The 72,089-nt window shown below is 37.4% G+C and overlaps 1 protein-coding gene across 2 annotated transcripts; it reads left to right on the forward strand.

Moving 5' to 3' along the window:
* The first annotated feature begins 4,407 nt into the window (after nucleotides 1-4,407).
* Nucleotides 4,408-32,532, forward strand: LOC133842426 (glutamate receptor 1). 2 transcript variants are annotated; one of them, XM_062275502.1, is made up of 17 exons: nucleotides 4,408-4,984; nucleotides 8,409-8,758; nucleotides 9,454-9,606; nucleotides 10,502-10,629; nucleotides 11,218-11,347; nucleotides 19,638-19,891; nucleotides 19,985-20,149; nucleotides 21,015-21,335; nucleotides 21,483-21,584; nucleotides 22,384-22,624; nucleotides 22,695-22,789; nucleotides 22,931-23,098; nucleotides 25,767-25,881; nucleotides 28,075-28,538; nucleotides 28,629-28,873; nucleotides 30,354-30,780; nucleotides 30,913-32,532. In XM_062275502.1, the coding sequence occupies exons 2-17, from the start codon at nucleotides 8,650-8,652 to the stop codon at nucleotides 31,000-31,002; spliced, it is 3,207 nt and encodes a 1,068-aa protein (XP_062131486.1). In that variant the 5' UTR covers nucleotides 4,408-4,984; nucleotides 8,409-8,649; the 3' UTR covers nucleotides 31,003-32,532. The 2 variants fall into 2 exon arrangements, with proteins under 2 accessions (XP_062131486.1, XP_062131487.1); XM_062275503.1 differs by having other exon boundaries at nucleotides 30,937-32,532.
* The last annotated feature ends 39,557 nt before the right edge of the window (nucleotides 32,533-72,089 follow it).

Genomic DNA, 72,089 nt, shown 5'->3' on the forward strand with positions numbered 1-72,089 from the left:
CAAACGGAAGCAGTCTATTTTATACACATACGAGTTGGAAGTTTTGTCGATGTGTGCTGTTACTTTTCCTTTTGACTTTGGCCAAAAATGTTTATTTGGTTTCTTATTTTATTTATTTTATGGCACCTTTTGCTATACTTTATTTTTCGTGCTATTTATTCGGCTGCTTACGACGACGACTTCGTCACCAGCAGCTAGCAGCAAGAAGGCAGACGACTCCTTGGCTCATCGATATAACAATATCCTTTTGATGTCATTTCCGCTTATGGCTTATTTTCAAAATGGCAGGTGTAAAGGTAATCGTTGATTGTAAGTGCCTGCCAGCAGACAGCAGCAGTCAGGATTTTACAAGCAAAATGGCTGCATGTGTTCATGTGTGTGTGTGTGTTCGTGTTTGTTTAGCTTTTATGTCAATTGTCAATTATATTTCAATCATTTTTATTACATCACCTAATGCCTAAAGAAGATTACTTTCTGTCATAAATAAGTTATAAATTTAATTGGAAAAGCTTTATTCCCCACACGCACTTATGTACATGGCTCCATGAATTTATTGTTCCCTGATCAGCTATCTCTCTCTCTCAGAATGTTCTCCCTTTCCCTCTTTCGCGTGCCTTGCACTCCGCCTGGCGCTTAATTAGTTGCTTAATAATTTGCATAGTGCCGTGACATGAGCACACCTCAAGTGACAGCCGCCAATACAATTTTGTCGCACATTTGATTTCAATTGATATTGGTCCAATGCGGCATGCGGCATGCGGCATGCGGAACGTGGCACGCGGCGGTGGCAGGCGTCGAAAACAATGCCAATCAAGTTTGGCCAGCAATTCACGTTAATTTCCACATGGAATACAAATTTCGAGCGGGTCGCCGATTGAAAATTGGCTAAACTGACACACGAGCCTGTTGAAACTGCATCGCATCGCATCGCATATAATATATTCGTAGTTTCGTTCATGGGCATTGATGCCGCATATATCACGCATACGCCCTGTATGGCGACATCATGTCACTCTGTTAGCTAGAACAAAACACATGGAGCACACTCTTGTCTCTCGATAGAAATTGCATAAATTGTTTAAGCTGACAACTTCTGGCAAAGCGTTTGTCAGATTGATGTCAATTATTGCGCATACGCACCTTTAGCCACCTGCCTCCTGCCAAAGTTATAATTACATTTGGGCTTTTGTATATAAGCTTGCAGACAGACAAACAGACAGAGTCTGTTGTGTCTGTTATTCTGTTGAATGAGAGTTAAGACTAAGCTGACGATTGATGCCAATTATTACGCATACGCACCGTTAACCAAACTGCAAAAGTCTTTCAGCTTACAGTTTATCTCTCGCTGTGTCTCTCTCGCTTTCTTTTCTCTCAGTTCTCTCTCAGCTGCAGCTGGCAAAGAAATTACAATTAAGAATTGTTAATTAGCATATAAATTGCGACACCTACCAAGCGTGTGGATATTCGTAAATGACTTTAACACCAGAAAGGCGGGGAGTATAATTATACGAGGAAAGAAATGTGTAATTGAGGAAAGTAATCTGAAAGGAAGAATAAAACTTAGAGAATTAACGTATTTATTACATCTTCATTTCGTTGACTTTATAACATATGAATATTGATTTGATTGAGTTGATCACGCATTTCAGGCCTCAGCGCACAATTTGATTGCCGTAAATGGAGCAATATTAAATTCGATGAAAAAAAAAGAAAAAAGGGAAGCTGAAAATCACTTGCTTTATAGTGTTAAGTGGCGCGCTGTCGTGGCATTAAATAAATACATGTACACATGTGTAGCACACTTTTTGGCGCAGCTGCGCGTTGCCAAGGTGCTGATTGCAATTACTTGTATGAACGGGGGTGTGGAGAAGAGGCGGGGGCGGGGGACATGAGACAGCAGCAGCAGCGGGTTGCTTATTCGAGTACGTGGATACGTGTATTTCATGGGTGTAGTAGGCCGCTTGTTTACTGCCAACCACATCAGATGTGGTAAGGACATGAAGCATGCCACTGGCAACGGCAACGGCATCGACACTCCTTCCCTTCCCTTCCCTTCCTCCCTTCTGTAGGGCGCGCCCCATTAGCGGGGAAAAAAGCAACAGGCAATAATGCCGTCGTGGTGACTGGTCTCGGGTCAAATTGCGTGACTGTGCAACTGTAGCCGTGGATATATAATAAAAGTAATTAACAAGTGTTTGCTCTGCATGATGTGGAATTTCAGGCGCGGATAAGCAACGCGGTGGCATATGTCAGAGGTGAACACCTTTTTGGAAGGCATACAAATTGCCAATGGAATACAACAAATGAAATCTAATAAAACACAAAAAAAAAGTGTGAAAAAAAATGAAAAGATACCAAGACGAAGGCGAAGCGAAGTGAAGCCAACGAAGTCGAAAGGATCCGAAAGGATCCGAAAGGAGCACACTCGAAAATCTCTCGACAAATACTTTTGACAGCTCCGGATATTTGATGCTAAGAAACAAAACGTAAATTGAAAAGTTTTACACTTAATACGGGGTGTATCCAAATGCGTGTGTGATTGAAATATGTGTGTGAGTGTGTTTATATCCTTCGCCCACTCTCTCCTGTGTGTGTGTGTGTGTGTGTGTGTATGTACTTTGGCAGCTCTGTGCTGAAATCAATTTGTGTGCATTTATTGAAAATTGAATTTCCAATAAGTATTCACGCGTGCACACATGTTGCTCATATGATTGAGATTTTCTGCATGTTGTTTTTGTTTTGCTTTTCTTCTTTTTTTTCTCTGGATTTGTACTTTTTTTTCTGATCACTTTTTTAATTTTTATTTTTTTTGTTTGCTGTTTTCAGTTGCTGTTTCTGTTTCAGCTTCCGCTTTCGTTTTGCCATTACTTTTGCACGTCGAAATGCTGAAATGATTGTTCAAATTCAGATTTTACATACACAAAAGTTTGACCAACCGAAAAGCGGCAAAAAAACAACCGTGGAGAACGGGAAATGGCAACCGGGGAAAAATGGGAAATGGGAAACGGGACAAGTGCGAGTGTTCCGCATTGTTACTGATTGAGTTGCAACTGAATTGATTTTCATCAATTCTAAATTCAAGTCTTCTCTTTTTGTCTATGGCCAAATGACAGGCGCATCAAACCTCACATTCACATCAAATTGAATTGGCACAAATTTGTGTTGTCCTGAAGTAGGTGAAGAAATCATAAATTTATTACTAAGTAGATTAGGTGAGAAATAATTTGGGTTTCTGACTTATTGAAATGGAAAAGGAAAGTAAGAATTAAGAAGAATTGGAAAAGTAAGAAGTAAGAACTTATACATAAAAATTGATATGAAATCAATATTAAAATATTGACAGCAAGAAATTTAGTATTTTATTTAGTATATTAGCATTTTATTTATTTTGATACATTACTGGTATATTAGTATTTAATTTGCGCAATATTAATATGTTGACTGCGGGAAAAAATTAGTATATTTTAGTGTATTAGTGGTATATGATTATTTAATTTGCTTGTATATAATTCTCAAAAATATGAGGTAAGGAATAATGTTGGGGTTTGTCTTATGAAAAAGGAAAAAAAATCAAGGAGTTAGGTATCAATAGCAATATAAAATCAATATTAAAATATACTGCAAGAAATTTAGTATTTTATTTAATATGTTATTTGTTTTGGTATTTCATTGGTATATTAGTATTTAATTAAATTCAAAATGTATTAACTGCAAATATATTTTAGTATATGTATTATTGGTATATTCGAATTTAATTAATTAATTAATGTGGAATGAAATAATTTCGGGTTTCATTTGATTGACCATATAAATAAATCGAAAGTAAAAGAAAAAAAGTCATAGTATAAAATGGTTGAAAATAAAAATACTAATGGGAACCAATGAGAGTTAGCAATAAAGTTTCCCTTGAAGCAGTTTGTTATAAGAAGTAAACACTGTGCCAAATGTGCTAACCGTAGTTTTATTAATTCGTTTGTTAATGTCTTATTCTACTCGCACTAGAGTAATAGCTGCCTCTAAACGTTATATAGAGTATTAAAAGCCCAACGACGACGACGTCAAGTCGTTGTTGCTCTGCCTCGTGTATTTGTTGTTGTTACTTTTGCCGTAGCAGCCGCAACGAATAAACTTGAAAAACGGTTACTAGGTCAGTAACACCAACTCGTGTCCTTCTCTCTCTCTCGCGCTCTCGTTCGTTCGCTCTCTCCCTCTCTCGTTTGAGATGCTTTGCAGACTCTCTAGATGCTGTGCCGCCCTTTTTAGTACACTGAGCACACAGAGAGAACGTATTTCAGAGAGAGCGAAAGATGTGGCTTGGATTTTTTTGTAGCTTTGTCGCCCAGCTGGCTGAGGGCCAAGACAATTCGTGGGATGCTTTGTCATATTCAGTACTCAGTTGTGCGCGCGTCAGACAGGACGAAATACGGCGTATAGAATTCCATTGTTGATTGTTGGTGCGGACAAAAAGAAATTGTGTAAAGAGCGGGCGTCGACGAAGAGTCCGAGCTCCGACGAGTCCCTAAGTAAAACATCAATTCGTGGTTCATCAACAGAAATAGAAACAGCCAAAAAAAATACCAAAAAAAAAAAAAATGATGAAAAAAACCTAAAGCGAGTGATAAAAAGCGGTCTGTGTTTAAGTGTTGGCCTTTCGGCATTACGTGATAATAAAGAAGCGGCAATCATTTTTTAAATTGCGCCAACTTATGCAAATGTAAAAGTCGCTTAAGAGCCAATTTGCAAAAATATTTCGCGAGCCAAGAAAAAATGCCGGCTAAATGTCCATAGATTAACCGCACACTACGCGACGTCGCGGCTTCCCAGAAAACAAATTCACATTATGTGCGACGTTGTTTTGTGATCAACGCAAAAACAAAAAAAAACCAAAACAAAAGCGAAAAAGAAATACAAATTTTTGAGAATACGCGTAATAAAAATAAATGGTGAATGGAAAAAACGGACTCTCACGCTTCTTTTGTCTTTTGTAAGTTGTCGAATTTGAAGGGAAGCAGAGAAAGCATCCTTTAGCACTCTCTCTCTCTCTCTTTCTCCTTGTTCATTTATTGTGATTTCTTTCTGGCGATAGAGAAACAAAATAGTGAAAAGATTTGTATGCAAAATTTAAAACGGTAGCGGAAATTGGGTTTCACTTTTGTCCATTGTTTCTGTTCTTCTTGTTCTTGTTTTTGTTGTTGCCGTGCTGAATTATTGAAAAGCTAAAGTTGTTTTTGGCATACTAATAGCCTCATTAAAATGCTAATGAGCTGGGCTTACATATCGCCATCATTTGCGGTCTAATAATTTGCCTGCTACATTTTTATCACGCAACATTTTCGTTGTTCATCCCCCCCAGAAAACTCTCAGACTCGTAATCGTACCTGTTTTCTTTTTTTTTTGCTGTGTGTTGTGTGCTTTGTGCCGACTTACCGACTTAAGCTAAAAGGCGAAAAGGTAATACAGATTTAAGAGTAACTGATTCCTATCACAGGATGCTACACTACTTTAGTAAATAACAGGGTCGGGTTGGGTCCTAGACTGAAGCAGCTGTTAAATGCTGCAAGTGGCGAATGAATAGAGGCAAAACTCCGACGACTCCGAGAGTAGAGATAAAGTGTGCGAAAAAAAAGCGTAAAAAGTAATTAGCAAGTTGCTACAAAATAATTATTTAATTAACAAAAGTGGCGCTATAAGCCAAAACAGACATAGAAAGCCAACACAAGGCCTGCTTTACCAAAATGGTAGCAAGCAGCCCAGGCTCGACTCGGCATTCTTCTACTCTAAATGTCCATTCATTCGTTTCATTTATCTAACTGGGTGTGTGATGCTTATAGTCGCCTTTTTTGTTTGCCTTATAAATAGACCCCTGCAGCACAGTCATTCTCCTCCTCCCTCCTCCTTCCTTCCTTCCATCTGTCTGTCTGTCTATCCGGTGGAGCACTCTAAAACAACCGTGACGTGCAACTTTAGCCTTCTAATTTAAATTTAATTAAGTGGGCATCTCTCCTAGGCCTATGCCTAGTCCTAGTCCAAGTCCTAGGCACTCGAGACTCCCATCGACCATGGTCCCCATGGGCTTTCATTTTGCGTTAGTTTTGCTTTCAGCCATCGTCGTCATTATAATGAATAAAGTTCCAAGTGCCTAAAATGGTTGTGCCTATACTTACTTATGAATATTAAGCGCCTGTTAATCTATTTTCCAAATGCGCCAACTAATGCTTCTCTCTTTCTCTCTGCTCTGCTCTGCTCTGATGAGTGGGCCAATTTAAGGACCACAACTGACGACGATGTCCTCAGCTCTTATCTGTATCCCTTTTGTGCATCTCTATCTTTATTTTTGCCTTTGGCTTTTGTTTTTATGGTCAACTGAGAGTTAAGTACTCTGCAAATTTATGCCATAGAAAATTTTAATATTTAACTAATGAATAAATATCAATTACAAGTTTGTTTCCACTACACAGTTCAAGCAGCATTAAATTGACCAAGATAAAAGCGAGAACAACTGAAAATTGTTACATTAATATACGATTGTACTCAGAGTTGGCAAACGAATTGAAAGTATTGATAGAGTTGTCTGTACACTCAAGCACTTTGAATCATTTTAATTGCTGCACAAAAAAGTGTTCGGTAAAATGAGTATTTTTTACAACGGAGGCCAGAAATAAGCGGCTTTAAAATAATTTAACAAAGTTTAAATCCCAAACCGATGTGCAAAAAAAAAACAGGAAAAACATTTTGTCAAAGAAATAATAAAATACCAATATTCGTGGCCGAATTGAACAGGCCGGAAGAGCACCCAAAATAAAAGTGAAAATAATTAACAGACAGAGGGATAGACTAGCAGATACCCATTAAGTGGAGAACAAATTGGCTTTCCCACCTTAAGCTACCCTTTAGCAGTGTATTAAAAGTGTCGAGGGTATTTAGAGTATATAAAAAAGGAGGCAGAAACAAAAGCACATTTAAAATAAGCGCAAAATCAGCACAAAAACGTTCAGCGAACCGAAAGGATAACGACAGCCAGGAGCTGCCGTTGCTGAGCTGTAGCAGGTAGCAGACTCAGCAGCAACAATAAGGGTACAACTTGTTCACACAGTGACACACTAACAGTCATGCAGCATTAAGAGGAAGAGTGCAGCTGCACGCACCTGACGGACCGAGTGGACAGCAGGACAGACAGACAGAGTGGGTGACAGGTGGATAGCCAGCCAGATAGGCAACTGTATGTGTGTACATATTTACATACAGTTCACTGAACAGACACAGAGACACACACACACATACACATATATATACGCTTTATATATTTACACACACTCACAAATGCACAGCCGCGTGGCTACAAAGTGTCAAGCTTGTTTAAAGGGTTGAGAGCGAGAGACAGAGACACAAATGTGAACAACGGCGGAAAGTGAATGAGACTGTTTTCAATTTGGCCCATTGTACACTTCACAGGGTGTAAGAGACACGTGCAAGTCGAAGCGTCAATGCGAAGGTGTGCGCCAGACAGAGACTCTTTGTGTGAGTGTGCCCGAGTGTGTGTGGGTGTGTGCTTTGCCTGTCGTCAGCTCAAATAGAAAGCACATAAATTAGGTGGCTTAAAAAGACTGCCAAATAACTGAGGCGAAGTAACCGAAAGAACCCCTAAAAGAATTTTAATGAATTCAACAAGTAAGCCAGCCAACATTTGAAGCTTACCCGAATAGCAAATGCTCTACTTTGATATTTCATTTATTTCCTTTCGTTATATTAAATATTTTTACAACTTTTATTGGACCCAATTTCACAATGTTACTTTTAGCGTTGATCAGACATAGGTGGCGATTTTTTTTAACGATTTCCCTGTTTCTCGATTTTTTGCTTTTCAATGCTTTGTTATTCCCAGTGCTGTATAGTATAGAATTCTTTCTTAATTTAAGTCTTGGGTAATGTAATTTTCAATGTAATATTCTTATTTTAAAAGTTGTGTAGCACGCAATGCTTACTTAGTTTATGTGTTGTATAATATAATAAAAGAAGCAACTCTTCGCTTACAATATTTCATTAATTTCTTTTCATTAAATTTCTTATTTTTGTAACAACTTTTATTAGGCCCAAGTTCAAAATGTTTCATCTAGCGTGGATCAGACACATGTGGCGCTTTCTTTGATCGATTTCCCCATTTATCAATTTGTTACTTATCGATGTTTTTTTATTCCCAGTGTCTTATGATGATTAGTTAGTTTAAGTGTTGTACAATGCAATAAAAAACCAATTTTCCCCTTTAATACTTTCGTAAGTGTTGTGTAATACACAAAGTTTATTTATTTTGTGTGTTATGTAATGAAAGCATCAACTCTACAATACAAAAAAAATAATATCAATACAATGATAGCATATAATTCACCTAATAACATGCAAATAATTTACAGCAACAAATAGAAATGTCAACAAAAATATTAATAGGTTGTCTACTACTATCAAATGCCAACAAAAATAACATTTTAAACTGCCACCAATACAAAATGTCCAACTAAATGCAACAAACTCATGCACTCACCATGCAACAACAACAAATGAATGAACAAATCAAATATAAATAAAATAAATTGAGACACAAATATAATACAAACATCAGAGAATAGCAAAAACAATAACGACAGCAGCTGCAACATGGATTTCAGCGGGAAGTTCGTCTCTTGCCTCGTTTTATGGCTATGTTGCAGTGGCAACATCAGTCGCGTCAGCGCTCAGCCATCATTAACCGAGAAAATACCGTTAGGTAAGTGGAAACCTAATCCCCGGCACTGAAGTTGACTCAATCTACTCTCTACTGCCTGCTGCGCTACGAAATTTTATTAAGGTGCATGCCCCAGTTGCAAGAGTTGCCACTAATTCCGTTGCCGCTGCCGTTTCCTTTGAGATACCGTTTCTCGTTCTGTTTCTGCTGTATATATGCTTGTTGAATTGGCACAATCTTGCAGCTAGAGTGCAATAAAGTTGCTGCCTGCTTTTGGGATTGAATAAACCGAGCCGAAACGAGCCGCGTTGCGTTGCGCTGCGTTCCATTCGCTGTCAAAGTCCAGTTTCATTGAAGCTTTGAAAACTGAAACGGCACGCTTATTAACTTGCTGAGAGCAAGACGTTTAAGACTTTGCTCAAATTGCCGACGACACCAAAAGCAGCAGCAGCAGAAATAACAATAACAGCAACAAGAAAAAGAAGCATTTCAAGTTTTTCGGCAAGAAAAACTCAAATAAAATTTGAGCGCAAAAGCAATTACAAAGTTTAAAGTGCCTTTGCTTTGAACTTAATTGACAATTTCGCTGGCTGCCGACACAACACCAGCGGCAGCAACAGGAACATCATCAGCAACAGCAACAGCAGTAAGAGCAGCATCAGCAGTAGCAACATGAGTCTTAACCTTTGTTTAACATACATTTTAATACATTTTCTGTATGTATGTGTGTGTGACAGGTGCCATCTTCGAACAGGGCACGGATGAGGTGCAATCAGCGTTCAAGTATGCAATGCTCAATCATAATTTGAACGTCTCCTCGCGACGCTTTGAGCTGCAGGCCTACGTGGATGTCATCAACACTGCGGACGCCTTCAAATTGTCTCGCTTAAGTGAGTATTAAAGAAGTATATAAGATTATCTATATTTTAATTTCTTTTACGTTTAAAATATACACAAATTTACATAAAATTCAACTGGTTTGTGTCTATGATGAGCAATGATTCAAATACAAGCGAGGATTCTTAGCTGCACTTAATTTAACGAATATTCTTGATAATTAATCACATCAGTTTTAGCGTATAAGACTTAATAATTAGTTAGAATTTTAAGAAACTCATTTTTATTACAAGCTATAAAATAAATACATGCTGATAACTTAGTTATAGACAAGCCAGCTAATAATAAAATGCAACTGGTTCCTGTCTTTGATAAGTACTGATTGAAATAAACGCCAGGGTTTGTGTCTGAGCTTAATCTAACGTACATTGATTGAAAGTTCTTTAGACTAATTTTATTTATAATTTTAAATAGTATATTGAAATTTAGAGAAAATCAGTCTTATTACTCAATGTCAGAACGAATAGCTTCATAGGCCAATTCATAATTTAAAATAGATAATTTGAATCGATATTTAATACTAAAATTCAACTGGTTAGTGTCTTCAATAAGCAATGATCAACTAAAGCTAAACGAACAGATCAATTTTTATGTATAATATTACTGGGATGGATTTTTAATACACCATTAAATGCCATTAACTATGTTGCTTAAAAGTTTAAGGACTATAAACTTTATTTGTATAGATGACATTTATAATTATAGTTTCATTTAGTTTTATCTACCTTAAATCTTTTTACAAATCTTTTTGTACACACAAAAGAAATAAAAAGCTGTGTTGCAAACTCCCTTGACTTATACATTATTAATATCGACTTATTTATGTACAACTTTCATATTTTACGCTCAACTCAACTCAACTCCTTCTTCTTTCACTTATTTCAACAGTTTGTAATCAATTCTCGCGTGGGGTTTACTCAATGCTCGGCGCCGTCTCGCCCGACTCCTTCGATACGCTACACTCCTACTCGAATACGTTTCAGATGCCCTTTGTGACGCCCTGGTTTCCGGAGAAGGTAAGCGTTAAAGCCTAATAAATATTAAAGCTTAGGTTCCAGAGCACAAACATGAACACCCACAAAAAGCGAAATCGAGAGCGTGAGAGAAAGTAGAGAGCGAAGCGAGCAAAAGCAAAAGCAAAAGCCGTTGCCTATTTTAATATGAAATATTAATCATACGCAAAGTTGACTTTCATATAAATTGGTAACCTTGAAAATGCTACCAAAAAGTTTATAAAATTTATGAGGCAACCTAGGTCGAAATGATTATAAATACCAGCAAGGACTACGAGTCTGAATGCCTGACTGGCCGTGCAATGATGTCCTGTGCTCTCTCGCTGTGTGTGTGTGTCCTATGTCCTGTGCGTGCTCTTTAAAAATTTATAACACACTTTTGGCCTCGTTTGGGCGGTGCCATATAAATCAAGCAGCCAAATGCCCAAAACGAGCCAAAACAATGGCCCAACAACAATAATACAGGCGACTACTCAATAATGATTCATGTTTACTAACTTGCCATATCCTTTCTCTCTCTCTCTATCTCATTCGTTTTGTCTCTTTCGTACTAATATGCAAACACTGTTTTCCATAATTTTCGCGTTTTAGGTGCTTACGCCATCGTCTGGTTTCCTCGACTTTGCGCTCAGCATGCGCCCGGATTACCATCAGGCCATCATTGATACAATACAATTTTATGGCTGGCGCAAAATAATTTATCTCTACGATTCCCACGATGGTGAGTACAAAAATACATGCATACATACTTAATATAGTGTAAGATTGAGCGACGAGCGACGAGTTCCGACGACGCGGGCCCCAAGTGAGTCAATAACCGTTCATTGACTGCCCCACCTATGTCCCCTTACCTTCCTTCAATCTCCTCTCTCACGATGTTCTGCTGTTGTCTTTCGCTGTCGCTTTTGCGACTAAGAGATGACTCTGTTTTGCTCTGACTGTGTAAATTTGCCTTGTTATAAGTTTCGCAAGCATTTTCCATTTAGTCGATTTATAAATAAAAAGTAATGACACAGCTGTCTGTGGAGAACAAGAGTGAGAGAGAGAGAGCAAGAGAAAAGCGAGAGAGCAATACGCTGACAGACAATTGGCTTATGTGGCTGCCACAACAATCGCACACACAAGTACGGAGTATAGATAGATGGATGGTTCGTTGAAGGCAATGACAGACAGACAGACAGACAGATGAACTGAGAGAGCAGCAAAGAGAAAGACAGACAGACAGACAGACAGCGAGGGAGAGATAGAGAGATAGATAGACGGTGCGGCAAATGGGCGGACAACTAGCCGGCGTCTGCATTATTATTATTAATGAATGCCACGTGAAAATCTTTTTATGGTCGCGAACAGCACTCAATCAATTTACCGTTAACCGACAGCCACTCCCCCTTCTTTTCTCTTCGTACTCGTGTTAACTTGTCGTTTATGAGTTGAAGTCGAGTCCGGTTTGCGTGTGTGTGTGTGTGTTGCGGATTTGCCGGCTTAAAGCAAATGTGTTGCCTGCTTTAAGGCGCTTTGTTTGCCGTTAAGACTTCATCACAATATGCTACTCAATCAACGGCTGGAGAGAACTAATAAGCAAATATATCGCATTAATTCTCAATTTGCGATGACATTATTTACAGATCAAATGTTTGGAATTGTGCTTTAAATTAGTTATTAACTCGAGTACATAATTGAAGCCGTATTATACCTTAAGCATGCTTGGCAAAAGCTCCTTTCGGTGATAAACTGATTGCAGTTTTAGAGTTTCCCCTGCACGGCAATTGGGGTAATCCAGACTTAAGTGCTCAATCTCAACCTTAAGCTGAAATTGAAGTAGAAGTAGAAGTAGAAGTAGAAGTAGAAGGCTCAGCTAACGCTTTAGCATACCCGATTTATTTAATGTATTAAATTTGAATTTAAATTCAAATTTAAACTCAAATTACTTTTGCTTAAACAACTCTTCTATAAACATCACGTCATAACTTTTGTTCGACTTTTTTTTATACTTTTATTTCGGTTGAGGCCGCTTTAAACGCAGCGAAATTCGTCGTAATTCCCGTTCGCACGTACACAATATCTTTGTTGCTATTCAGATGAAACAAAATAAAAATAAAGGCGAAAGCGTCGAAGGCAAAAGAAAGGAAAAAGTCAAAATAGAATTTTGTGTTTTGGGCCCATCGACGCGGCCGTCTTTCATTTTTCTACAATTATTGTAGCCGGGCATTTTATGGGCATGTTTACACAGCCGGCGTGCCGAGGGAGCGCAAGAGAGTGAGAGAGAGAGAGGGATTGAGAGGAGGGTATTGGAATCCTCATCGGCTGCTTGGCACGTAACGCCAACGCAAGTTAACGGCTTTTATTTTGGCTAGCAGCGCATGTGGCTGGCAACTGTTTATACGAAATGGCTTCTTGTGTTTATTTGGGCCACGCAAACGAGTTTATTACTGAGCGAAATAGAAGAAACAACATACTTCTACTCCGCCTCCTATAGCACGCCCCCTTCGAAAGAAACAAAAAAGTCGAACACAACAGCAAGGCGAAAAAAACTATTTATGGCCATTGGCATCGGTATTGGAGTACCATGTTGAACAAGAAGCGCTAAAGCAATCACAATGGCAACAGCAACAGCAACAACAACAACGAACACTAATAGCCACTCTATAGTAGCTCTCACTCCTACCAATATTTTGTGTATTTTCTTTCTCTCGCAGATTTCTGCTTCTTCTCTCCTCTTTTTTTTTGGCCCTAATTCATGCGGATATGCCTGCCGGCTTATAAGTTTATTGTCGCTTGTATTTACGACTCGGACGGGAAATTGGCGTACACCCATTTTAATTTTAGCTAGAAGATTATGGCTTTTGTATTGGAAGCCGATGAACCGCCATAAAATGTGTCTGTGCCTGACTGCCTGCCTGCAGAAAAATATATATACATTTATTTTTGCGCACTAAAACACATTTGCAGCACCTTGCGTATACTTGATATATCACGCACTCAATAGTTTCGCATATGTGATGTCGATTTTCTTAAATATATTTTCAATTAATATATAATAATGAACTCGTTTGAAGTTTTCTTTCTATATCAGGTGTTGAAACTGCACTGCAGAGAATTGTCTGTGTGAGAGGAAGTCTCTTAGGAGACAGCTCTCTCGATTCCCAGCTGAATTGTGGTCAGAGTTTTCTCTATTAAAGTTTATCATTATATACGGCAATTGTTTTATGACTTTTGTTCGATTAAGCTTGACCAGCGAAAACAGTTATTATTGCCTCGCAGCATTGACCTCATTTCTCGGCCAAATGAAACGTTTTATATAACAATGCAGCCGTTTAATATTTGAACAGCAGTTGATGAAACAGCCGCAGCAGCAGTAGCAGCGGCAAAATGAGCAGAAATCACGCAGGAGAATATGCTTGGTAAAGTAGGGACATTTGCATGTAATACTTGTGGATTCTGATTTCATATTAAGAACAGACAATCAGCAGTCTGCAATGAAAGTAAATGTCTCACTTAGTTTTTAGCACATTGTGAAGCACACACACACACACACACACACACACATAACGCACACTTGTTTGCCGTGTGGCAGCTGAACAAAAAAGGAAAAAAAAGTGAATGAAAGAGAAGAGCATGAAACGAGAAGGAAACGTAGGCGTTGTGGCATTGTTGCTGCTGTCCCCTTGGCTTGCTTTTAAAAGCACATTCGACTTGCTGTGACATGAAATTTACTACGCAGGACACAAGGCGCAAACAACTGAGCTGAGAGCTGAGAACTGAGAGCTGTGAGCACAACCATTTGCATTTGTCGTCGTCCTGGTAAGGACATCTGCAAAATTGCCTGTTTCCATCGGCCAATGCATACATATAGCACTCAGTACGTTCAGAGTAGAGTGTTCTGTATTTGTGTCTGTTGTTGAGTTTCATCTCGGTCTCAACCCCCATCGTCATCATCATTGTCTGACATGCGAAATGATCAAAATTTGTGTTGGCCTGGGACTTGATAAATTTTTTATTAAACGCCCCCCTAACAACAGGTACTAAATTCGAATAGCTCTGCAGCTAATCAATGTGAAATACTCTGTACAGGACAGGACAGGACACCTACACACACACACACATACACAGAGTGAGGAGAGATGAATTTTTATGCAAATTCTTTTATTTATAGATTGATTGTTATTGATTGTCTTTCCAAAGAATTCAAGTTGTAGGCGCACAATCAAAAATGTCTATCCTCATACCCTGTTGTCATAAAAATATAAAGAAGGAAATGCCTAGCAAAATGAAGATAAAACAAATAAGAAAGTCGAGTGTGCTCAACAGTGAGATATCCGATATGTACTTTTGAAACAGTGCGGTGTTATTCTTAAAATATAGAAAATTAACCGAAAGAATACTAAAATATAGTTTACATTTAGTATATCAATATATCAATATACTATTACACATACAAATAGTCAGGCAGTCTTGGCTATATCGGACGAACATTATCGAGAAATTCTTGACTATGAGATTACCGATACCCATTTGCAAAACAAGGCAAAATGGGGCCGTATTATTCTCCTGATAAACCAAATTAATATACTAAAAAGAAAAACAAAAATATAGCAAAACCTACATTCGGTATGTTAATACATATATTATTACAAAATATACCGAATAATTATACCAACAAAATACTGAAATATACCAAAGCATGTATTTGGTATATCAGTATACTATAATACATATATCACATACAACATTATAAAATCACAAATGACTATGTTGTCTTAAAAAATATACTGCATTAGGTATATACTATTAAATATTCCAACACAACACCAAATATACCAAAAGTTACAATAATAGTTAATAAACTATTACGTATATAGACAGACGAACATAACTATATTTACTTAAAATATACCAAATAAGAGTACTAAAATATAATTTCGTAATCTAAATTTGATATGTAGATATACTATTACCTACAGATGGATCAGGCATTTATATACTTTTATACATAATTTGTAAATTTATAGATATAGAAATGTTTAATATACTTTTAACATTTCAGTAGCTGGTATAACAAGGAGACAGTAGCCCTCTTCGAGGGCATTTTAAAGTCTACTTTTTAGACAAACTCGCCATGTGTACATACAAATTTCGAAGAAATCAGATTTTGTTGTTGCCATCATGAATAATAAGTAAATGCTGAATGTTGATTGTTCCCGTCATTGCTGCATTGTTGCAGCCGCATTTTGAACTAAGCACAAATCGAATAAAATAACATTTGAAATTTAAATAAACTGCGTCATATTTATGGTACACAAAATGTGTGTCAAGAGCCAAGGCATGGAAAGTGTGTGTTGTGCCTCGTTGTCTACCATTAATTTAACCATTATGAGCTTTTACTGCGCTTTCGCTTTCGCTTTTGCTGTTGCTTTTGCTTTGGCGCTGGCTTGTGTTATTGGATACTTTTGAAAGACGCCTGTTGGCAAAGCCATTGAGAACATATGCGCAACACAAATCCTTTGAGCTTGTCAGCGCATAAAAGAGGCGTCGTTGTATAAGTAATTACACCAGCAAGCAGCTAGCAAACAGCAAGCAGCGAACAGCAAAGTTTCTGATAACACAACAAAACTGAAAGCCCATAATAACCGAATAACCATCTTAATTGGTGCGTAGCTAATTCTCAACTTTAAAGCCTAGAAAGTTTGGCGCTAGACAAAAATACTCCAAATAAATTCTAATAAGTAGTGGAAATCTGAATCAAAATCTGTTCAATTAGCAGCCCCGACCAGAGAACACAGTTGATGATGATAATGACTATACATTCGTCTAATTAAGCTGATATATATATATTTGGGTATATTTGTTTTGTGTGTGCTTTGGAGGTATGAGGCATATCCTGGCAACGTAATCTCGGCAAGGAGATTGTGTTGGTAATAATTACATTACCTTTCTCATTTGTTTAGCCATAAAATATGTAAGCAAATGTCTTGTTAGACTCGACTGATGTCTTACGTGCTTTATATTACGTATAAGTAGCTGTATCTGTATCTCTATCTTTAGCTATTGCTTCGTTTGTTAGCGTGTGTGTGTGTTTGTGCGTGTTTGTGCATGTCTGCGTGCGTGCGTGTGTGTGTAGAGTGTCACTACCGATGGCAGGAAAACTTCATTTCCGCAAAACTAACTTTTGTTTAACATAACAAATTGCCTTGTTTACTTTTCGCATGTGAGTGAAAATAAAGTAGTTTAGTCAAAAGCATCGCATCAACAACAAGCTGCCAGCTGTTTCGCAAAATTTGCATAGAAAGTCAGTCAGTCTATAGCATATATTCACACACAGATCACAGAGAATACAAAATATAAAATACACAAACACACAGAATACAGAATACAAAATACAGATTCACGTTGTGTGCTGCAAATTGTTTATGTTGTGGGCCTGGTTTTTAAAAATTCCATTTCAATGAATTTGCTATTGCGAATTGTGCTTGAAAAATAATTGAATTTATCCAGACGACCATAAAAAATAAATATAATTGTAAATTAAATTCGTAACATAAACAAAAAAGGAAACACAAAATGCGACACAGTCCACAGACCGAAAATAATACAATAAATACAAAACGGAAATACGCACATACGCACCACACACACACACAACACACAATGCTGAAAAGAAGAATGAAAATGAAAAGGAAAGAAAAGGCAGAAAAACAAAACGAGTGCAGGAGTGGAGAAATCAAAAAGACAGAAGCCAATTTCGAGCCATCAACTTGCGGGGACACATTATGTGTAGGAGGCGGGGCAAAAAGAGGGCGAAAGTCGCAAATGTTTTCATATCAAAAATGAAATAAAACAAAAGCCCAAGCCGCAACACAGTACGCTACTCAATTACACTTTCGATATTCACACACACACACATACACACACACACTCGCACACATACGCACATGCAGCAAATCCAAACGGCAAATCTCAAATCGAAAAACACAAAACTCAAATCCAAAGGCAAGCCAAGCGTGAGGACTATAGAGATATATATAGAGAGAGCATCGGAACGGCAGCGATTGAGCGATAGAGCGAAGGGGCGGAGGCTGTGGCAGAGGTTAGCGGGATGGGGGCAAAGGTTATAGGGATGAGCACCAGCAAATGAAATTGTATAAAAGGCAAAGCACAAAATTTATTGCACTAGTACAGCGCAAAAAATGGTTGCGGCGCACGAAGGCAGCAAAAAAATAACAACAAGAAGTAAGAGTGTTATTGAGCTCAAATGTATGACTGACGGATACCCTACAAACAATTAACAGTTAAATAATACATAACTGCTTACATGAAATGTAAATACAATCAGCGATTCATTAAAAATGCTTCGTTTCTATACAATCTTAAAATATTACGTATACGCATAATTTGGTTAGTTCCTTATTATAATGAAACTGATATCTTTGTCAAATTTACACTTCATTATGTTATTATTTGAGCAACCAATAAATATGAACACCATTTCTAAACACTCTTTTAATGGCTGCAGGGTATAAAAAATACTTAAACCCGACATTGCCATGAAAAGACAGAGCGAGTACGGGAGAGTGTAGTGCAAATCAAAACAACAACAAATTGGATATGTATAGAGTGCGCTTTAGCCCTGAGTGGAAGTGGACTCAATGATGGAGCAGGGAAGGGTGAGAAGGAGAGGGAGAGCGAGGTGGCTAGGCAATGGCTATAACAATGTCTAAATCAGAACTCCTGACAGTCGCAGCTTTCCCATTGGGGGAAAGCCAAAGCAAATCCCATTTTATCCGCAAGCATAAATTGAAGGCGAACTCGAGTTGTTGCATGCAACAAAACAAATGGAAAGAGATGAGGATTTCCTTTTTTCTCCTCTTCTTCCCTTTTTGTTTTCTCCTATGTTTTTTCCTTGTGTCATACAAATCATCCGTCCATCAATGTAGCATCACTATCCGATGCCATTCGATGATGACCATTCCTCCCCAGCGCATTCAATCGTCGTGTTTTGACCCACAAATTCTGTCCGGCCTCAAGGCCTGCTGCGTATCTGTTTAAGTGCGAATGAGTGCTATGCTGTGCTGTGCTGTGCTGTGGAGCGGCAGTTAGTTGCAGCCATAACTCAATAAGCCCAAATGCAAATTGCGCTTGCAATGAAATCTCTGTTTCATATCAGACCAGCTCACAAGGACGATGATAACTTCAGGGCAATGCCACACTCAATGGGTGGCAGCAATGCTATGCCAGTGTCGTGTGGCATTAGGTGCAGTTGCAGTATCTGTATCTGTGAGATACGACACACACACACACATACGCACACAGACAACCACATGCAAATATCTATGTATCCGAGTATCTCGTTTTGCATCCGTTTTCGGGAAATTTCTAATTGAAGCTGATTCTGTTGGTTTAGCTTTCGTAAGCCGTAAGAGTTTTGTTGTTCCCTCCGATTGTGTGTTCGTATCTGTCTCGACTGTCACAAAAGGAAAATAGAGCAAATGGCCAGCAAACGTTTAGAGATAGTGTAGCTAACGTCAGATTATAACAGAGAGATATATCGTATATTTATGTATACAAATATATATAAAATATATTCTCTCATTTAATATTTATTGTTTACGTACACAATTTTTCTCCTTAAGATTGTATTTATTTTCCCTTTAAATAACGAAACGAATTCTCTTGTTTATTATTTCATTTCTTTTCTGGTGTATATATTTTTATTCATATTTATTACTTTGGCTCTTCGTTTTCGGCGCATCAGCTGAATATTAAGCACATACTTGAATTTCCTTATCTGCTATCTGATTGCATAATTTCCTCTTTTTGTGTTCATCCCTTTTTCACACTTGCTTCTCAGCTGCTGTTGCGTTATGAGTTTATGCTAAACAACAGGGTTAAAGGGCAAAAGCCCAGATAGTTATAATTTGTGTGTGTTTGCCTCTCAGCAATGTGTGTGTGTGTCCTAGTTAATTAACACGCTTCTCTCCCTTTCTACTTATTGTGTGTGTGTGTGTTTGTTGCAGGATTGCTGCGTTTGCAGCAAATCTACCAGGGACTGAAGCCGGGCAACGAGTCGTTTCAAGTGGAGCTGGTTAAGCGCATCTCGAATGTCAGCATGGCCATCGAGTTCCTGCACACGTTGGAGCAAATTGGACGATTCACCAAGAAGCACATCGTCCTCGACTGTCCCACGGAAATGGCCAAGCAAATACTGATACAACATGTGCGGGATTTACGTTTGGGCCGACGCACCTATCACTATCTGCTGAGTGGTCTGGTAGGTGTTACATTCAGGAACGGGAACGGGAACAGGAAGAGGAAACCTTTAACCACATTGTCTCCCCATTTCACTCTCTTTTTGTCTACACAGGTCATGGACGATCGCTGGGAAAGCGAGATAATCGAATTTGGTGCCATTAACATTACGGGATTTCGCATTGTGGATACGAATAGGCGACTGGTGCGCGAGTTCTATGATAGCTGGAAACGTTTGGATCCACAGATGAGTGTTGGCGCTGGCCGTGAATCGATTTCGGTAAGGTCCTTTCAAGCAAAAGTTGTCGTTGTAGTAGTATTGTCATTGCTGCTAGCTGTTAAATATTTGCTGACATTTAATGTTTACACTGAGGACTCTAACATAGTTTTGTCAGTGTGCGTGTGTGTGTGTATTTGTTTGTTGTGTGTAGTCAAATAGGAGCACAAACAGCACAACGGGCGACAGATTTCACTTTTTACATAGTTCAGCAGCACCAACTTTCAGTCAAAGGCACATGTGTGTCCTTGCTACTGCTGATGTTGCCGTTGCCGTTGTCCTTGTCAAGCTTGCCATACACACATTCATACACACACGCATGCAACTACTCGACAGCGGCAAGTTGGTTTAGTTTGCGTGCTGTTTATATTTGTATTTCCTTGGCATTATCCTTGTTGACAAAGATTTCACTTTGTGGCGCTTAAATGTTAGTTGAATTCTGCTCCAGGACTTCAATGCTATGCAACCTCATGCTCATCCCCAAGCAACAACTGCTGCTGCTGCTCTCTTTGACAATGCCTTTTTGTTTATTTGACTTTGTCTGTGAGTCGCAATCCTCTGAGCCAGGAAATTCATACTAACGTCTAACGCCCTTTCCCTCCGCTTGGTCTAATCAGATTTTAACGCGACTGAAGTACACACACACACACACATACACACATATTTAATCACTGCCACTGACTTTAATACTCCTGGACAAGTCTCGCAGACTAAATGAAAATATAAAAAGGAAAAAATCCGTTGCCAATGATGGGGAAAATTGTGAAAAACAGCGTGTAATACACTCATTAAATGTGCCAGAGACCGACCCCGAAATGACAGCTAACAACCCAACCTTTGTCTGTATTAAAATCTCTCTCTCTCACAGGCTCAGGCAGCACTCATGTATGATGCGGTCTTCGTCCTGGTCGAGGCATTTAACAAAATACTGCGCAAGAAGCCGGATCAATTCAGGAACAATGTACAACGACGCAGTCAGACTTTGATGGCAGCTGCCTCAACATCTGGCGATGGCTCCAACAGCAACGGTAGCAGCAACAACGATGCCGGCTTCGGCTCCAACTCTGGGTCGAGTTCCAGTGGTGGCGGTGGCTTCAACATCGCACCGCGTGCATTGGACTGTAACACGGCGAAGGGATGGGTGAATGCCTGGGAGCATGGCGATAAAATATCACGTTATTTGAGAAAGGTGAGCTAGACATTAGACATTAATGTCCCGATCATTATGAGTAACTGGCGCTGACAAAGCAATTAAAAACGCCACAAACTTTCCATCGTCCACTTTCTATGTTTGCCCTGTTCCGGTTTTTCTCTTCTGCTTCTGCTTCTGCTGCAGGTGGAAATCGAGGGCCTCACCGGGGATATCAAATTCAACGATGATGGCAGACGAGTCAATTACACGTTGCACGTTGTCGAGATGACCGTAAACAGCGCCATGGTAAGTAACGGGATACGTGTTGGTCTCCGTAGTGGGTGGTGGAGTGGAAAGGGGGGAAGAGAAACAGAAAGGGGAAGCAACAAGGGGCAGCCACAGACTGTGGCCCAGTTAGAGTCATCAAAGAGATATCGTACACCACAAAATCAATATGACTCTTTGGCTCGAATCATCAAGCATTAATTATGAAACTGATATGAATACTTACTACTGAATGCTGCCAATTTAAGCCATGTTCCAAAGGCGGTTTGAAATTGACACCACCTAGAAAAAGTGTTAAATTTCTTGCAAAAATAAATAAAAAAAATAATATTGTGAACAGATATTTACTTTTTCAGTTATAAATTGTACTTTTCTATATCCAGCGTGGTCATATCTTGCATTTTAATCAAATAGGAAATACAACAATTAATTCTCAAGCGTTACAATCTCCATAATTGCTATTGATAGTATAAGGAATAGAAGATCAATATTATGAAATTACTATTCAACTATGAATTCCTAGCAGTATTTACGAAAAAAGCTGGATGATATGAACTACCAATTTACGTTGTATTCAGTGTAGTTTTAAGATCAATGCTATGAAACTACCAATTAGCTTTGTAATACAAAGTTTGTATTCATTGTAGTTTTATATACCAAAGCTTAATGCTATGAAACTACCATTCGTATCCAGTTTCAATGCAATTAACAGCATCTTTTCTTAAAAGTAAAATTTAATAATGAAAAACTGCTGAGTTGTATGGGAAAATATTAAACAGCAATCCAGCTAATTGCTTTCATTTTATGCTGCCACTTGCAGGTCAAAGTGGCTGAATGGAATGATGTCACAGGACTGCAGCCGCTCAATGCGAAATTTGTGCGCTTGCGACCGCATGTGGAGTTCGAGAAGAATCGCACGTACATTGTGACGACGGTGCTCGAGGAGCCCTACATCAAGGTAAAGAAGCCGGAATTCGGGGAGCAGTTGCGTGGCAACGACCGCTTCGAGGGCTATTGCAAGGATCTGGCCGATTTACTGTCCAAGCAACTGGGACTCGATTGTAAGTGATTGATAACAAAGCGACGACAAACGCACTCTCCAATTGCATACCATACGTATTTGCCTTACAGATGAACTGCGCCTGGTTAAGGATGGCAGTTACGGTTCGGAGAATCCCGCGGTGCAAGGTGGATGGGATGGCATGGTCGGCGAGCTGGTGCGAAAGGTGAGAAATTCGTGTGCAGCAATCGAAACTGAAACTGAGACTGACTATTTACATTCTCCCACTCCCACTTCTCTCTCTCTCTCTCTCTCTCTCTCTCGCTCCGTTTCTCATCATCTGTCTCGCTGTCATTTGGAAATGCAGGAAGCGGATATTGCCATTGCCCCCATGACGATTACCGCTGAACGCGAACGTGTCATCGACTTCAGCAAGCCGTTCATGTCGCTGGGCATCTCCATTATGATTAAGAAGCCAGTGAAGCAGACGCCCGGCGTGTTCAGCTTCATGAATCCTTTATCACAGGAAATTTGGGTGCGTATGTGTTTGTAACTCCTCTTCTAATTCTCCCCGTCCCCTACACTCACTTCCCCAATCTTCGTTGCCATGTTGCCATGTTGCTTGCTCGAAGCTGTACAAAGAGTGGAAACTTTCGAAACGTTCCAGCCAGTGGCTAAGAGGCAACTTTGAGTTGATTCCTGCTGTAAGCTGTCATATTGCTTGCCTTCGAGATAGCGAGTGGAGTCCTTGCCCTCCTTTAATGCTGCTCTTGCTGTTGCTGTTGCTGCTGCAGTGTTTTGGCCAGGGCTTCGTGCAGCAATATATAGTTCATACATATGTATGTCAAATATGGCATGAACGGTATACAAGGCTTATATCAAATGTAGGACAGCTTGATGGCTTGTCAGAACAATATCTTTAAACGAACTGCAGTAAAAAGCAAAGAGAAAATGCGAGAGCTACCTTTAAAGAAGGGAAAAAGAAGTAATATAATTTTTCTAATTAATTAAAGTGATTGATTTATTGCCGATACACTCTCTTTCTCTCATTCCTGTTGACCCGTTTTGAATTACTTACGCCAGCCTTAAACAGCATCGCAGTCTAGACGTGAATCGCGTCCAGTGTTTATTTTTTGCTTTGGTAACGAGTCAAAATAATGCAAAATTTTGCGCTGCATACAAATGAGTAAAGTTTTTCATTTTTGTTGGCGCCCATTGCCTGGTAATTTTTACGCTCGTGCTTCCTTCTACTTCTACATTATTTTTCATCTTCGTTTGTGTTGTTTTTTTTTTTTTTTCATTTTCATTTATGTTGGCTCGTTTTTTGGTTTTGTATTTTCGCCGCTCCCTGGGAAAGTTTGCGGCAAACTTGGACTTTTGTATATTTATTTCTTCTGGTTTCGGCTTCGACGTGGTACCTCGTAAGCTCCCAAAGTTTAATAGAGTAAACGACAAAGTTTTTTCTGTGCTTTTGCTACTGTTTGCCTTTTTTTCTCTCTGTACATTACAAACAACAACAAAAGCAGCAGCAACAAACACCAACAACAAACTGTAACAACAACAACAACAACAACAATGACAAACGCTGCAAGCAAAAATTACGTTGCCGTCAAGTTTTAAATTTGGCTCTAGTCCAAAGTTGGCCGTTTGACGCTTGTTTAAATAATGGCCAGCCATAAAAATTATATGAGCATTTAGTTGATATTGGCCCGACTGATGTTGATGCTGTTGCTGACACTGATGTTGTAACATCATCTTCCTGTTAAGTCGACCAACTCCAAGTGGCTCTTTAATCTAATGGCAATTGGGGGAAAAAAATAGTAAGCTTCAGAGACCAGCTTTCATATCTGTATCTCGCGAGACTTCATTCAAACACACACTCTATAGTTGGGTGTTGTACAATGAAGTGAAAATGCAATAAGTTGAAGGCAAAATATTTTTAACAAAAGTAGAGGTTAGTCGATAGACCCTATAGGTATCGGTTGGCATTAAAAAGTCAATAGGCACTAAGCCATCGGCATCATCAGTCGTGATTAAGAGATCATCAGTTGCCGGTAGAAGATCGTCAGTCGTAAAAATTATAATAGAAGGAGAAGAAGTTGTCAGTCATAACGAAATCAAACATCAGCAGAAAGCAGTATTTTTTAAGTTAATATAACTCAACTTTCACCCATATATATGTATATGTTATGTATATGTATGCATATGTTTCTCAACTACCAATCGAATACCTTAAACTTAAGTCACACACTTCTTCATCTTTGAGGTCTCTTTGCTGTCTACAAATTGATGGTTTCCACATACCCTTTATTAACAAATTAATTTGTGCAGGGTGCCGAGAAAGTGTTGACAGCGCGACGCAAACGCAAAATTAAATGCTAATAAAAGTCAGTGAACAGCGATGTGAAAGCTTATGCTTATTTTGACATCAGCTAAAAAATTACAAATGCAAATTAGTTAAGTCAAGAAGGAGTGTGCGTTTGTGTGTGTGTGTGTGTGTGTGTGTGAAGCCAAAGGAGCAAAAGGTGCCAGCGAAAGGACCTGCGAAGTTAGCAAGCTAATATAAAAGACTTTCTCAAAAAAATTTATCATAAATTAAATGAAGCATTTTCCGCTGCACACACGACACACAGCAACAAGGCAGCCAGGACACAGCGAAGCGTCGCCACGATGACAGCAACGCCCAATAAAAGCCAACGCACACACACACACACACAAGTGAGAGGCCTACTCTGTGTGTATGCGTGTGTGTGTGTAGGTGACACCTTTTCTCTTTGGCACACACACAGTGAACTGCGCGGGGGCCTGTGGCAACCATTGAAGCATTGATAACGTTCGCGACACCAACCAAAAAAGAAAGGAGCCAACGGCAACAGTTGGTAACAAAGTCAGGTGAACAGAGGCTGTCGATGTCCTGGCTTCTCTCTTGCCTCTCGCTCTTCTCCGCTGCCATTGTTTCTTTCCGTCGTCCCATTAAGCTAATGCTGCGCCATTTCTAGGAAGCCATTGCCGCTTCCGCTTCAATTAGTAAGGAAAATTTAATGAAAAATATTTTTGCCAGAATTACAGAGAGTTTCGCTTTTACAGCTGCCGTTGCTGCTGTTGCTATTGCTGTTGTTGCCACTGTAGCTACTGCTACCTCTGATATCTGCTGTTATTTTGTCGTATCTCACAAGCTTTTCATGTTTTTATTCCGCCAACAGGTGAGCGTCATCTTCAGCTACATCGGCGTCAGCATTGTGCTTTTCTTTGTGTCCCGCTTCTCCCCACATGAATGGCGTCTCGTACAACAGCCGTTACAACAATCACAGCTGCCAGGTAAGTAAGCATTCTACACATACACCTACCATACTATACACAAATATACAATATACACTCCCGCTGGTGTCAGTTCACAATGAAGACGACGTTGAGGACTATATAAACGGAAGCACAGTGCTTTCAAAAGTTGAGATATATTGTTGAACCTAAATGGAAATTAGCTAAAAGCTTTAAACAGTTGGATTTTCATTTCCTATTGGGCTACTTACAGACAAGTAATTGGGGTAGCAGTGATGCGAGCGTGACACGATTTGAAGTTTGACTGAAAGTGAAGTGCATAGCTTTAATTTTGGCATATTTACAATGCATACTTTTAAGTATATTTCCTAAGTTGATAATTTCGTATATTTTAAAAGTAGTAGTATATCAGAATACCAGGTATACTTTTTAGTATATTTGAGTCGGTTAACTATCTGGTATATTTGGAACACTATGGAATGTTTTGAAAGTGGTAGTATATCGGTATACCAAATGTTTTTCAGTATATTTGCATTGGTTAACTATCTGGTATATTTTGTACTCTTCGTTATATTGTGTAAGTAGTAGTATATCGGTATACTAAGAATAACTTTGCCTCGCTTGCCAATCAGGTTTATTTTGTATAGTATATTTTCAAATGTTGTACCAAATATAGCATTGATTATATTTTAGTATTTTAGCGGTATCTTTATTTGGTATATATTACAATAATAACGAAATGTTTTACTTTTATTATAAATGTGTAGATGGTATCTCGAAGTCTATCTAACTTGTCTCTATTTTTTGTTCTATTATTAATAGAATTCAATCAATAACTTTAACCATCAGCAATTAAATTAAAAAAAAATATTCTTTTAATAATATTGTTACCTAACTATCAAAACTTTATGCTTATTTGGTTTATTAGAAATTTTACATACAACGAATATTCTAAGCAGTAATTCTATTATTTTTATAATACGGAAATTTAATTTTTCCAAAACATAAGAAAAGTGCTAAATGGTAAAGTTTAATATTTACCCACACGAATATTTAAAATGCCTCTTACGACGAATTTCCATCTCTAGCAGAGTAGTAATATTATTTGACCAGCAAATTTGCTGCAATAAACTTGAATCTTTTGCAATTAAGCGCTTAGTTAAGCCCACATTATTATTGTAATTTATTTAAACAATTTTCTAGTCTCACGACTTATTTGCATCTCCAGCAGAGCAACAACTTTTTCAAATGGGATTTTGGTGTAATAGACTTACATTTTTGGGGTCCAAATGCAAGGCAAATAATGTGCAAAATACAGACACACTAACACACACACACACACAGGGGCATACAGACACCGTTTTGTGTGCGTGTGTCGTTTTTATGGGCGATATTGATATTTTATGAGCTGCCTGGGAAAACAGCAGCTGGCGATGAGGAGGAGGTGTGCAAGGGACAGGAGCAGGGGCAGGGGCTGGAGTATTACAGTGGCATCTGTGGCATAACATTGAACTTGTTTTGCATGCGATGGCATGTAATTGAATTATCTGATTCAATTTTGTAGGTGGTGGAGGTGACGTTGTCGGTGCCGTTGCCGTTGCTAGGGACTTTGAAATTCTCGATGTGCTGAGAGGAGGGCTTCTCTGTGTGTGTGTGTGTGTTGCCGGCAATCAAAATCCAAAAGCGGAGGTCACATATGAGCGCAGACAGACAATTGCCTCTCATAACAATCTATTGGCATCCTGCAAAACATCCTTAATGTAATTTTAGCGGAAAGTAAACAACATTTTGTATGCAGGCAACGTGTTAGCAGCTACTGCAAAGTGCCAACAAAAAACTCGGTACGAAATAAAATCTGTCATGCGAATGCATGTCAGCAGCAGCCAGAAGCAGCAGTCAGAATGACTTGTGTAGTCAGTGCGACAGTCGCTGCTTTTGCAATTGCAGCAGAGTTCTGGCTACGCTTTGGCTTTCACTTTGGATTCGCTTTGGACTCGCTTTGGCTTTGGCTCTGCGCTTGATTGCATATCAATTAGAGCAGGCGCAAAAAGTCAAGCCAAACGAAATGATTGACAGGCAAGAGCCAGCAAAGCAGCTACAGGAAATACACACACACACACCGACATACATTTATGCAGGACAGTCGAGAGTTGCTTTCTTTCTATGTCCTGTCTGCGGTTTCATTTTGTGGCCAACTCACACCATCTTCCTCTTCCTCTTCATCTCTTACAGATCCACATGCACATCACGAACAGCTTGCCAATCAGCAGCCACCCGGCATCATTGGTGGCGCCACCGTTCCCCCTCCGCCCGGTCCACCAACTCCGGGGCCACAGACAGCTGCATGTGCGGCAGCTCTGCAGGCATCGCTCTCAGCAGGCAGCCTGTCATCGAGTGCCACAGCCAACTCGGCGGCCGTCAATGAGTTCAGCATCTTGAACTCGTTCTGGTATTCATTGGCAGCCTTTATGCAGCAGGGTTGCGATCTCTCGCCACGATCGGTGTCGGGTCGCATTGCGGCTGCCTCGTGGTTCTTCTTCACCCTCATACTCATCTCATCGTACACGGCCAACTTGGCCGCCTTCCTCACCGTCGAGCGCATGGTGACACCAATCAATTCAGCAGAGGATTTGGCTATGCAAACCGAGGTGCAATATGGCACCTTGTTGCACGGTTCCACCTGGGACTTCTTTAGGGTAAGCACTGTTTAGTCCACGTTTGAGTTATGATTGCAAATTAATTTATAATCGACTTTGCTCTGTGTTTTGTGTTTTGTCCTTATACAGCGTTCGCCCATTGGGTTGCACAACAAAATGTGGGAGTACATGAACTCACACAAGAGCGTCTTTGTGCCCACCTACGACGAGGGGATTCGACGTGTGCGCACATCGAAGGGCAAGTATGCCCTGTTGGTCGAGTCGCCCAAAAATGAATACGTGAATGCCAGGGAGCCGTGCGATACAATGAAAGTGGGTCCCAACATGGACACAAAAGGATTTGGCATTGCCACGCCATTGGGTTCAGCGCTCAAGTAAGTAACTGCCAATGTTTTGATCTTGGACTGAGGAAAAGCCATCAATTTCCTTGGCTTTATTAAACAAGTTGAACAGCAGCAGACGAGTGTGTGTGACTGTGATTAACTTGATTTAGATTTTGGTAGAATACGTATTATTAGCGACATGTTCAATTGGTTATTAAAAAGCTTTCAAGTTTACTTTGTGATTATACTAAATTTAGGATTTAATTTAATTATACAAATTAAAATTACATAAATTATCAACAAAATACTAAAAATGCCAAAAGCTTCATTTGGTATACCATATCCTATGTACACACTGATTCACTGTCAGATATACATTTTCGGTATTCTCGTTAAGATATTCCAAATCAATACGCCAAAAATACTAAAATATACCAGAAGCTTTATTTCGTATATTGATATTAGACATCTGCATGAGTGGCAAAAAAATCACATTCAAATGCACAATGCTCAAAATGAGTTGAGTGAATTTGAAAGCAAAGCCAAACTGAAGTGAATGAGTTGACTCGCTTACGTACGACTCAGTCGCACAAAGAATAGAGAAAGAGAAACGAATTGATTGAAGTGAGAACTCAGAAAACTGAGACGCTGAATTCGAACGATTCAAGTTGCAACTGTAAATAAAATTAAACTGTAAATATAAATTAAAACAACAACATTAAACTAAAAAGACAATAAAAATAACGCGGACTACAAATACATACAGATTCGTCCGCTTCTTTTATTAATAAGGTGTCCATGAATGCGTCTTTGAACTGCAAGCCTCAGAAAAAGAATGGACCGAATTTGCACGCAACAACTCGAATTACTCGAATATACTACGCAGTGTCAAATTTGTCATTTCCCTTTTCGCTTCATTCGTTCTCTTTCATTTCGTTCAACGTCCCAAGCTATGAAGCAAAACGCGAACTTTTACTGATACAATGTCGATTCATTTCTTGCATTCCACTCATTCCATTCCATTCCATTCGAATGTATTCAATGAGACGTATGTTGTGAGTGGTCTCATGCAGATGTCTAATTGATATACCACATTCAATATACATCCTGCTCGGCTGTGAGATTCATATTTTAGGTATTCTTATAAAGATATACCAAATCAATACACAAAAAATAATAAAATATACCAAATGCCTTATTTCAAATATTGATATACCACATTGAATGAATACACTGGTATACAAAATATTCGATAACCTGTTGGAGACTGTCCGCTTTCTGTCAATTTCATCACATTTTCTTTTTCGACTTAGTTCAAATACTCTTCTACACTTTGATTAGCAGGTATTAAAACACAGTTTACAATTGAAATGCATTTCTACATATTTCAAATTCTTGTCTCTATGTGGCAATTATACACATTTTCTCTTATCACTAAGTTATAAGACTATTCTATTCTACCATTAAAACATAAAGTTACAACTGCACACATAATTTATATATTTATTGTTCCTTCTCTTCCTTCGCGCAGAGATCCCATCAATATGGCTGTGCTGACACTGACCGAGAACGGTGACTTGATCAAATTGCGAGAGAAATGGTGGTACGACAAGACCGAGTGCAGCCTGAACAAGGATAATCAGGAAGCGTCTCATAATGAGCTGACGCTAAGCAATGTGGCCGGCATATTCTATATACTGATCGGCGGTCTCATGGTCTCCGTGTTTGTGGCAATTATTGAGTTTTGCTTCCGCAGCAAGGCAAACAGTTCCGGCTCATCGCTTGGGGGCGGCGGCAGTGCGAGCAAGAGCAACGGCTCCATGATGCTTGGGCCGGCAAACATTGGACCGGGCGGAGTGGCGTCGACACATCAAAGGAACGCGATGACTGACAGCATGCATGCCAAGGCCAAATTGACCATTCAAGCGAGTCGCGATTACGATAACGGACGTGTGGGGGTGAGTATCGTTAATGTACTTTCTACGCCTGGTGGTTGAAATGGTTCATTGTTGTTGCTGTTATTTTAAGCGCAAAACTTTTATGTTAATTGTGTGTTGAAAACTTTTGTGATGATGCTAACCGCCGCACAGTATCTCAATTGCACATCCCTACAGTATTATCCCCCGGCGCCCTCCGATGCCAACGAAGCTCTGCACATGAATGCCCATGGTCAGGTTTGACACGAACACGTGCAGGAGTCGCGTCTCTGACGCACACCCTGCGCGCCAACCATACGACGAATAATGGCTAACAGTCGCCAGGAGACGGAGAAGATGCTCGCCGGCGGCAGCATCATCAATGGCAGCAGCCACGACGGCAGCAGCCTGACACACTCGCCGGCCAACGGACAGAACCCCGGCCACACACAGACGTTAATGCGGCACTCGCCGGACATTAAGAAGCATCCACATACGCATCCACATCCTTACGACAAGTAAGTTGAAGAACGTAGTTGTAACACATAAGAGAAGTCTAGCTAATAAGTGCCAAAACAAATGAAATGCCGCAACTTTGAGCCGCAGTCAACACACATAGTACTTTTAAATCAATCAAGCGATACAATTAAAAGGAATTAAAAATGAATTGCATTGCGAGGCGAAGCGAATCATATTGAATTAAATGTATCGTATAACTTGTAATTGAATACTGTATGCAATTATATTATTTTTTAATAAGTGCAAAAAGCATTTTTTAATAAATTTGTACTCAATGCTCGCGGCGGCGAATCGAGGCAACAGTTACGCACAAAAGTATGCAACGTTATTTATGTGTGGCCAGATGCAAATGCAATTGCAATGTGTTAGTCCTGTCAGCAATGCGAAGTGAATGGCATAAATTATTGCATTATTGTTAATAGTCTAGATGGGGAGAATCCTTAAATACTATTTATAGTGTGCGTGTGCGTATGTATGTGTGTGTGTGCATTGCAATTCATTGCATTCAAATGACTGATTAATATTTTTAATAAACAAACAAAAGTATAAAAATTGCGTAAATTGAATGGGAGAAAGAGAAACAGGGACATAGCTGAAAGTGTTCATAATGTCTCGTAATGAAATTTGTATGCGCATTTGTTGTTGCATATTTGTTTATAATTAAATTACAGAAAATACATAGCGATAACTAATGAATACCACGAGCAGCGCCAAGCGGGGGGCTTAATAAAAATATTGTAATAAATTAATTGGCGCAAAGAAAACAATTTAAATTGTTGTCAAAACTCAACAGAAAAACAAAATATGAAGCAAAAAGCAGAAAAAAGAAAAAAATGACGACAGGTCAGCAAAAATTTAATTAAATTCATTTTAATTGAAATCGTTTTGATTTGATTTCCCATACAAATTCATAGAGGAGGACATCAAATTGTTTTGCTAACAATAAATTGACAATCTATTATGTGGCGAGCTCAACTAAAATGTTAATTTAATGAACAACTCAATTTTTGTCTGAATTAACAATTAATTGAATAATTTATGACGCAAAAATCACAACTCAAAACTCAACAGCTTAGCGTAGAAAATGTTCAGAGCAACATGATTTATAACTAACTCGAAAACAAATGAAACCTGTATAAATGAATTAAAAGTCCGAGGCATGCAAATAGTGTTAGATAAATTTTACATTAATATTTATGTGTGTGCGTGCGTGTCGCTGTCATTAGTGTAAATAGATTCATTATAATCAATAATAGTTGCAAAAAAACAAATAAATACCATTACATTGTTTAAGTCATATCAACCTAAAAAAAAATGAGATTTTAATGGTACTGAGATAACCTTTATAAAGATGAAATAAGAAAAAAAATACTTATTACTATTGTAAACTATTTACGTATTCACTGTTGCTAACTCAAATATATTAGTAAATAACATTACTATTAATTTATGCATAATTTTTTGATAACTTTAAGTAGAAACTATTGAAGCAGGCAAAATGCATTTAAATGTTTAGTTTAACTTTTCCGTTGAACGCAAAATCAAACTGAAATCAAATAAATAAACAAACCTAAAAAAAGAAACGCATAAATAAATAACATTTTAATAACAAACTACCGAGCTATATACACGTACATACTATACTCGTAAACATATGTGAAAGGAATATAAGTAATATTATAAATACAAGTATATACATATAGTGAAATACCAAAGAAATATGAAATGAGATGCTGCAATTAAAAATCTGAAATAAAATCAAAAGCAAAACAAAAAAACACAATTAAATTGACACTATGACAAACAGCAAAAGGCAATTCAAAGGATTTGCATAGCTCTAATAAAACATTTAATAAATCACAAAAAATACGAGCGAGTGTGTCTGTAAATCTAGGAAAAAAATCAATGAAAACAAATCAAAAATATTCATTTTGATTTCAAGTTTACATAACTTGTTTACATTTTTTCTATTTACGTGTATTTATAGTTAGTTGTGTTTTTAGTTGAATTCAGGGTCAGTTGGCCCCCAAACAAATTTCTTTTACAGCTGCTGTACATTTTTTATAAACTAAATAGATATACATTTTATACTATGTGAAATTTCATTTATATTTACGAGTACGGAAAACAGAATATTTGATATATTTATTAACATTAAGTAAACATATTGTTATCACACACTGCATTTAAAAAAATACCAAGAGAAAATATACAGAAACCAAAGTTTAAATATATATATACATATATATATAGAGATAAAGAGATGAGCAAAAGCAAAAAAGGTGAATAAAACTATTATAAATAATAATAAACATTTTAAATTGCGGTTGTGTTTGCTTTTCTGTGTCAACTGTTGATTTATATTCTCCTCCTCCACCCTTGGAAAGGTCTTTTGGAATTTTCTTCAATGCGATTAATCCAAATGAGTTAAGTCTAATTTGGATAAGCAGCACAAAGAAAGAAAGGGAGAGAGACAATTCGAAAACTCAGCTATCCAAAGGCATTTGCACAAATTGTCGGCTTACCGCAGTCGCCACATGCGGAAACTTCAAAATGCCAAAGTGCACACGGAGACATACAAAGGATGGGAAAGTGTTTGGGAGCAAAGATGGCTTCATTATTGCTACAGTCGTGTGTTTAGTTCCGTTACATCAACTCTCCCCCTCTCTCTCTCTCTCATGTTAGATTGGTTAAACTATTTACAGTAAACTCGAAAGCGCTGGCAACATGAACTAAATGCGTTTGCGGTTAAATTGTTGCCAAGCTGTTTGTATACTCCGAAAATACACTTTCAAATCGATGGCTGCCACATCAAAGTCAGAGCCACAATTGTAGCTGAGTATTTGCAGAGTATCTGCGCGTCGACCACACTCAATTAGCGACGTCTTATTCGCTTTTTGTTGACATAATTAGAAGGCGGCAGTGGTGGCATTTGCGTGGCAAGACGGAAGTCATGATTCATGACTCATGAGTGCTCGGCTCGCCGCAGTAATTAACACAGCCAGTGGCAACTGCGATGTCGGGATGTCGGGATGTCAGGCAGCTCAAGGATGCTGCCTCTCTCTCGACTCTTAAAAGGGCCAATGCAATGTTGCCAAGGTGCGTCGCATTAGCATAAAAGTTTTGCTTGGGGAAACCCAAACCCCAGTTATGCGAAACCTTTTTTTGTGCTCACTCATCATCATCCGATGAGTGCCAAATTTGAGACATCTGAAAATTAGCTGCACAAAAAAAAGGGACTACACCCACGCAATACAATCAGAGTTCAAGGAATGCGAAGGAAGGTAACAAAGGAAGGCAAACTCAAAGCGGAAATGGTCGGAAATTCCGGATGAAACTCTCTCTTTCTCTTAACCTTCTGTTCAGAGATTTTGTTTTGTTTTATTTCTTTTCAGAACTATAAAATTCTTTGCCATAAATATTACTATCATTTAGGGTTTATTTTCATTGAGAAAAAAAGTAATGTTCTTTATCATTAAATTCAACCCTCATTCAGTGTTTATGGATTTTTAATAAAGTAATCGTAGCTGGCCATAAAAATAGCTCAATTCAATTGGCCATAAACAATTTAATGGTTATGCTCTGAAGTATATGAAAAATGTTATTTCAATAGTTGAGTGCCTTCGAGTACTTAACATTATTAACAAGAGACCGAACATATTTGAAAGTAATCAAAAAGCTATTGCAAATTTCTTTCGATGTCCACAAATCAATCAGTTCACGCACTCATCTCTAGTTGAAGTTGCCTTGGGTTTTTACATTTCTTTCTTTTTTTTTGTGTTCGAAAAGGTTCTATTCATTTGCCTGGGAGGAAGGGCAAACAAATTTGACCCAATCACAGGCAACGTGATAAAATGCCCTACGATTTCTCATTGGAAAAGTAAATAGACTGTGTGTAGAGGGAGTAGGCATCAGGCAGTAGGCAGTAGGCAGTCGGCTGCATTAATGGCTTGAATCAATCAAGGACATAGGCCAAATCAATTTGGAGTGGCTTCAACACGGTCAGCAATAGCAGCAGTAAGCCATGAACTAACGCAAATGAGTATATACACACAGACACACACACACAGACACACACACACACACACACACACACACTCTGACATACATCACTTAAAGTTTTCAGTGTCGTTAAATTTGTTGGACAGATTTCATTGGGTTCGCATTGCACACGCTGCGTATGCGTGATGCCATTGTCGTGGATGGAGATGGAGATGGAGTTTTTGGCATTGTTCATTGTGTGTTGTGTTCAGTGATGAACGTTTGCCGTTGTGCTGCTGGAATAAAGGAATGTTGACTGACAATGGGCATGCTGTACCTTGCATATTTTATTGAAATTCCACACTCGCAGATGCGTTTAGTGTTACTGTTAGCAAAAATCCAAGTAATTTGGCAATTACGTTGCCAGCATTTCAAATTCATTCGCGTCCAGTGTCCTTAGAGAACCCGAGAACCGAGATCCAACTCCCACTGGAGACGAAGAAACGCGCGGCTTAATTACACGTTATATTAGCTCCGCCTTCGCCTCTGCATCCGTCTTCGCCTCCGCAGAGAAACACACACACACACACACACACACACACGCAACTCGCACACTCGTATCATATTTTCATGGCGTATAATTGATTTTTGTAAGCCAAAGTTGTGAGCCTCTTTATGTTGCGAATGCTAAAACGCAGCATGAATATTAAATGTGCCAAATGGAAGTGGTAACTAATATACGAACGAGTATATAAAAGGTAGTAAACGATCCCCTTGAGTGGACTGTTCTGTTCTTCTTCTTTACCTGTTGAAGTATTATACTCGTGACATCTGTGTGTGCTGCTTTAACTGCTTTCAACTATTGTGTTTGTCGTTCGCTTTGTCTTCCTCTTGGCCATTATTAAAAGGTTTTGCGGTTTTGCTGTTAACCAATTTGCTTGATTTCCATTTACAAGCATGCCCAGCGCATCGTACGATATAATAAAATGGCAATGGCCGCCAATTTGGTCGTTCAACTGTCGTCGTCATTCCATGCTTGGCTGCTGGTTGACTGTAGTTGATATATTGGAAACTTTTCTGCGGTCTGTTGGAGATTTTTACAATTCCATGCATTTCCGCAATTATCAATTAAAAGTATTGCCCAAGTGGGGCAGCAGCAAACCAGAGAACGGAGGATGGAGAATGGACAGTGGCAGCAGGCAAACAACAATGTGGCATGTAAAATCAATCAGCAATCGGACGACGACATCTCGACCGCATTAGCTGGCCAGCTAGGCAGGAGATGGCAGAGAGTACGAGCAAAGAGAAAACCACAGGCAACTTGCTGATTGCGCTTTGGCATGCGCCTATAATCCTCAAGGCTTGTTGTCGACTACGTCGTCTTTTGTGGCAGCATTGCGGCAGCACGCAGCAAGTTCCTTTACTTTTGTAACACGACTTAGTTTTTTTCTTTTTTTGGGCACCGAAACTTTTGACGTCTGCCAATACATGAGCAATTATCGGAAATGCGGTCTAGACCGAGCCGAGCGCACACAGGACAACGTAATCTCAGCTAATGAGCAGCTTCGACACACACAAGTGCGCCTCGTTCCAGGAAAACGAAAAGGCAGAAGAAAAAAAAAAAAAGAATTGAAAAACGTTGCTGCAGACCCAACTCAACAATGCTGAACTCAAACACGACTCGACTCGACTTCACTCGTCTTGTCGCCTGTCAAAATATGAACACGGCATGGAAGCTGTTGCTGACAAACGGCAGACAGTTGGTTGTTGGCCAAATTTGAGAGTACCCTGTAAATAATAAATTGACGAGTAGTCGACGAATAAATAAAAAGGTCTGTCAAATGTGTAAGGAATTCATAATTCCGGAAGGGAAAGGAAAAGTATTCTTTTAAAAGTTTCAACAAGTTGGTGTTCTGAGGGTATGTATTAGTTGTTCTTAAGTAGTCAAGATGAAACAACTAAAAATCTTCATTAAAAAGTTCAGTTGAATGTGAATTAAATATATTAAAAAAAGAAGCTACCTTGTTTGTTTTTACAGGGCATCAATTATTCGTGTAAGCTTTGCTGCAACTTAAATATTGTGCAGCAACACTTTTAACTGCTCGGTTAAAATAATTTCAAGAAATAACAATTTAAAATCTTCATTGAAACAGCTCAATCAAAAATAAAAGAAATCTTTTAATAAAAGAAACTACTCAGTTCTTATTTACAGGGCATCTATTAGTCGTGCAAGCTCTACTGCTGTGATGTACTGTGATGTTACATTTTTAAGTGCATAATAAAAAAAACAGCACCAAAATTTATTTATTAAAACAGCTCACTCGAAAATAAAAGAAATCTTTTCATAGCGACATCGAGTTCTCATTTACAGGTCATCTCTTAGTCGAACATTCTCTACTTCAGCGTAAGTATAATTTTTAAATTTTGCAATACACAGTAAACAATAATTCAGGAAAAGACAACTAAATATCTTCTTTAAAAAAAGTTCATTCGAACAAAAATTAAATTTACTAAACGTAGCAATAACTTGTCTTTTACAGGTCATCTCTTGGTCGTGCATACCCTATCCCGCACATAACTACTGGTTTTTCCGCTTTGGCTCATCGCTTAGCTCGTGCTGAACGATAGTCAAGTATCAACTCTGACAGCTGATTGATGCATTTTGCAATTATTTCTGACGCCGGCTTCGGGCTGAGATTGAAAAATTGTCAGTTGCATTGACGTAAGTTCACCGACAACGCAACGCAACACAAAAAAAAAATGAAAGGAAAAAAAAAAGGAAATTACTTTGCAAAGAAGTGCGAAAAATGTGCATAAATGATGCGTTGATATGACGAACATATGTTGGCAATTTATTCGGTTGCACACTTAATCGACAAATGAAGTAGATTTAAAGTTCAGAAGAGTTATGAAAGTTGCTTAAATTTAATTACCGAATAAAACTACAGTAATTTCTCCAATGTGCTGACCGTGTCAACAGAACTATTATTTCCGTTACTACCACGATTCAACAATTTTTATTTGCCACATTTTATCGTAACATCGAAACTTTATTATAACAAAATATTAGCAAAAGTTATACGCCCCGAGTGCAAGCAAGCAAACTTTACTTTACTTTTCTTACCTTTTACCTTACACTTTTTGCCCAGTCACAATTTTTATTCAACATTTTGATAGTTGTCCTTGTTTTTTTGCGTTCACTTTGGAAAATGCATAGAATTCAAACTAATTAAGACATCGTGAGCGAGGCACGAGACAACGTGCAAGAGATCTTATCGCTTGTGCAGAGGTGCTGAAAAATATTAGAAACTTTTACAAACTTTAGCGTTTGACAGGGATTCGAAAAGGGATTGAAGTAGAAGTGTCGAGGCGGGAGAGGGAGTAGAGTAGGTCAGGGGGAGGGATTTGGGATAAGAACTAGCAAAGCCAGAACGCAAATGACAGCAAATCCTCACGACATCGAAGCGATGGCGATGACGATGTCGATGTCGATGTCGTTGGCAATGTGCGACAACCGGCAGCAGAACCAAAAGCCAAAGTAGAACCAAAAGAAAAAAGGAGATGAAAAAAAGTAAAGTGAAGCTGAGAACGCATCGCAGATAGCAGCATTCAAATAAATTGATAAGAAGCAGCTTTAAACTTGAAATGAATGTGCCAAGGGAATTTAAATAAAACGTAGCATATTTGGCAGTAAGCGAAATTAAAGCAAAGCCAAGTAAGAGAGATTTTAGTATGCATGCTAAAACTAGATATTTGTTTAAATAGTAAAAGTATATTTCAATTTTAGAAGTAGCTGAAAAGCTTAAATAATGTTGTTACCTTAATTGTACCTTGATCATTCGATGCAATCATAAAATAATATTTCGAATGACACTTAAGAACATATTGTAATTTTTTAAATATTCTGAGATCTTATGCGCTACTTTACATAGGAAAGGATTCATTTACTTACAGTTGATGTTGAGTTTAAAGGAAAACTTTATTTACAGCTGTTTGAGTTTAAAGAGACGTTTCAGTATGCATAATCAAAATATATAATTATTATTATCTTAAAAAACAGCATATTTCAATATTAGAAGTAGCCAGAAATCAAAATTATTCAATACAACAATAATATTAATTAAGATATTTTATAATTTTATAAATAATCCGAGATTATTTGCTCAACTTTTTGTAATAAAAGACATTTTCATCTGTTTTTAGTTTAAAGTTAATGCCCAATTAGTTCATAAGACATTGAGTGTTGAGACCTGCATTCAACTCTTTGACATCGCAGACTAATTCTTTTCACCATGACTACGGTTGGATTATTGGAACTGCTCATAATTGTATGCACCGTATAAGGAACGCAGATGCGACTCCTCTGCTAGGGTTATAATTATAATGGTGGAAAGGGGAGCAAAAGAAAAGACACTCGTTGCTTGCACCACGATGTTCGCTCAATGGAATGCGCATAATGTAAGCTGGTTTGTAAGTCAGTGGCAAGAGGAGTGTGTGGCACACTCTTTGGTATAATTAAGTATTTACTTTCAGATGGATTCGAGTGGAGGGAAATGCAAGAGATGCAGAACAAAAAAGGAGGAGTCGAAAGGGAGCGACTAAGCGTCTAAAACTAAGCGAAAAAGCAATTTTAGCTAAACATTGCCCGATGGCTGATGGGTTGCTTGGTTCGTTCGTTCGTCGTCGTTGGTTCGTTTGGTTCGCTGGTTATTGTTGAAACGAAAATAGGAGGAGGAGGGGAAAATGGCAGGGCGTGGTTCGTGGCTGTCACTGTAAATTAAAATTACGCTCTGCTATGTGTAAAATGCAGGCAAGCACAAAAAACACTGCGAAAAGCGGAAAGCGAACAGCGGAGTGGAGTAGAGTGGAGTGGAGTTGAGTTGAGAGAGAAGCCATGTGGCAATAAAAGTGGCATGCATATGTATTTCAAGCAAAGTGCAACAGAAAATCAGTTGACAAATGCCACACGCAGTTGCAGCGTGGCAGCAACAGCAACAGCTACAGCAGCAACAACAACAGCTTCAAGTCAGACGCTATAGTTGCCTGACATCCGAGACACTTGTGATTGTGTGCATCTAGCGACGGAGATAAGATATACATCTACTATTCGTAAATGTATGTGTGTGTATAACTGGCAGTTTGTGAGATATGTATACGCAGTGTAGTACACACCTAATTGGCTGAACATGTGTATGCGCTAGTTGTCACTGCCACCATGGCGTATGCGTAATTTCGGCATTGGCACATAACTTGCGGCATGTGCAATCAAAAGCAGCAATTTCAGTGTCTGACTGCAGCCAAAACCAAAGCCAAAGCCAAAGCCATGACGCACACTAAGCAGCCTCAGGTGAACTGAACTTTGATTAACCCCTTCAAGGGCCACATGCAACTTCTCTCTCTCCTCTCCTCCCCTTCCCTCCCCTTCCCAAAAACTTAAATCAACAGACAAAAGCAGTGGAAGGAGAGTGTAAGCACTGCGAGCAATTGAGGAGCGTGGCATCTGGATCGACATTACCAAACGCTTAAAGTTAGCAACTCAGTTTCGGTTTCCTATCAAAGACTAATTAAAAACTTTGTCCAGTGCCCCCAAAAGTGCAAAGATTCAAACAAATACGGGCCAACGGTTTGGCGGGTGCAAAGTTTTGTCATTTTCGAGGAAATTTCAACAAAAAGCCAAGGCAAGCAGCCACACCGCAAAGACAAACCTTCACTCGAACAGCAGCAGCAGCAGCAGCAACTGCAACTTGCAGCTAACCCCTGCCCTTTGACCCCTTTCACCTCTCTCCTTCTTTCAACACTGCACTTTTCCAATAAGAAGAACACTTGGTAAAAGTGTTCAAGATTTTCGGCCATAAAGTTAAACCATAATCAGCATGCTTTTATTTTATTTGATTTTTATTTATTTCTCTTAGTTTTTATTAAAATAAACGAACTGCAAATAGCAAGCTGTAAAAACAGCAGCAGCACTTTTTTGGACTGTCACAGCTGTAGAACTGATAAGTGTTCGATATGCCAATCAGCGGTGACTGTTAAGCTGTCCGAAATTGGCAAAAAATAAAATGAATAATTTAACTTGTAAAAAGCAACATAAATCCGAGTTTATTCTTAAAGTTTGCTGCACTTTAAAAACACATGAAATTGTTTTCATTTTACTGATTACATTATGTCAAGTTCAATCGCACAAGTTATGCCCATATTACAATAATATCCAATTGAATTTTAAATCAGATTTCAGAAGCGCTGCAAAAAAAAAGCAGACAAAACACAAGCGAAGACAGCGAAAAGAAAATTTAAAGATTGCTGCAACATTGATCGAATAATTCGATTCTCATTCCCATTCCCATACCCATTCTCATTCCATTTGGCTACCAAATTGTTGCAACTTCTTTTCCATTTTTATTGTTGCTGTCACCGCGATAGGCAGACAGAAGACGTAAGCGGCATGTCGACGTGTCTGCGCTTGTCTCCATCAATTTGTCGCACCAAGATAAAGATGCGAAGCACCGAATGGAGACACCGCCGACTGGAAGATGGCCCTGAGAATTGGCGTTGCTTGCTGCAGTTTGGTTGGCCAAGCAAAAATTATGGCAGCTCATTTGCAAACATGCCACTCAACTGCCGCTTAACAACCGCAGCAACAGTTGTTGTAGTTGCTGCGGCTGCTACAACTCAATCAGACGCAAATTGCCCATTGCAGTGGGACTTACTGAGCTGCATTGCCAAGAAGTCCATTATACACACACTCACACACACATTTGCAGTCAAATACTTGTGCATAATGTCTCAATCGTCTTTGAATTGAGCTCAGCAACCGGCTGCAGCAGTTTGATAAGCAAATAAGGTATTAGCAAAAGTAAGACACACACACAAACCTTTAAAATACAATGCATATAGTGTATTATACAAATGCTAATTATATGCCATAGTCATAGTAAGTGGCAAGCAGCAAAGCAGCCAATAAATATAGCCTAAGAAAATTTTAGCATTTATTGATTGCACAACAATTGGGGTTGACTATGTTTTAAACCAGTTATGACTCTGACTTTGATTAGTTCACATTTCTATTTACTGATCGCATAACAAAACACTTTCTTTATTTAAGCGCAGCATACCGTGCGTATACGCAACTTGCTATCTTAGACGCTTAGCCTTGAGTTTAAGCATTACTAATGCTCAATATTAATTTATTACCCGAGGGAAATGTAACAGCTTTTTATTGCGTCAGTTACAAAAACAGAAAAAAATTATAATTTGTGTGCTTTTGACCCTTTTGTTATGGCTTTTTGTCGCATTAACGTGAACGTGGAAAAAAAAAATTTGTTATAACAAATGTTGTTGGTGGAAAACTTTGAGCGTCTCTTGATATACTGTGCGTTATGAAAGCGAGAAGATAGTGAGTTTACTATGGGATTTATAGTAATAAATGGAGTTTTTTTTCATTTTTCTTTATTTAATTTTTTTTTTTTCATTTTTTATATATTTGTAATGATATATATTGATATTTGTACTCTAATGATGTTTTGTAATATGATTAGTATTTGTATATAAAAATAAATACGAATAAATATATTTTCAAAAAAGCTAATATAGATGTTTTGGTATAAATATGAAAATGTATAAGTATAATCTTAGACGCTTTATCTCATTCATTGTAATAATATCAATTTAATAATAATATTAAAACAATAAATAGAACCCGAATTTGTATAATACAAAAATTATACATTTTATAATACGTTAAAGTTGTTCACTTTTTCTCCTTTTAAAAATAATAAATTCATCAAATGTATGAATACCAACGTATAATAAAATAAACTTGAATAAATATATTGAAAAACTAATGTAAATGTGTCAGAATAAACTATTAACTAATGCATAAATATAATCAGAATTTGTATAATAAAAAGATAAGTTTGTTAATAAATTAATGTTGTTTGCTTAAGTAATAAATTCATCGAATTTAAAAATATAATTGAAATTCATATAAATAAGAATAAATACCATATATGAATAAATTAAAATAAATCTTCTATATTTATTCACTCTCGCATCACTGTTAGTAAATCTTCGTTAATATGTTTTAGTGAACGCTAGAGGGCATTTTGCAGTCCTTCGGCTGTTATAATATTCTTTCCTGTTTTCCTGCTTTGCTTTGCCTGCTACGTCGACTTGCTTAAGCACAAGCCGAACAAAAGTAAGTCGAGCCGCCCCAGAATCACATATGTTACACATGTGTGAGTTGTCGTTTTGGGTCTGTCCAACCCGTTCATCGTTACACCCTTCCCCTTCCCCATCCCGCCATGTTCATTGTCCGGTGCACATTTGCCGTCCATTTTGTGTCCATTTCGTCCGTTTGTCAGAGCCATTGTCACCTTTTTTTCTCTCTTCTTCTTCTTCAACTGCCAGTGCCTACAAAAAGCTAAAGCAAAAACGGTAAAAGCAACTGTCGGTGGCTTGTTGTCCTTTTATTATACACTTTTTGTGCTTCTTCAATGTCCTATGTCCTCTCTACATGTGTGTGTGTATGTGTATGTGTGTGCGAGTGAGAGCAAGCATATTGTGCGATGCCAAAAAGCAACTGTCAACGCAGCAGCTTTCCCCCTTTTAGTATTTTTGGAGACTGCCTTTTGATTTCATGCGTGTCCTGTCTGAGGCAGCTTCCAGCTGTCAGTTAGTCGCTTCTTGTTGCATCTAATCGCATAAATATGCTGCCAATGAGTGTTGTTCCTGTATATTTTATAAGCAAACAGCCTATGGTTTTTTTAAGGTCTCTCCCACTTGGGGATATGCATTGCAGGACGAGCCACAACAGAGTCGGATTAACAACAACAACAACAGGAATAGCAACAAAGCTGCAACTGCAGCGTGTGGCTTAAAGATTTCAACTTTAGAGAGTCTATTTCAGAGAAGTTCTAAGCCTTGATCCAGTCTGAGTCTCTGAGTGTGTGTGAGTTCTGATATGAAACACTAGGAGCTTACTTCATACGGGAGAAGAGAACAATTGAGGGTATCTCAGAGTTATACGACTAATCGATGCTCTAGAAATAAATGTAAAATTATGAAAAGTATTTATTATCGAATGGAACTGCTGTGAATTTTTTCATTTATCATTCCCGAACATGATTTGAAATAAATAAGTTGTTTCATAAAAATTAAAAAAACAAATGTACAAATTTATAAATTATGGAGTTAAACTTTATAATCTTTTATTATTCATATACTACTCAACATTAAAATTAGGTAATGATTACATATTATACAACACCTAAAATAAGGAAATAGAAGAAACCGGTAATATGTGTGTGATCGATGTTAGAAGGAACTTTGTGTGGTAACATAAATTAAATTTTATATTGTCTACATAGCTTGTTTTAAAAAAAATATAAGAACAAAATAATATGATGAAAATTGCATCAATGCATACATATAGTTCCATCGATTCCCAATGTAAGCAATGAATTAATGTTAACATTTGAATAGTACAAATTATCTAAAAATAACATTGACAATGTTAATGAGATCAGAATAACGAATAAATAGTCAAAGCAGGTGAACATCTTTTATTTACGCTTTCAACAAGATTTTTCCTAACGAACCACTTTGTTAAATATAATGTAATTATAATGTAATTATATTATTTTTCTAAAGGAAAGTTTGGCATTTTGTGCTCCATCTAATTTATTTAAAAATTTTCACATTTTAAAGGGTTCACACATGCAAAGTCATTACACCCATACACATTTAAAAAATTGTTTTATACCCTTTAGTATTCCCTTTCGTTACCCATTTAATGGGTTTGAAACATCACAGCAGCAGGAGCAAACTTTTCTTTTTTTGGGCATGAGATTTGGTTTGGCTTAATGATAATTTCAATTATTGCCCGAGTCCTGTTGACTGCCCCCTTCGTTTCCTCCTGTCGCCCTGGGCCCCTACTCAGTGCAATCAAGCAGGGCCCGTCGGCCTGTGTGTGGAATGTATGCGTTTTTCCCAGGCAACGGAAGTAGGCGCCCTGCTTTGCTAACTATCTGGCTATCTGGCTATCGGCCTGGTTTACTCAATATGACCATACGCCAGTTGGCCACGCTCTTGGCTCTTGTGTGTCCAAGCGTGTATGCACACACACATACACCTAAACATTGGCAAACATGTTGCATATATGTATGTGTGTGTGTGTGTGTATCCATGTGCTTGCAACATTTTGCATATACATTCAGTGCATTTGTATGGGTGTGATAATGGCAGCTTTGCTCGTAGCGTCAAATGGCTTCGAAATGAGGCAATTTAAAGCTTTCGCTGCAGAATCGATGCACTGTGAAGAATAATCAATTTCAGCTTTAGTTACTCTTTCAATTAACTTATGAACTTGACCTGAGTATGAAGATGAATATTAGTTAAATACTATTTTATAATTAGGAATAGTAAATAAAAATAGAAATCTAAAACGAAATGGGCAAAATAAAATATGATAGAAAATATATGAAGTAATAAAGTTTTTATAGAATTTTCACAACATTATATTTAAAAAGATGTATTTCATGTTGTGTAGATGGTTTTACTATTATTAAAAATAAAAGAAACGTCAATGCCATAAAAAATTATATAATAAAATGTCAGTATAGAACTTTCTCAAAATTGATCTTTATTATCGCAATATAAATTTGGCATCTACAAATATAAAATGGAATTGCTTTGGCTGATTTTGTACTCTACGGTATATTTTATGTGTGAATTTACCGAATATAGACTTCAGTATATTTTGTAGTCTTGTGGTATATTCATTTTGGTATATTTTAAGAAGAATATCTATATATTTTGTACTCTATGGTATATTTTATGTGCAGCACAATATCAATTCAACTTCTCCATATTTTAGTATTTTTGGGGTACATTAATTTGGTATATTTTAATAATAATTTCGGTATATTCTGTAGTCTATGGTATACTTTGTGTGTATTACTATATCCATATACAATATATAGCATTCGTTATATTTAAGAATTTTTTCGGTATAATAGTTTAGTATATTTTATGAATAATACCGCACTATTTTGCTCTTCTTCAAAATGAGTACAGGGTATCACACAGTCGAGCACACTTCAACTGTCTTTTTTTGATTTTATTATTTGAAAATAACTTTGAAATAAATAAATAAAATATTGCAACGCAAAAATTAGGTATGACTAGTTGAACTAAGATTATATATGCTATTATAATTGATTGAGAAATGAGTTCAAGAAATCATCTCTGACTACAGATTTTTTAAAAGTTCTAATCGATTTGCCTAAGAACTAATATCTCAATTTACTTGACTCACTTGGGCCTTTAGAAAAGATATTTCTACGTATTTTAAAGTACTTAATTCCATTGAAATTTCAACAGTCGAACGCTTTCAATGGCTGTGCGTAAATGCTTGTCAGGGGAAACCTGTTATTATTTTTGCATTTCCTTCGAAGTAGCATAATAAAATTGGCGAGTTCAACAAATATTCAAGTAATTTTTTGGCTCATGGCATGGCGATAAGGGGCTATTGTTAGCTTTAGACTTTCTTCTATTGCTCTGTTTGTGCTCGGACTTTCGGGTGCAAATTTGTAATGACGCTTGAAAAGCAAGAAAGGAACGGAACGGAACGGAAAGGAAAGTGTGGCAAACATAGAAAACAGTAGAGGGAGTTGAGAGTAGAGAAACTCATTGTGCGTTCCGTCGACTTTTTGGCTGTTTGCGTTTACATTTTCATTTTCATTTTTGATATTGTAATATATTTGCTTTCAGCGCATAATTGACATGGGTCGTTTATTCAGGCAGCAGGCGTCGATTTTTTATTTCATTTTATGTTTTCCCCACTCCGCTCAAGATGAACCAAGAACTCCCATTGACGCTTCCATTTTTTATTATTTATACTTGTACTCGTATATGCATAGAGAAGCGAGCAAAATTTTATTTTTTATATATACTTTTTTTTTAACAAATTGGCCACGCTCAGGTTCCCGCTTTTGGCAGGCAGGCATCGGCAAAAATCGTGAATTCGGAAAATTTGTGAAAAAGGTTAAGCTAACTACTCAGCGGGTGGTATCGGTTTTTGTTTGGACAGCTGCCACTTTATTGGCAGGTTAGGCAGGTTATTAAATTTCTTCCTTATTCTTTTTTTTTTTTTTTGTTCATTTCTGATCAACTTTTTGATGGCTTTATTTTAGAGGCTTTCGCATATTTTATGCCCTATAAAAGTGCTTAGAGCGGGGGCTGTTTTAGCTACTTCATTAAATTCGTAATTGGAACTTAGAAATTGAAATGTTTAATTTTAGCAGCCTTGGCCCTCACTTTTTCTTCTTAAATATTCTAAGGGAAATTTGAATTCATCTTCTACTTTCGATTATTTGATTTATGCTATAAAATAACAGTCGTCATATAGGATGTTAAAGACAATACTTCTGATATATTTCTTGATATTTATTTTTGTTTGAGAGCATTTATTACTCTATCAGTACTTTTTTTTTATCGTCTACTTCTTTGCTATTATATTATTCCCCTTGGTTAGATATCTTTATTAATTAAGTATTAATATAAGTATTTTATTTATGTTAGTCCGAGAGCATTTAATCATCTATCTGGACTTTTTGGTGTCTAGTTTTCTTTCAGTTTTTTAAACATCATTAAGTATTTTTCCATTTCACGTTTGTTTTTTGTAAACATTACTTTAGTTGTTCTTCACAAGAAGTTTGATCATTAAGAAGTTTCATTATTTGTTGTTTGCTTTCTTTTTTATACCAGAGTTTCCTTCACATCTCTTTATTTATAAATTCATATGCAATATAATAAAATTTTGTATAAAGAAATTTTTCTTCATATTTCTTAATTTTTTAAAATTGATGTGAAAGATAAAAAAATCTTTTTTGTAAACAAATGCATTTTAGCCTTAACGATTTCACAACTAAAATAAACTAACTAATTAAATTAAATATTATTACTGTTTTTCTTTAAAATAGACTTTACACATATAAATAATCTTCACGCAAAGTTCTCTTAGGGCATCCAATAGTTTATCATTGTTAACTGCTGCTTTCTTTTGTTGTTTTAATTCTGTGTCGAGTCTCATTTTGTGTGCTGATGGCAGACAATTTGCATTCTGATATAGACAGAGTATCAAATCTCAGCTCTATATGCATAATCACACCCCAAAGTGGCATCGCTTGAAATGAATCCGACACACTGAAGACATAAATACATATGCATAAGCGTGTGTGTGTGTATATCTGTGTGTGTGTGTTTGTGTTCGTGTTGACTTGAGGGCAAATGTAATGTAGAAAGCGTATGTCTGTCAAGTTATTGCTGTATTAATTTCGTAACTTTTTATTAAAATAATAACAGCTAATTTGTTGAGGGAGCGAACTAGTCGAAAGTATAAACATCAAAGAAGGCGCGTGTGTAAGAGTGTGTGTGTGTGAACCCGTTGCGTGTGTGATGGGTGTGTGTGTGTGAGTGTTCGTGTCCTTTTCATGAAATTCGGCGGTTACCCAAGGCGCAATACGCTCGCATTTGGGCCATTTCTACGCAACTTGCCAAACAAATATAAAAATAAATTGTTGTAAGGACCCGCAAACACACACACATACAAATAGATGATGCATATGTGTGCGTGCGTACACACACACACATACATACAGACAGCTGGTTTGGTTTGGCTTAGTGTCTGGCTGTATCTTTTCTATTGCCACGTTGTTAAAATCTATTAGCCACATTTAGTGTGGCTCATAAAATTCTATTGCATCATTTGTTTCTGGTAACTCTGGGAGGCGGCAGCAGGTTAGAAGGCCACACACACACACACAGAGAGAGAGATCCTTGATAGTCCTAGTCTGTGTTTTGTTTGTTGGGGGTGTTCTATCATTTTTCGGTTTCTCAACAAAACGCGAGCGCAAAAGTATTTCAAAATAAAGTTTGCCTATTAAAATAATTGGGTTTTTGCTTAGCCAACGCCTCCCCCCGCCCCCTACCACTAAGCCACTGCTCCTAGCCACCAAAAACAAAATGCGAAATGGGTTAATGGATCTGGTCATGGTCATGGCTGAGTTGGAGGTTTAGTATGTGTGTTTTAAGTGCTCTATGTGAGTAACCTCAATGCTCAACTTTGCCTCTTTTGCATTAGCACAGTTTCAGCTAACACACACACACACACGCATACATATGAATGAAGTGTGTTGGGGAAATGGCAATAACAATGTAACTGTAACTAATTTGTGGAACGCAAAAGCTTATATCGCATTACTTGCAATGAATATGTGTGTGCGTCGCTAGCTCACGCATAATGCGCTGCAAAGTATGCAACAGCACGCAAAATAATTGACAAAGTTCCATTCGCATTTCGGTCAACGATAGCGAAAGAGATTTTTGCATTAACTGCGACAAACTGGTCAAGTGAAGAGAGAGAGAGAGAGAGAAACCAGAGCTGAATTGGTAACAGGCCTGAATGAGTAGCATGTGCCAAATGTCAATCACTTTTGGTATGTAGTCAAATCAACTGTCAAATAAGCGTTGCACATGCGTATCTGTGCAGCAATAGTATTTTATCTGCGAATGTGTGTGTGTGTGTTGCACTCAACAGCAATTCAATTGAAATCAAACATGCAACAGCAATCGAGTTACACAACGAGCTGAACTGAAACTACTATAAATGCTGCTTGGCGCCCCCTTTTCTATGTATGCGTGTGCGTGTGTGTGTTAGTGTGTGTGTGTGTGTCATGTCACAGTCAAAGGATCGTAACAAAACTAATAGGAACTGGCACCGGAGAGAGAGCCACAGCCAGTTGAACTGTGTGAAAACAAACATTGTTGTAAATCCTGTAAAACTGTGTCAAAATACCAGACAAACTCTGCTGGTTGTCGTCGCCGTTGTTCACAAACACACATCCAAACACACACACACACACATCGAAATTCACGCACACTCAGTTATGCATATTTGCAATCGATATTCGAATCAGTTCACAATTCCTTCAGTTCTCCAGCGTAATTCTTGGGGCTAGCCTAATTAAAAGTTTGTTAGGCTCACTCACAAAGTGCGTATTAATATGACCAAACCAGAAATCGAAGAGTTGGTGTTTATATGGCCATAAACATGGTAACGGTGAACCCATTACATATAAGCCAAGCACAGTTACAATTTTGGGGCCAGGGTCCAGTTAGGTTTGCATTTTTAAAGGATTGTTATACCCGATACCTACAGTGTAAAAGGGTATTATAAATGTGTGTCTATTGGAAATGTATGTAATAAAGAGAAGGAGACATCCCAAACTCTACAAAGTATATATATTCTTGATCAACATAAACTGTCTAGACTATATAGGTAAGACTATATGAATGCTTTTCGAAAATTATATGGTATATTTTGAATATATATACTGATGTGTCAAATATATATTTAAATCTTTTACAATAAATATACATTTAAGTATATTAAATATGGTGTATTTAGAAATTAGTAGTAAATCGATATACTAAATATATATTTCGGTATATTTCCTTTGGTTGACAATCTGGTATTTTTTTTATAATCTATGGTATATTTTGAATTTAGGGGTATATCGATATACCAAATATATATTTCAGTATACTAACTTTGGTTGTCAATCTGGTATATTTAGTACTCTATTGAATATTTGGAATTTAGTAGTATATCGGTATACCAATTATACAGTTTTGATATATTTGCGTTATTGGCAATCTCGTATATTTTGTAATTTATGGTACTGTATATATACCAAATATACATTTCAATTGCACCTACTTTGGTTTCCAATCTAGTATATTTAGTATCAATATAGCAATATATATATTTTTTTTTTTGTATATTTTACCCTTGACTACTGGAAACATTATTCTTACCTTAAAAAATTCGAGTCTTGATTTATTGTTGGATATTTTTTGATTTTTTCTTTATTCCATAAAGTTTACAAAGACCCGAAATTTAATTCGAGCATAAAATGGCTAAGTATTTTTTTTGTATTTTATTTTGATATTTTTAAATAATAATACAGCACTATTGAGATATTTCACAGTCGTGCACACTCGACTGTAGCTTTCTAAGTTGTTTCGTTTGGTCTGGGCTCCGACCAAAGACACTTCAAATCAGCACCACGCTATACATTTAATAGCAAATCCTTTAGCCTTTCAACACCCCCACACACAGACACACACAGTTGGGGCACACAACCATTTGAATGGCTATTTTAGTGTTGTGCCATAACGATGTCTTTTGACAATATAGTCGCACCTTTTACTGATTTTTATTTCCTTTTCGTTTTCGATTTTCATTTCCATTGGCATTTTATTGAGTGACCACGCCTGTGCAACCTTTTCTTCTGATTATTACTATGACTTTGACGCGACCCATGAATACACACACACACACATACAAACACACACACAGCTCATAAACGTCGTGAAATGAGCTTTTGAAGGCAGTTAAACGCAGTTATAAAAGTATTATATAAGTCGATTGCCACGCCCATTCTGTGTATTGCGTATATATAGTGTATCATCTGCACAGCCATATTTTATGGCCAAGGAAATTTCATTTGCCAAAATGGAGGCAGAGAAAAAAAACCTCAATTATTCGGCAATCAATATTATTGCGTTTGCCAATAAATAGACTATAAATTATACAATAAATGTCACTGCCAATGTCCTTGAGCATTTGTCGCGCTCAGGTTATTTAATATAATTTAAATTTATGTTTGTTATTTAAGCCAAACGCGAGAATGAAAAAAACAGCACAACAACAAGAAAATATATATAAGAGAGACAAGAGACTGCAGCCACAACGTAACCGTAGCACGAGCGTCCTTTTTTTAGGCCCCCAGGGACTCGTTAATCAGCATTTTTATGCTTGCCTTGCTAATGATGTGTCTCTGTCTTTCCCACTCTCTCGCTCTCTCTCTTGCTTTCTCTCATCTCAGTCTTGGTGTTTTTTTGTGTGTTGTTTTTTCGCACCTGGAAGACAAGGCTTGTCGCTGTTTTACACCTAAATTAAGTTAAGCTATCCTTGGGGCATTCTGGTCTAGCTGACACTGAATTTGCGCGCTGCCAATTGAAATGCTGTCCACACACAAAACTTATTATAGATTAGCCCGCGTTGGTCCACCAACGCCGTTGTCCACGTCAATTAATTTGGATGCTCACTACACAAGTGTCACAAAATGGGGTTTGAAGCAATCTAATACTTTGCAGAAATAAATTAGAAAACAGAGAGAGAGAGGGAAGCAGTCTCGATTTTAGAATTAGCAGCAAAGTAAATTCATAGGAAATTTGAATGATTAATAATAAGGTTTATTTTCGAAATATTTAGTTTAGTATTGGAATTGTATTTTGAACAAAATATGAATATTAAATAAAATTATAATAAAAGGTGTTAAATAATTCTTATGTGCATTTAATGAACTGATTAATATTAAGATCTATTTCCTTAAATTGTATTTGGAACAAAATATCAAAAACTTTAAAAAGTGTTTAATGATTCTCATTGAATGCGAATTTAATTTACTAACTACAGAGTATTCCCAAGTCTATTCACATCTATTGACGCGAAGTTTATTTGTTTTTTCGCTACAACTCTGTAAAAATAAGCTTAAGCTGGTGTTGACCCTTTTTGTTGAGCCACATATTTAATTATTTGCTGTGCTGAGCTTTAATAATGACTTTGTGGTCAATCATGAAAGCATGAAAAGCCAAAAAAAAAAAATAAACGTATTTTACACCACAATTTTCCAAGAATTAATGCGACTTTGCTGAAATCGATGAGGCACGTGTCGCATAAAAATTTCAATTGTTTTGATCAAATGGGAAATACATCAAAAAATATTCCATGCGGAAATGTCAAAAAATGCACATTGCAATTTTAATCACAAAATAATGATTATGATGTCAACGAAAGAGAGAGAGAGAGAGAGAAAGAAATCAATGCAACCGCACTGGACCACATGGCGTATGAGTGACGTCTTTATAAAGTCAGCGACAAATGGGGAAACCTCTGACCGAAAGTCAACAGCATACATTGTTGGGATTAGCGCATGAATTGACTTTGAAATGTCAGCCACGTGGTACACACACACACATACACACACACACACTTCCACATTCTGTGTGTGTGTCCAACAATAAAATAAAAATTCCGATAAGAGCAAGGATAGCAAAAGTGGGTGACTAGACGACTGACTGACTTGACTCTAAGACTGCATGAGTGGATGTGACTCTGCTGCCTTCCTGCGATCCTGCCTTCGTCCTGCGCCAAGGAATAGCATAAATTTCAAGTTTATTGCATAAATTGTCGTATTTTGAAAATCTTATTGCCTTTATAATGTTGCTCGGCAAGGTAACCAGCCATATACCTGGTAGCTGGGCACAAGATACAGCAGACATTCAAACCTGGCCCACCTGTCTACATCTAATGCCAAAGCTCTCAGGTCTCTCGGCTCACACTTTGGCTTTGGCTGAGTCGAGACTGAGTCTGAGTCTGAGGTTCGGTTACGGTGCTACGCTTTTTGGCGTATCATTTGCTCGTTTGGCGCTGCTGCTGAGAAATGCTAAGAAATGCCTAGGCGACGCGTCGCTTTGGTGGGCTCTTGAGTTTTTTATTACGATAATAATCATAAAACATGCACTTAACAAGCAGCTTGAAATATGAGCTCCACAGAACGCAAAGCATCTAACTTAAATTTGCGCATTTTATTGAGGTTGATTTATATACCAAGTAGCCGACAGTGCTTACTATATAGTATACTCCATATATATGTACTCGTATATATATTCTTGTTTGTGCCCCTGAAAAATCAACGAGCACTTAATTGATGGCAAAACTCAGTGTTTTGCTTGAGCTCAGCTAATTCATTTGTTGGCACAAACAAATTTGTTAACAAATTTGCGTTAATGCCATAAGGAATAAGGAATATTTATACCAAACTCCTCTCTCGCTTGCCCCGAGTCAGTTATGTGTACATGTGCTGCCATTAATTCAATTTCTGGCAACTCCTTATACCACAAACTCTCTTCCATCCCTCCTCCTTCTCCTCCTCCTCCTCCATCCCAGACATTGCCACAGTAAGCCTTTCGACCTTCAATGAGGCATGTGCCACAGCCAAAACAACTCATTAGCCTAGTCGTTGTTGTTGCTGGCAAAACGGAGCAATTGCCACTGCGGTTTATATTCGGCTGTTATTATTTGTGTAATGAAATAAACGCACGACTTTCATCTTCATAAAATGGTATTATGGCATTAACAGCACAAATTTATGGGGAACCATCCAATACCCAAACTCTCTATATAAACTGGACAAGCAAAGAAAGAGTAAAGTGTTTTTTTGTTGAGGGGGTAAAACGAGCTGCCATTTTGCGCTGTACTTTATAGTAATTAGATCTTAAACGAAATTCAAACGAAGCTCTCAGAGACTTGGCAGATTAAATCGTCTGGGCCCAATAACTTTTACAATCTGCTGCAGTTGGCTGACCCAATTCAGTGAATTTATTCCTGGTAAATGCAATTAGTGTGCACAATCTACAACAGCAGCAGCTGAAGCAGCAGCAGCCTGTGGTGCACACGTGTACTGCCAAAAGCAAGTACTTGTCGCTTGAGAACATCTAGTCGCATGGTTTATAGCTTATGGCAATGCCACATCATACATACATATATTTTTTGAAATTGAAATTTCTTCTTTTTTTATTATTATTTTTGCAAAGTTTTTTCGGGGCTGCTCTTGATGTATGACTGGCCTCTTAACAAGTTCACGAGGCGTTGATACGTGTATGTATGTGTGTGTGTGTTGAAGATACATGTGGCATTAACAATTGATCAAGACGCTGATGCTAGACGAAAAAGTATTATATGTTGCTGCTGCTGCTGCTGCTGTTGAGATGAGTAAAGAGCAAAAACGCAAGAAAGAAAGAAAATTGCAAAGTGAAAATAATAGCAGGTGCCGAATTACATGAAAAATCACTTAGGAAAATTAAATTTCACATATTTTTTACTTCAACACCACATCGCATCGGCATTAGGTTTGTTACTTTTTTTTTTCTTCTCCCGTTTTTGAAGTTGTTGGCACTCTTGTTCTTGGCTTGGCTTGGCTTGGTCTCGTTTACTGCGCCGGCAGCTGTGCTTCTCGCTACCACAAACATGAGTAATGTGATGTTTTCGGTTGAGTTTTGCAAGAGCACTTGATATTAGTATCAAGCCACCAGGTGTTTGCCAAAGTGTTAATGCATTATACAATAACATTTTCTGCTCCAGAGTTCTCAGCAGATTTCTCCAAGATTTATTTAAAGTCAACTCAATCAATTGCAAAACTCTGCGAATAACATATATTAAATTAAATGTAGCTGAACAAATGAGTTTCTTGGTTTAACATAGAGTGCATTCTATAATACCTTAAGATCGAAAAGTTATTTCAAAAATTGTCAAAGTGCAAGCTGTATTCGCATCGCTCAAAGTCCGTTGAGGCATAATTTATGCTGCTCGAAGTTTTTGATGAAACAAAATTCCACTTATTTTGGTTTGTTTACTACAAATATTTTAGTTCAGTTCGCTGCTTGAATTAATCTATTGAGAAAGCTCAAACTAAGTGTATTCACTCGACTCCCTTTAGTTGGCATACTTACTTCAAATTTATTCCTTGCAGTTCGTTTCGTCTCGTTTCGTTTCGTGGTCTCTCAATCGAACTTTAGAGTCCGGACGCTGTTTACATAAATTTCTTTGCGAAAAAGTTTCAATAAAAGTTGCTCACTAAGTTTTATGAGTGCCGTAGTAAAAGTTTATTAAAAACAGCAACAAAAATATTATTGTTAAGAGTGAAAGCAGCCAAAAGAAAAGCAGCCAAGCCAAGGCAAGAAAACGGAAAAGTAAAAGCAAAAGAAAAATGTACTGTCAATATGCTATTGGATTTGTATTTGTATTTTTTTTTTGTTTGTGTTGCATAATGAGGTTTAAAAAACATTAAAACACGTCGCGTCCTTGGTGTCCTTGAAGCATTCTCGTGCTCATTCATTATACTTATTTTGATTCTATCCGATTTCTAGGCTATCTATTACAGCGTACAATTAATGCGCATACAGATAAACGACAGAATTAAATTTCAATGAATCAATTCGGATGCCCAGACAGATTTGGGTGCGGCGCACATGTCGCATGGCCAAGGACACCCGCAATTTGCAAAATAAATAAAAGAAATATATATATATTTAAAAAAAGATTTGCCAATCGACATTGATTGATGAAAACTCTGGAAATTGTGATGCCAGAGTCGAGTCGAGTTGAGTAGCGAGTGCAGTGAAGCTAATTGTATATGTTGCGTATACGCCACATGTGACTGGCTTTCCAGTGACTTGCACTTAAAGCTCATCAGCAGACAACTGCAGGAACAGCAGCAGCAACAGCAACAGCAACAGCAACTTGAATGCTCGCAATTTATGTGCTGCAATGAAACATTTTACAACAATTTTTGTGCAACTAGCAGCAACGAATGTCAACAGCAGGCGATCAAATTGTAAAACTCTTGCACATAAATCTTGAGTCCTTTTTTTTTATGTGCGTGCTGTCATAACTCTCACACACACACACCTGTTTGGAGTCGAAAACTTTTTTTTTCATGTTTGTTTGTTTGTTGTGTTCCTTCAACAGATTTTTTCAATTCTGTGAAATGCGTGACGCATTTTCATGTGCATTCTCGTTTTGAGCTTGTTTCTGCTTTTTGCTGGACAACAACAAGTAAATATTTTGTACAACATTTTGACCCAAAACAAGGCTGTGTTTTGTCTCTTCACAGAAATTCTTATAAAAGCCAAGCTAACACACACACACACACTGACAATACTCGGTTCTCAGTTCGAGTTGAGTTCGGGCAAAAGTTTTAGCGAAATGCCAGAAGCAGCTGCCAAAACTTTGACTCAATGAAATTCATAAATATTTGACGCAAATACTTGCAATTTCGTCTTAATAAAATTTGCCGACAAAGTCAACCGTTTCTTCTTTTTTTTTCTCGCCACGCCCACACACCGAATTTCATTATCTGACCAAGGAAAACGAAAATATTTTTATTAATTTCATTTGGCTGCCAAACGCACAGGTAATTGGACCCGGGCTGCATTATGCAAAAGTAGCGTTCATTGTGTCGGCATACAGATTTATGTATATACTATATATGTATGTATGCAAAAGGGAGCTTGCTCTATGAGAACTGCTGTTTTATTATTATGCAAATTGTTCGGCATTCGCGAACTTACAATGTCATTTCCGTACCCAAAACGCGTTTGGTCGCGGCACATTTCCGCGGCAATTGCCGCAATTTATAAAGGGCTACGTTACCCGATCACAATGGACAATGGACGATGGACGTTGGTTGGAGCAAGCGGAATAAGCTGGTTGCCCGCTAATTGAACTAACTTCATAATGAGCGAAGAGAGAGAGAGATAACTAGCATAAAAGTAAACAAATTATTACACGTTGCGCATATTTTGTTTATTACTTTATAGTTAATGCAAATATATTCTTCAAAAGAAACTTGTTCGCAAACAATTATGCTGTTCTTTCTTACAAGCTGACTGCTTGTCTAGCCCCATTTCCCTTTTACCACTTTCACCCTCAACAAATCAGCGTTAAGAAAATTTGTCAATTTCGACAAATGCTCGTAAATCATTTGCTGAGCATTCGGACACACACACCCACATAGACATAACACGAATCGAAGTTTAAGCCATCGCCACTCACCATTGGCAGCAGCCATTGCTTTGGTTTGTCCAACAGAGAGAGAGTGAGGAGGAAGCTAGCTTTGTTTGTGGGCTGCCAGTTGCCATTTCGCTGTGCTAATTGTTACGCTTGACAGGTGCGTTTGACAGTTGAGTTTGACAAGCTTATACAGACGTCCAGTGTTTGAGGTTGTCGGCCAGCCGTCCCAACGACGAAACAGCAGCAACAACGTTGGCCAAAAAATGCGAAAAATTTAGCACCAACTTGTTAAGGCTCTTGAAAAACAAACAAGCCAAAAATTGTCAGCTTAAAGTTGGCGAGCAAAACCACTTTAACTGTAGTTAAAAATATATTTATAATATACTTAATATGAATATTTTAAAATGAAAATGACAAAAACGAACAAAAATTGTTCGCTTAAAGTTTGTCAGCTGAGAAACTTTAGCTGTGGTTAAAAATATATTATAATAATAATAATATAATTATATATAATTCAAATGCGCGACTGTAAAATACCCGCTACCCATTTTGAATAAATAAAAACACTTCGATGTTCTTTTTAAAATAATCTAATACTAAAATACCAACTCCTATATTTGGTATATCGACATTTACTTTTTGTGTTTTGATAAAACGTAAGTAAAACCTCTTAAAATATGTCACATCAATACCGAAAAAATACTGTAAATATATTTTTAAGATGAGTTCATTAAAAAATTTACTTCGAATAAATTGTCAGCTAAGGTTTGCTAGCAGAAATGTTTTATCTGTATTTGAAAATATATTTAGTTAAAATTTGAATTACATTAAGTAGAGTGCCCGTAGAAAAGTGTGATTAATATAATTGCACTTTAGTGTGAATTGAACTCGGTGAGCACGCTTAACTTCTATGCCAAGTGCCAAGGACACACACAACCCACATGTGTCCACTCAATGCACTCAAATAGGTAAATAGGAAAAGGAAGCGGGAAAAGGTGAGCACTACAGGAGGGGGATGCGGGTATCCACAATCAGCCCATAAATTCACTAATTAGTGCAAAAATACGTAGCGACGACGACGACGACGGCGACGACGACGTGGTAATTAAATTGAAAACTGCGCTGAAAAGTATGCAACGTTTAATTATGCTTTCATGCCCTACGACAACGACCACCCTATAAGTGTATTTATATCCAAATGGCAAACGACAACCCTGAACGGGTGTGTGGACTTGTGTGTGCGTGTGTGTGTGTGTGTGTGCTTGTGACGCGTCAACTGATAAAAATATAGCAACGAGCTTTACAACTTTTGACGACGAAATGTTAGTTTTAGCATTAATATAAGTATTTATTAGTATATGATTACAGTGTAGGTTTTGTCGTCGTTGTTGTTGTTGTTGTTGCTAGAAACTTTATGAAATTGTTAGCATGTTTGTGCTGTCTGCATCAGTTTATCAGCAAACATTCAGAGAGAAGGAGAGACAGCGGCAGGACACTCTGGTTTCCCCCCTCACACACTCACTCACACAGTAGAGTGATAAAAATGTAAGCCACAAAAGCGTGGCCGAACCCACAGCAAACACTCTGAATGGAAGTGATGGAGAGCGAGAGAGAGAGAGAGAGGGAGGGGTAAAGGGGGGGAGGGGACACACAGAGAGGGACATATGACACTCTCGTTTGCTGTGTACGTTCGTTTGACTAACAAGCAAAAGACAGTGACAAATTAGTTTTGGTGAGCTGCTTATGGGAATTTTTGCAATTTGCATAATGAGCGCTCTGCCCATTTGTGTGTGTGTGTGTCGCTGTGTGTGTGTGTGCGAGTGTGTGGCGAGTGAGTGTGTGGAATGGCCAAATAAAAGGAAATAAAGTAAAAATATTGTTGACACTCTTTGCAAAGTCTTGATTTAATAGCGTCTGAATTGATATTGTTAAAGGACCTGTCGTCCCATTAAATTGGCCAACTTGATGAATTGTTTTTGCCACAAAACTTTTGCCTCCGAAACTGGCTTTATTTTTAATAACTTGCAAGCTTAGGCTATGATGACAGCTGCCTATCAATATAAAGAAATAAAACAAGTAAGACACTACAGTCAAGTGTTAACGGCTATGAGATACCCGCTAACGGTTCTTAGTAAGAGCAAAGGAGTGTGGCATTATCACTTATATATACCAATTAAATAAAACAAAAATAAACTGAGATATATCTAAAAGCATGTTTGGTGTATTGTTAAAGCAATCGATATATGTAGATTTTCATACGGACAAACAAATTAATATTAAAATACGCCAAATTAATATACCGTCAAAATACTAAAAATGTACTGAAAAGTGTATTTGGTATATTGATACAGCAAGTGCGATCTAGCTAGGTGTTCATATAAACAGACGACGGATATTTAAATATACCAAATTAATATACTAAAAGGTATTGAAATATACCGTAAAGTATATTTAGTATTTTCTGCAGTAAGTGCGAATTATGTAGGTGTTCATATAAACAGACAGACGAATATTTAAATATACCAATTTAATATACCAAAAAAATACTTAAATGTATATTTGGTATATATGTAGAGTAAGTGCTATCTATGTACGAGTTCATATGAACAAATATACCAATATTTAAATATACCAAATTTTTATACCAACAAATACCGAAATGTGTATATGGTATATTGATATATCAAGTTCTGTCAAACAAAAGACAGAGAGAAGGCTATACTGTATTTATTGTTGACGCTGAACAAGAATATATAAACAAATAAGCTTTATGGAGTCGAAGATTCAATTCATCTTCATTCACCTCCTGTAGGCACAAAATTATAGTACTCTTCTCCCCAAAGAGTAACGAGTATAAAAAGAAAACACCCTTTTAGATTTACGACTATCTATCCAAGGCAGATTAGTGCCTTTTTACCTTTGACTACGCAAACATTTAATAGCAACTGCTGTGCTGCTATTTGCATGCGTTTTTGCTACTGCTAATTTAAATTTTATTTCCGGCAATTTGCTAAATTTGTTGCGATTTCTGATGACACGCTCATTTTATGGCAATGATATGAGCAGGAGGTTATCGCGACGGGGTTAACACACAGAGCACAGAGCAGCAGCAACATCCAAATGCTGTTGACATTCATTGAAATTCATGTCATGTTGCTGTTCAATAATAAAACGCAAATATATAAATAAAAAGGAAAAATAAAGGTAAATAAACGCAAAAAGGGTTTGCTAATGTTGGCGCACTCTCTCTGTGTGTGTGTGTGTGTGTGTCAGCTATAAAACTGCGTTGATGGCTGTGACGTGACGGCATGAAGTTACTCTCTCGGAGGGTGCAACAGCAACACACAGACATCGTGGCAGACACACCGACGAAGTACTCGGCATACGAATTAAAGCCGCCATCGACGTACGCTTGGTGTGCTTTGACTGTGGGACTCTGCTTAAAGCAAAGAGTCAAGTATTCGAGCCCCGTTCGCATGCATTTCAATTAGACGCCGCTGCTGCTGTTGCAGCCGGCAAAATGTGCAACAAAATTAAAATGCGCACTTATGCAGATTTGCACATTGAAACTGTCACTGCAACACAGCAACGGCAACAGCAACGGCAACAGCAGCTATGGAAACCAGCTAGCAGGTAGGTAAACAATGGCTGGCTACAGTGCGTTGGCTGGCTGCCTGGCTGCCTGGCAGGCTCTAATTATTTTTCTGCCGCTGCCAACTCACCTGCAACTCACCTAACTTGCTCACCTGCTACATTGGTCTGCAGTAGCTTCGTGTGTATGTGTGTGTTGCAAGAGTGTGTGTGTTTTATGCTCCCCACTTGCAACAAAACGCAGCTCAACCCAATCTGCCGCTTCCCATTCGGTTGGCTCTTTGTGACTCCGTTCTTGTCTGTGCCTCCTGCACAATGAACGGCTAAAATAAAGCAGATACCACATTGCCCCCACCCCCTCCCTCTCTCTCTCTTTCTCTCCCTCTCTCTCTCCCACTCCTTTAACCAGTCTGTGTCCCTAATGCTACTGCTGCTGCTGTTGCCCCTCTGAGTTTAATATGGCATTTGCATAAAAATAAAACTGTTTGCTTATTTTCGCATCAACGGGAACCAACATTTTAATTAAAGTATTCAATTTCATGGCATGCGTATGTGTGCCCAGCTCCTAATTGTGGGAGCTCCAACCGAGGGTTGCATAACATGCCTGCAAAAAAATACAAAATCAACAGCCTTTTTAAATTACATATTATTAAAATGATAAATAGAATCTAACATGCTTTGATTTTTGAAGCGTGCAAAAGAAAAAAATCAGAAAGAAATCCTATATCGTGATGATAAGATATATACATTTTGCCCATTAGAAAAAGTTTAAGATCAAGATAAAATTTCTACAACAATAATAGCTTGACCTTTTTATCTTAAAGCTCAAGAATATATTCTTAATTGAAATGTCAATATTTAGTGCAATAGACACTGTAACCTCTACTTAGTATGACCAAAAGAACCAAATTAATTAAGTATATTTGGTATATTGATACAGTGCGGTATATATAGCTGTTTACTCAGACAGGCAGACGGAAATTAAAATATACCAAACTAATATACCAAAACTTCCGATATGTGAATTTCACATACTGTTTTAACAAGTGCTGTCAAATAAAATATAGCCCTCTTTCTCATGTCCCTGAGATCTATGTGTTCATGCGGACAGACAGACAAAAAGATGAACATGGTTATAACGTAAACATTGTTGATGCTGATCAAAAAAATGACTTTTTCTACATTCACATCCTGTAGGCACAACGTTATAATACCCCAACAAGTAAACACGATTGAAGATTAAAATTTTGCTTTAAAAATATTTTATTTTGCATTACTTCTTTCATTAATTTTTAATCTGTAATTCTTGTATTCAGAATTTCAAAATCTGGAATTCTCTTTCCAGATTTATTTTTAAGTTCGAAAAGTTCTCAAATTAAAGATTTTGACTCTTCCTTATCTTGTTCTCTAATCCTTATTCTCTCTCTAATGAGATTATATTGGTTGTATTCAAAGAAACTTTGCTTAGTTTAACAATTGAAAAATCTTTAGCACCTCCCACAGCGTTTTTAATAAATTCCCACGCTTTAACGCACTGTTTATCAAAAACCAAAACTTATGGCTCGACAATATGAATTAAGAGCGCTCGAGTTAGTCCCGGCACAGCAATCCATTGTCTGCAATTCCCATTTGCCATTTTCAATATTTATTTTTCCATTACAGCGAGAGAGAATAAGACGCCAAAAGAACTGGAGAGAACGCAACAGGACGCACACAAACACACACACAGCGAGGAGGCAGCTACAAACATAGTGTAATAAAAGTAATATGCTCGCGCAAATGCATTCGCATCCAAGAATATCAATTTCAATAAAATACATGACTAACATCGACACACACACAAACACACACACTCTTGAGAATCTTGTGAGTATTTCTCATATTTTGCAGCATATCTTTTTTCATTTTCTTGTACGTTTCTTTTTGGCCATAGTTTTTTGTCGAAACTGTCAATGCTGTCAAGGGACGAAAAACAAGGCAACACTCGCTGCTGCGCTTTTGGGACACACACTCTCCAGGACACTCCAGTTGCATTCTTCTTCTAGTTCTCTGCTTACACGTTTGCTTATGTAAGACACACACACACACACACACACACACACATATTTGCTTTGTATTTTTAAGAAATTAAAAAAAAAAGAAGCGAGATGAAGCGAAGGAATAGAAACCATTGTACTACTCACTCGTCTATATGTAATTCAAGCACAAAGCTAAGAAAATTCAAAGCAAGCTCAGGAGAAAAAAACTGAAGAGTCCCCGAAAAAAGCGAAGAACCGAAAGGAAAGCCAAAAAATAGAGGAAAAGAAATCATTGCAAAGCAATCAAAATCAACTATTGGACTTGCCCGTTGCACTTTTGGTAATATTATATACAATTGTGTAGTGCCAACTGTGCAAGCATTGACAATAGCCTTCATGATTTCAAAGGACACTAAGATATCCTGTAATATGAATGCAAAGATTTGCTGCTGAAAGAAAAGTGCAGAGTGGCAAAATATGCAGAGTTGTAAAAGGAGTTGAATGGTTTTTTCAGTTTAGTTTTCAATTCAAATATTAACAAAAATTAAAATAAAATTCTTAGTTATTAACTTGATATGAATATATGAATATGAATGCAAAGATTTGCTGGTAAAAAGCGAAGAATATTTAAATTTTCAAGAATAATAGAAACTAATCTCTAACTTGCTCAACTAAATAAATCTCATTTCCACGAAATTATGTATAAGGCATCCAAAAATCTAAGCTATTAATTTAAAGCTAAGTTCCTCATTTTAATTATAGAATTAACCTGATTAAATCAAATTAGAATGCAAATCTTTTAATAGGATGAAGAGAAACAAATGCAAAACTTACCTAGACTTATCTTTCCTTGATGAAATGAGTTACTATAAAATATTAAGCTAGCTTAAAAGATGCATCTAAGTGCGGAGCATTGTACATAAATATATCCTGTTTGGTAATAAGTAATTCTATTCTTCGACAAGAAACATAAAATTCGTGATTCCTGGTGAGTGCATTGCATTTATTTCTGATGCGCTCTATTGCATGGGAAATTGAATTTTCATTGTAGCTACCATTGAGAGGTGAACAATGGGTGGTGGGAGGGGGGAAGGTGCAGGTGCTAAGCATTTGACATAATGGACAGGACAGGAGACGCCTCGGGCTATGGCCACGTGCTTGATAAGCTTTGTGATCCTGGCTGAGACTGTTGATTGCATTTGATTTATTTGCCAAAGGACATGCCACAAATCATAAACGCATTTGGCATTCCGCACACATCAACTCGTCCTGACCATGTCCTGGATGGACATTGCCTCCACCTCTCGCTTCTCCTTCTGCTCAGCAGGTGTGCCACCTGCCACATTTGTTATACTTATGTAAGTTGCGGCTGCTCGCAAAACGAACAGGTGAAAATTGCCAACATGAGTTGACAACACGCTGCGAACGACAGAGAAAGAGAGAGAGATTAGGAAATGAGCAAAAGGCGATCCTAAAAACTATTTTCGATGTCATGTAGTTTGGCAGGTCCTTGTGAACAGCTTCTGACTGCCCGAATGCTCCACTGCCTGCATTTTGAGTGTTACAGTCACGTCTCACAGTATACTGCATCAGCAGCAACAGCAACAGCAGCAGCAGCCAAAGACAGCATCAGCAACAACAACAACAACGGGAAGAAGGACACACAATAATACATCGAATAGAAGGCAGCATGATAGCCACAAATATGACAACAAGCAGCTCAGCTGCAAGACAAGCAAGTGCTCGTCTGGGGCGTGTCCAGTTGACCGACCCTCATATTATTATTATTATGACCAAATTGAGCGGTAAGCTGCTATACCAAAATATTGCCAGGCCCCAAAAGGTTGAGGTTTTAGTGCCATTGAACCTGCACTTTTATTGGCTCCATTGTTAAGCTGTCGTTTGTCACACATTTTTAAGAACCTAACTCATTTTTAATATATCTCAGACTTGCTCAAATTGGGCAGCATTACAAAAATTCAGTGTGTAATGAGCTCTTAATGAGCTAAGTATCGAAAGTATTAAAGGCACTAATCTGTAACTTAAAAAGCTTAGAAATGAATAAAGAAATTAATCAGAATACTGATAGGCGAAGGCAGAATTGTTAGCAACATTTTGTTATTAATTCAACCGAATTCCTATTATTATTATTTCAAATAAATGGATATAATTGTGAATTATCGAATCCCTTGTCAAATGTTTCTTTCAATTAATTGCTTCTTTATACTAGCTAAAATTATGCTGTTTACAATAATGTAAAAAGTATAAAAAGTTTTTAGGGCCGTAATATGTTGGCTTAAGAGATTAGAGGCTGGTAAAGAAAACTGTCAAAAATGTCTATATCCTATTGAGAAAAGTATAAAAAGTATTAAAGGCGCTAATCCATAAATTCAAGAGCTTAGATATGAATGAAGAAATGACTCTAGAATATCGGTAGACTAAGGCAGATTGTATACAAGTGAATTACTTGACAAACGAATTAGGTGGAAGTATTAAAGGTAATTAGAAAACTAATTTTTAACTTAAGAAGACGGTTGAAACATGTCAAAAATATAAATATGCTAAATATGCGAAAATCTCACTTGTTTAATATATTATTTACATATGTTATAAAAATACTGCAGAATTGATATGATCATAAGTTAATTAAAATAATGAATTTGGTGTTTGAATGAAATAATATAATATGATGCTATAAATAACACAATAATTCTACCTAACGAATGTTTCTATTAATTAATTTGCTAGTTGTCTTATTATTAATTTGAGATTAATTGGGTACTGAAAATAGAGTTGACAAACATAGCTTTAAATATGCTTTTCATTCTGAATGTATTATTATGATTTGAAGAAGTGATAATAGAGTGAATAACCTGACAAATGATGCGTTCAATTATCAAAGTGTATAGAGTCGAAATACAGTAAAGTAATTTGAGAATTTGGCTTTCATAGAGCATTTATTAGCTGCTAAGAATTTGTGAGAATGTATGTGCTAATAACTTGTAGTTTAATTGAAATACAGTTCACACTTGCTAACACGTACACAACGGCCACACCCGATGGCAAATCTCAATCAAAGGATCAATGCGTAAATAGCTCCTTTTGCTTTTGACATCGCTTTCTCGACATTGTCATTGTCACACACACACACACACACAATCGAACACACACACACACTCAGTGGAAGGCTGAGGAAGAGTCACAGTTAGTGTGGCATTCACCTGTGCGTCATGTTCAACTTAACGCAATTAACATGTCCAACTTAATTGATGCAATAAATTTTTGGGTTCCGTTCAGCATCGGCATCAGCTTTAGCTCTAGTAGCTTTAGCTTCAACATTCAGCATTCAGCCTGCGGCAAGTGTGTACTAGTGTGTGTGCGTGTATGTGTGCATATCTACAGTGTGATGTAAGCATGTGTGTGTCTCACTTTGAGTGCCTTCTGTGTACGTGCCGCTGCCTTTTGCGTGTTTCCAAACTAAAATGCCAAAGCCCAAAACACACTCACTTGCTCAAGCTCGCTTTTTGTCGATTTGTCGTCCTGTTGCTTTGTCGCTCTGTTGTTCTGTCGTTCTCCTTGCTCCTCAAGGTGCCAATGATGGCTGCGTGTGGGCGTGTCATGTGTTTCGTTTGCACAACAAATTTGAGAATCAATCTGTTGAAATTGACTTAAGGCGTACGCTTGATTAATCACCATTGTATTCAAATGCCATGAAAATATCAATAACAAGTTAATGATGTGCCATCCGACATTAGTGTGCAACAATTACCCTATAAACGGCAGAAATCGTACATTTGTTATTTACACCTTGATAACTTCATATATTTGTGAAAACAATTTCGAATTAAGCTCCAGTCGAAGTGACTTTTCTGATCGTTTTGTGTATTAACTTTTCACTCCACAACTTTTTCTGCTTCAATTGATTTCTGGAAACTGCTTCAACAGTTGTCGTGTGTGTGTTAGTTGCTTATTACCAAAACTCTGCTGCACATTTCCCCATTATTAAACACTTTTAATGCAGCTTTTGTCGACATAAATCATTCGCTTAGCTCGGTCGGGGTGGAACAGAAAACTTCTTGGAAATATGTCCACGCCAAATGCTTCGCTTTGCAGCAAAATTTATAGCCAACTCTCTCAAAAAAAAATACACAACAAAAATATATTTTTGATGCATTATAGCTTTAGCTGATTAAATCGAAAGAAAGAAAAATAACATGTAGCAGCAATTCTTTTGTTATTTTTAATTTAAATGCAGTATGTAAGGGTATTACGTATACGACATGTTGTCGTAGGCTATTCCAGCCGCTCGTTAATGACAAAGATACTGCATTAATTTTTAGTTTAAGCATGCCAATAAATAATGTTAAGCCATTTTAATTAAATAGCAACTCATTCAATGGTTTTTGTGTTTCGTGTAATAAATGTTTATCTGATTCCATTTCGATCTTTTGTCTCGCTTTCTACTCCAACTGTTAGCAACAATTTATGTTTCATAAAATTGCATTTAAAGCACGTGGCACAATATATAGAACCAATTTAACAATACACCCAAAGGCTTTGTCAAATGGCTGACTATGAGTGTGTGTGTTGAAATATGTTGTAATTATTATGACAGGGCTTTAAATAGGAGATGCTAGCGAGCCAACGAGCCCCTAACAAAGGGCACCGCAGATGTGCATTGCGTTTTCATAATATTAATTAATTTTAAATGAGCCGCAAGCACACACACATACAGACACACACACATAGGCATGATCAAATACAATCTTGGCTAATACTTCAATAGTGTGTGTGCTGCATGCGGCCTAACGGCATTTTAGTTAGTGGTCACACAAAACAATAGTTTTGGTCAGCGATTTCTGATATGCAATTCCGAATCGCGTGATTATATTAGTCTGCGTGTGTGTGTGTGTATGCTCAATACACATTCATATTGCAACCATACACATACAGAAATGTTGTTATTAGAGAGTGCATTGCTCTCTCAGTCGCATACATGTTATTAATTAACGCTCCCCTAAGGCGTTAAATAAATTCAATTTGATAAAAACAATGCTCTCCAATGGCTTTCAATGTTACGCCTATAGCTTTTTTGTGCAGTTAATTAAATATAATTTAAACCGACACATTAAAGGGTTGACTAAAAACTCTTTAAAGCGAAACAATTTAATTGATGAAAATATTTGTTAAATGAATAAATTAATGACTGACTAAAATATATCCCAAATAATCGAATAGAAGATAAGAAAAAAGTCTGAAACTCCTTCATTACTAGGATTACTTAATACTTGTTTTGGCATTTTAATATTTAAAGTGAAACAATTAAATTGACAAATATATTCAATAAATTTATAATGGTGACTGGCAACAATAAATCCAAACAAATAGATCAGAAGTCATGTTACATTAAAATGTTGACAAAGAAATATTAAAAGTGAAACAATTCAATTGACAAATATATTTAGTAAAATATTAAATTAGTGACTGACTAACATAAACACATATATTCTAACAAGAAAAAAGTAATACATAAAAACATAAATTAACATTTACTTACTTATTGTTTAGCGATTGTCAGAGAACCGTGTTGTGCATTCATAAAATATAAAAACTATGAAAGATAACTAATATAAACACATTAAACAATTATAATAGTTAATTTATAATTTCGGTTATGATTATCATACTTGTTACTTTTACATTGCATTACATTGAAAATGCCTTAAAATTGTCTTCTTCTGATTTATGATTACCTTAATCGCCAACACGCAACTTAATCAGTCGAGGGTATTAAACAATCGATCAACTCCGGCCTGTTTGTTATTTATAATACTTCAATAGTTGATATGTCACTTAAACCTGCTGTGCAGCATTTAAAATCGCATTGTCAACTGGAAAAGGGTCCCCAAATAATTGATTTTAAGCAACAGCGAGGGAAAGGGAAAAAATTAAAATTTATTTACATTTGAAGCATGTGGCAAAGCGAGAGCCTACAGGTTGCAGGCTGTGCGGCAGGTATGCGTGTTGCCTCATCAATCACCTGACGGCGGAGGCAGCGATGGCGGCGGCAACATCGACGCGACTAGCAGCCCAACTTGCTACTCAAAGGGTACACTAATGATTTATTACCCCCCGGAGTGTGTGTGTGTGTGTGTGTGTGTGTGTGTGTTCGGTCGGGAAGGCAGTTTGTTCGAAGGACCTTGGCTGTGGCTGTGGCTGTGCACGCAAGCATGGCTAAATACGAAACTCAATCATTTAATTAGCGCCAAACAAAAGAAAATTAATTAAACTTTGAACTTGGTCAGGTGAAGTTTTTAAGGAAATTTAATTCAATTTGTGTTACGCCTCCTTCTGCTCCTCCTCCGCCCCCTTTAGGCAATCACCTCGGTTGTCTTCGGTAGTGTCGACGCGCCTCTGACATTTGCATTATAAATTGTGGCTCCTCAATTTTCATACATGAGACAACGCCAAGCAAAACGAGTGCCCCAATCGCTGACATTTTGTTATGAGAACACGTAAAAAATTGCACATCCTCGCAAGGATGTCAGCTTCAGTGCGTAGTACATGAAAATTCATGATGTGCTACGCGCTGTCTGACACTTTTTTCCCCATTTTTTATATTTTGTATTTTTTTATTATTTTTGATGGGTTGAAATTAGTGCTTGGTGAATGGCTAAATTTTGCTGGGTTAACAAAAATCTGTGTTGCGGTATTTTTAGCACAAAATTTCATTCGAATTTCGGATGCGGCAAAGTCAATTTTTAGCAGACATCACCGCCAAAGGGTCAAGAGGTGACCAGTGACAGGTGAGCGACCGTTAGAGAGGTGTGTGTCTCTGTATATGAGAGTGTGTATATATGTGAGTGTGGTCGCGTTAAAGTGTCAGTAACGCAGGACACTCGAATGTGCATTTGAATTTTTATTTCGGTTGACTTTTTCATAACTGCAGCAAATAAAATACATAACTTTTGCTCAACAAGCAGATATCTTGTAAAAGGTTAACAACTTAAAATTCCTCTATCTTTAAATGTGTTATATACAATTATTTATTTATTTACCAAATAACTTAATAACTAAAAGAAGGGAGTGCTAGCTGCTAAGGCCATCGACTGCATAAAATTAAATTAAATTAAAATTAGTATATTATTATAACATAAATGAAATGATGTTGTATTTGCAAAACCTGTTTCTTTTAAAACTCGTTAATATTTATGTACTACACAACACTTAGTCGTTACGAGCTACACAATCCTTAAGAAATGCACATATCAATAAGAAAGCAAGGAGATTCCAAATCGATTACAAAGCGTGGCTTGTGTGTGATTGACAATGCAAGACAAACCCTTGTTAAAATAGGAAAATAAAGACTGAATTGTCAAATAACGATATTAAATACATAAATTAAAATAATCTGAAGTAATTTGATTATAACACAGTTTCTATTGATATCTATTGTATATTCTATTATATTGTGTACAGAACTTAAGAAACTTTAACTTCACAAAAAATGCATTTATCTCCTCAGGTGTAAAACGCATTTTAGCCTTTATTATTTTTTTGAATGAATACCTTAAAAAATTTCCTTTGTTATTATCATACTGAAGTATTTTCAAATTTCACAATAATTAAATCTTTGTATTTTAATATCCTATTTATAAATATTCACGAACTTAATTTACATACAATTTGATTCTCTTCTTTAACATGAAAGTAGAAATTAAGACATATTCATTTACTTTCATTTCAATTTGAATTGTTTTAAAGAAAATCCTGATCTTGCAGAAATATAATTTTATTTTAACAATAATTTCTCACTCATTCTCACATTTCATTACTTGAGTCTATAACAGCCTTCGCTAAAATTACTTCACAGGGTATTTAGAAAATATTTTAAAAAATGAAACGCGTTAAAAAAATGGCAACGAGCTTCGGAAATATTCGTATATTTGCATTTTTATTGAATCGCAATAGTTTTCCAGTGCAGTAACAAAGTAAATGGAAGCAGACATAGCAAAAAAGCGCTGAAGCTCGAACAACTGGAAAATTGTATTGAATTTTTGGCTATTAAGTCGTTAAAACTTGTTTGTAGCCATAAACCGATTGACCTGAGCACGCCAATAAACAGCAGCTAAAAGTGAAGAATACGGAAGGAACAACAACAAAAAAAAACTATATATAAATAGTATAAATAAAAGATAATCCCCCGAAGCACATGGATCATAAAACCGTGTGTGTGTGTGTGTGTGTGTGTGTGTGTGGCAATTGCAATTGGAAGAAGGCCCACAACGGTCGGCACTTCTATTATGGCTGTCATTGATTGCCTATTTGTCGGATCACGTGATTGTGATTGGTAAGCGATAGTGAAAGAAGAGCGAGACTCAGTGCCTGCAAATGGCCGAGAGCCAAGCGAGCGTAAAAACTACGTCCCACACACAACAGACGAGGTCCCTAAAAGACACACACAGAAAAAAGAAAGACGAAGAGAAAAACCAAATACGAAAAGAACTAAAACTTGAAGAACATTTTATCGCAAACTTTTACGC

The sequence above is a fragment of the Drosophila sulfurigaster genome, chromosome 3, assembly GCF_023558435.1.
Source record: "Drosophila sulfurigaster albostrigata strain 15112-1811.04 chromosome 3, ASM2355843v2, whole genome shotgun sequence".
Lineage (NCBI taxonomy): Eukaryota > Metazoa > Arthropoda > Insecta > Diptera > Drosophilidae > Drosophila > Drosophila sulfurigaster.

What these genes read in the sequence shown, in the direction of transcription:
- LOC133842426 (XM_062275502.1), top strand. Translation starts at nt 8,650, where the DNA reads ATGGATTTCAGCGGGAAGTTCGTCTCTTGCCTCGTTTTATGGCTATGT. An exon ending in TATCACGTTATTTGAGAAAG is followed by an intron (nt 21,336 to 21,482) that starts GTGAGCTAGACA and finishes CTTCTGCTGCAG; the next exon opens with GTGGAAATCGAGGGCCTCAC. An exon ending in CCATTGGGTTCAGCGCTCAA is followed by an intron (nt 28,874 to 30,353) that starts GTAAGTAACTGC and finishes TCCTTCGCGCAG; the next exon opens with AGATCCCATCAATATGGCTG.